At 38.7% G+C, this 64,580-nt stretch overlaps 2 protein-coding genes and 2 long non-coding RNA genes across 5 annotated transcripts; all 4 read left to right on the top strand.

Annotated features, from left to right (window-relative positions):
- The first annotated feature begins 3,652 nt into the window (after positions 1 to 3,652).
- On the top strand, positions 3,653 to 4,440 carry LOC139197532 (uncharacterized). The gene is made up of 3 exons (XR_011582988.1): positions 3,653 to 3,754; positions 3,932 to 4,005; positions 4,300 to 4,440. It is a non-coding gene; the product is annotated as an uncharacterized lncRNA (long non-coding RNA).
- Positions 4,441 to 4,778: 338 nt separating this feature from the next.
- On the top strand, positions 4,779 to 7,854 carry LOC114823661 (uncharacterized). Its single transcript, XR_011582987.1, has 8 exons — positions 4,779 to 5,076; positions 5,399 to 5,471; positions 5,592 to 5,707; positions 5,909 to 5,955; positions 6,900 to 7,002; positions 7,367 to 7,420; positions 7,529 to 7,613; positions 7,742 to 7,854. It is a non-coding gene; the product is annotated as an uncharacterized lncRNA (long non-coding RNA).
- Positions 7,855 to 14,162: 6,308 nt separating this feature from the next.
- Positions 14,163 to 16,612, top strand: LOC103438636 (uncharacterized). Of its 2 annotated transcripts, XM_070825174.1 has the most exons (4): positions 14,163 to 14,380; positions 15,395 to 15,489; positions 15,594 to 15,728; positions 16,444 to 16,612. In XM_070825174.1, the coding sequence occupies exons 1-4, from the start codon at positions 14,317 to 14,319 to the stop codon at positions 16,444 to 16,446; spliced, it is 297 nt and encodes a 98-aa protein (XP_070681275.1). In that variant the 5' UTR covers positions 14,163 to 14,316; the 3' UTR covers positions 16,447 to 16,612. The 2 variants fall into 2 exon arrangements, with proteins under 2 accessions (XP_070681275.1, XP_028954908.1); XM_029099075.2 differs by lacking the exon at positions 16,444 to 16,612 and having other exon boundaries at positions 15,594 to 16,003.
- Positions 16,613 to 35,676: 19,064 nt separating this feature from the next.
- On the top strand, positions 35,677 to 38,976 carry LOC103438635 (uncharacterized). Its single transcript, XM_008377167.4, has 4 exons — positions 35,677 to 35,814; positions 35,913 to 36,068; positions 36,543 to 36,712; positions 37,725 to 38,976. The coding sequence occupies exons 2-4, from the start codon at positions 35,947 to 35,949 to the stop codon at positions 38,714 to 38,716; spliced, it is 1,284 nt and encodes a 427-aa protein (XP_008375389.1). The 5' UTR covers positions 35,677 to 35,814; positions 35,913 to 35,946; the 3' UTR covers positions 38,717 to 38,976.
- The last annotated feature ends 25,604 nt before the right edge of the window (positions 38,977 to 64,580 follow it).

The following is a 64,580-nucleotide window of genomic DNA, read 5'->3' as shown; positions in this document are numbered from 1 at the left end:
TTGGATGTAGATGAGTATTTATATGGTGATCTTAAGGATGAAGTGTATATGGATCTCCTACTTGATATTGGAACATCTCCTGGAAAAGGTGTTGTATGCAGGTTACGAAAGGCCTTGTATGGTTTGAAACAATCTCCTAGAGTGTGGTTTTGGAGGTTTACAAGTTCAATGAAGAAGTTTGGGTATATCCAGAGTCATTCAGATCATACTTTGTATCTAAAGCGACAAAATGGTAAGCTAACTGCATTGATTATTTATGTTGATGACATGATAGTGACTGGTGATGATCAGAAGGAGATACAACGCCTTCAAAAGTACCTAGCTAATGAGTTTGAGATGAAAGAATTGGGTGAATTGAAGTATTTTCTTGAAATCGAGGTTGCACGATCCAAGCATGATATTTTTTTGTCTAAACGGAAATATGTTCTTGATTTGTTAGCTGAAACAGGTATGTTAGATTGCAAACCTGTTGATACTCCGATTGAGCAGAATCATCGTCTGGGCTTATTTCCAGATCAAGTTCCTACTCGTAAGGAACCGTATTAGAGGTTTGTGGGGAGATTAATTTATTTGTCTCACACTCGCCCTGACATTGCTTATGTAGTTAGTATGGTAAGTCAGTTTATGCACTCACCTAGTGAAGCTCATATGGATGCAGTAACCCGTATTTTGAGGTACTTGAAGATGGCTCCTAGCAGAGGCCTGGTTTTCTCCAAGAATGGTCATTTGAATGTCGACGGGTATACAAATGCAGATTGGGCAGGTTCTATCACTGATCGGCGATCTACATCTGGATACTTTACGTTTGTGGGTGGTAATTTAGTTACTTGGAGAAGCAAGAAACAAAAAGTGGTGGCTAGGTCAAGTGCAGAAGCTGAGTTTCATGGTATGTTGCATGGTGTATGTGAGTTGTTGTGGTTGAAAAAATTGTTGAGAGATCTTGGGTTTAACCCCAAAGGTGCTATGAAACTTCATTGTGATAACAAGGTTACTATTGAGATTGCTCATAATCCAGTGCAACATGATCGAACAAAACATGTGAAGATTGATCGACATTTCATTAAGGAAAAATTGGATGCTGGAATTATTATGTTTCCATTTGTGAGATCTGAAGATTAACTTGCTGATGCTCTTACTAAGGCTGTGTCTAATAGTGTGTTTTCCAACTCGCTTGACAAGTTTGGCATGCGTGACATCTTTGCACAAACTTGAGGAGGAGTGTTGCGAGTTATATATTAGTTAAAGTGTAAATAGTAGTTTATTGTCCCACATTGGTGAAATACATATGTAATACCAATTGTAACTCCTATATATACTCCACTTTGGAGATTAATGAATATATAAGAAATTTCCAAATATTGTCATATATATTTTTGGTATTTACCATATTTAGTTCAATATTGGTATTTACCATGTTTAGTTTAATATTGTGTTCCCGTCACAATAAAAATTTATCGTGATATCTGTGCTCGTGGGACCCACCCACGTGGGCTTCCCCTCCCCTTTGTCGCCGTGTCCCATCTCTCCCTTCATCTCCCTGTCCTTCTCAACTTTCATTTCACTCTCTTAGCTATCTCTCTCACTGTCTCAAACTCTCTCTTTCTATTGATATTGTGCTCGTTGCACAAATGCAGCAAATGTGACCACCGTCACCATTTTCATGGAGAGCACCGGCACCACAAAACCCAAACCATCTCATTTCCCTGACCTAAACCTTGAGACAAGACTAGTCTAAAATAAAGCTTTCACGCAGTGCCATCGCCACTGTTCATGATTACCTCCGACGAATCTTCGTCGATTTCGACTAAGGTAGGGTTTGAACTTGTTGGATTCCTCGTGTCGAAACTATGGATTATAATTCATTTCATGCATTTTGGTGAAGGTTTGACGTTGAAACACCTCGAGGAATATTTCCTAGCTTTTTGGAAAAGCAGAACCGTGGCCTTCAAGCCATCTTCAAGCCATTTTTCTGGCCAATGCTGACCATAACTCAGCCCCACATTGGTATAAATCAATTCTCTACATTCCTAACTCTACTTTTAGCTTTTAAATCATTGATTTTGGTTGAGAAATGAGCTCGGAAAAAAAGGGCATACAACCTGCAATCTGTAGGCCTTCGAGATGAAGGCGAGTACATTGGTGCTTGGGGTGTGTGGACGCGTGTGGGTGGCGTCCAGTCCTCGGCTTGTGCCTACTAGTGCAACTACCTTGTGGAGGCTTGTAGAGGAACTCAAGGTCCCTTCATAGCTTTCCCGACCTGCCTAACTTAAATCTACCGTCCGTTTTTTGAAATTCGATCCTAACTTAAATCTGCCGTCCGTTTTTTGAAATTCGATCGTTTTAAAATAATTCATTTATTAGCCGTACTTTGTATAAATACGCGAATTTACATTAGTAAGTTATATATTTACGTAAGTGATTTCATTTCCAAGTGAAACGTATCGCAAGGATCTTCGATGCCAGCAAGGCAGGTTCGACCCGATGACATGATTGTGAGGGGGTCTTTGCTTTTAAATATTATATATTTATTTAGTTTCCATTTATATAATTAATAAAGAATTTTCTACGTTACGCCTATATTAGATTAACGTTGATAAGAATTAGTACATTGACGGAATTTATGAAATTATTCTACGTCCTATGGGATCCTAAGGTATGTGTACTATTATGAGATGCTTTAATTATAAGGAAAACTAATGAAAAGAGCTTGAAAACTTTGAGTTTTAATGATAAGGACAAAATAAAGGGTAAAGTGAATAGTACCAGTATTGACTTTTTAGTGTAAAAATGTGGTTTTTCATTAAAATGAAAAGTACCGGGTGCTTTTCGTTAAAGTTCCCTTAATTATATTTGTGGCCGAAATAGTATTTTATTGATTAGAACTATACATTGGTATTAGTACTTACCCAGGTCAAGACCAGTGTATGTTCACATAGCATCAGTACGCTCACTTTGGATCCATTATAGGTGTCAATCTTGACCTAGATTGCTATATAGACAACTAGGACTCGAATGTGATGTGCATACCAGTCTTGATGTGATTGTATTACTAAAACGTAAATCATTATTACACCTAGCCTTTTTCTTCTGTCTTTTCTGTCACACTCAACCTCTCTGTAACCCTTTCTCTTTCACTCTCTTTCAGACTCTCCATCTCTCTCAACCCTCACCATCTTCACCTTCTCCTTAAAACCCAGAGGCCGAGAGGCCTGAGTCCACATCACGTGGCGAGCCTCAACTCCATCAAATAACTACTAGCTCCCTGGAGCTCCCTCTTTCTCTTCTCTGTAAACACCGAGCGCAACAACGCCCCCATTTTCCGGTAAAGCATCACCACAAAACCACCACCACCACCCACCCTGTTCTTCTCAGGACACACAGGGTGCGTTTGGTACGTGGGACGGGACGGGACGGAACGGGACGAGGCGTTCCGTCCCGCGTTTGGTGCGCCAAAAATGGGTGGAACGGGCTGTTCCACGGGACAGATTTTGGGTGTTTTTGCGTTCCACCTCCCCCCTGGAACGGGTTTGTTCCACGTCTGTGGAACACAATGTTTTACCATTTTAAGACAAATATACCCCATGTCTTTTTCAAAAATTACACCTTCGTTCCGTCCCGTCCCGTCCCGTCCCGTCTGCGTACCAAACGCACCCACAGGGAAGGCCTTTCACTGTGCAGTCAGTTCTAAAATGTCCGGTCTTACCGTGATGGATTATCGGGTTCTTACGTCGGGTCGTTCAAACGGGGCATTCAGGTATGGTATTTATTTGATTAATTAATTAAATATTTATCGATTACATTTATGTTTTGATTTCTTTTGGATTTTTTTTTAATTTTTGTATATTTCTGTTTTTCTTTAATTATTGTCTGGAATATGGACTTCTGAGTTTTGCATTCATGCAACTTTATGCTTCTGGGTTTGTTGTTTTAGAGCTAAAGAAGATAATTTAAGTATAATTTGAATCATTGAAGTGATCACCGCTCCCGATACCGCTCCCGACCTCGGTAAGCCTCCCTTACACTCCTCCCTTGTGTTTTCAATTTGGGACTCGAATTCAAGCTTTCTTGTCTTTTAGTTTTTTCATACTTTCTTACCAATACGATGTCCCTTTTATCTGTGGAATTTTTTTAACTGATCATTATGTAAAATAAGAGTAAAGAACAAGGCCACCTGAATATTAAAGAACTCTTATGATGTACGTTTCACATTAATAAATTAACTCTATGTAACTAGGTGTGTCAATTATCTGTGTCATTGTCACTTCTTATGTCTAATTAGTCTGTGATTCAAACTTGCAGTATGTTCTATAAAATCAGTGATGAGATAAAATCAGAGAAGCTCGAGAAAGGAATACGCGACATCATAACAGAGATTGTTTTGAAAAGAGAAAGACGGCAATGACTGGAGAAGCAGACGGTTTTGGAAGTGATTATCTTGGAATACTTTTAAAGGCTCGTCATGATGCACACGAGAAGCAGCGGATTTCAGTGGACGATTTAGTCGAAGAGTGCAAGACGTTTTACTTTGCTGGACATGAAACCACTAACTCTTTGCTTGCTTGGACCGTCTTTCTTCTGGCTCTTCATACAGATTGGCAAGGGGAAGCTAGAAAGGAGGTGCTATAATTGTTTGGTAAAGATGAAACTCCAAACTCAGATGGCCTCAACAAACTTAAACTGGAAGAAGATAAATCCTAAGGGCTTACTAAGCACATTAAAAATTTAAGTGCTTCTTGATCGATGCTATCTAACTTCCATTTTTATATTGATGCATGCAGATGGGTATGATCATCAATGAGTCTCTAAGGTTATATCCTCCTGCTGTGTCCCTTACTAGGGAATCTCTAAAGGAAGTTAGACTAGGACAGGTTGTCGTTCCCGCTAATGTTGAGTTGCACGTCACAAACCTGGCACTTCACCATGAACCTAAATATTGGGGAAAAGACATGCAACTTTTCAAACCGGAGAGATTCTCAAAAGGGGTTGCGAAAGCTACTAACAACAACGCAGTTGCATTCATACTTTACAGGTAGAGAGGAAGCTGCGAAAGAGATGCATGTGATCAACGATAAACAGGTAAGCATCACCCTCTTCCTTCTTTTGTTATGATTGGTTGTATCGAGAACTGAGAAAAAAGTTGTAAGACAATTCCGCGCTTTGAGTTATAGCAATTAGTAAATATAAAATGACATTGATTAGTTCACTTAAGTGTTGAGTCCTTTCTTTAGCTTATTTGTGGTGTGTGCTTGAGAATAAAAGCAATGGACATTATATGGAATTGATGTTCCTTTTAATATCCGTAAAGATGAGGAATTGTTCCTTTATTAGCAATTATATGAAGTAGGGATATTATGCAATACAATTTCTACAATTGACTATTTTACTTTTGTGTATATAGGTACAACTATTGATCGAAAGCCACAGAAACTACCTAAGGGCTGAAAAACTGTGTGTTAGAAGAACAGAATATGGTGCAAAGCTTAAATTTTGGGCACTTAAATATATGTTTTTGTTTTCAATTACAATAACTTGCATGAAAATTCAATTGGGTTTGCTCTCTCTCTCTCTCTCTCTCTCTCTCTCTCTTGCAGTTTCTCTGCCTCTTCTCATCAAACTTCAATTCGTCATGAGTTTGCCATACAACGATGAAATCGCGCAAGGTTTCGTTGATTTCGGTCGACTCGGGCCACCCCCAACGTCCGGTAAGGTATCAATCTATTCCTCTCCTCACGAATGTAGCTTCTCTGGTTTTCACTTTGATTTTTTATAGAAGGTATGAGATTTCTTTAATTTTTTGCTTGATTTATGATTTTTTTGTGGATTGGACTAGCTGGGGGCTATGGGTCTCTTCGAATTTGGATAGTCTAGGGTTTCTGACGAGTTTTCTGTTTGTGGTTTTGGTTTTTAGGGATTGCACTAGAAAAAGGGCTGGAGGGGATTTCAAACCGTATAAAGGTATACTTCGTTAGAATTCGATATTTAGTTAGCAATTTTATTCTGGTTTATTGTGGTTTTTTTTTTTTTTTTTTTTAATTTTATGTTCAGCTTTAATTTCTTGGTTCGGAAGCTAAAGACTGAAATCTTACATTTCAGATTTGATAGCTTATACTTGCTTACATTTTTTTTTATTGAATTGAGAGATTGAAGATTTATAGATGGGAAAGTGTCTCCAAAGGAGAGGAATTTGAAGAACCTGAAACAGAAGAACCGATGAGGTTCTGATTGAATTGAAGTTCTCAAATGATTTAGCAATCAGTCATTGCCTCGGTTGCATGGATAGTGTATGAAGTATGGTTTTATTGGTCAGTATACAAATGTGTGAAAATTGGTATTCATTTAATGGGTCAATTCATCTTTAATATGGATCTGAATATCTTAAATCATATATGCTTGGGTATTGTGTTGTTGAACTCTGGAAAACGACTGTGCTTCATTTTCTTAAGGGAAAAAAGTTCTTTACTTTTTTTGGTTTTCTTGGCCACCAAATGGGGAATATTTCATTTTCTTTATTTGTGTTTGTACTTGTAGTGATGTAATTCAGGTTCTGTTTATATAAAATAAGTTTATTCTGATTGTTTTCGGGTTGAAGAAAGGAGTTGTCTTTTATTGTTTGGGTTTTGTTTCTTCTGTGTTTCTATAATTTAGAAAAATGTTCGTCGCTGTTTGTTAGCAAACTCTATTAGTTGGATTGCTCCCTAAACAGATAGTGAACTAGCTTAATTTTTCATTAAAATCACAAGCTTTAAGATCTGAGTCTGCCATATTAGTACCATTCATTAGTTTTTAATCCCATTAATTATATTTTGAACATGTTTATTTTTCATGCAACAATAGTTATAAACATGTGAATTCTTTTACATCTTAAAAATAAGAAACTGATCGGGTTCTTATTTTCCAAGCCTGGTCTATTCTGCATCAGGTTCACTTCTGGGCATCATTACGGGCGTCAATTTCTTTAGAACTTATGGATAAGTAGTTTCTCTATATCAGTTGATGGACTCGGTAAGTGAATTCAATTATAGTTTTCGTAGCCGAGTTGATATCTTATCAACTGCACTGTTCTCCTTCTTTTCTTTTAGAGTACATTTGTTTTCTATTGAATTAGTAATAAAAATAACTGGGGAAGGAAATTCAGAAAGAAAAAAAAAAAGGTTTTCTTGGATTTGTTTGTGGAGATTTTCTTTAGAATTTACTCATTTTGGTATGTTGTGATTACACTTAAAACAGATTATATGTCAATATTGTGGGGTTATAACACATCGGTTTTGGAAAGCATCATTTTGCATTGTGAATTCTGAATTCTGTGTTTAATTTCGCTTTTGTGTTTTGAATTTGAATTTGTAGTCTGACTATGATGTCAATGCAGATTGTCTACTATCAATCTCAGACACTAGACTATTCCTTCAATCAATTGAGCAAAGTCAGTTCATTTGCAGACTGCCTGGTTATGAGTTTACTTTTAACAGTCTGGTAATTTGCAACCAAATTTTCTTTTTCAACTTATGCTCGGTTTACTATTCTTCTGCAGCTTATATTTTCACCGATTCAGTCTTCAGTAGATGGCTGAGGAATTTCCACATGTAGCATTGTATCAAGTTATCATTGATCATAGGGTATGGCATTGTAAGATTATCTTCTGTTCACTTTGATCAAATATTTATCGACCGTTTTAGTTTTTTTTTATTTTTTTTTATTTTGCCTCAAGTTTAGTTGACTTAAGCTTTGTTTATTATCTCTGCAGTACGAAGAAGGCCTTGATAATGTAATGAGAGAGTCCAATATCAACTGGACAGTAAATAAAAAAAAAAAAAAGGTCGTACCCAGTGCACAAGGCTCCCGCTTTACGCAGGGTCTGGGAGAGGTGAATGTCGGCTAGCCTTACCCCCATTTATGGAGAGGCTGCTCCCAAGTAAATGATCCATTATTTTTGTTTTTTTTAATGCAATATCCATACTTAGTGTAATTTTTACCATATGTTTAACCTTTTTTTTTTTAAAATTAAAATCCACCAATTTGGTTGTGGTTTGTTCTATGATAATTGTGTAAAGATGACCATGTTGTACATTACATAGTTTGGGAATTAGACTAAGCAATTTGATCAATCTGAGTAAATATATTTTAGCTTTTCTTACATTTGAACTGTTAAGATAGAAAAGTAATGGATGATTTACATAAAACTCAAAAATTATGAGTGTGTCATTGCATATGCACATATTGCTCCTAAATACTAATCAATCAATATAATTTGTTTTTGGAAAACTAAGTGTCTTCTTATAATTAAAATATTTGAAATCACTGGTCTGTAGTCCTCTTGATTCATGGCTTTAACGCCTCCTGATGAAATAACTACAACATCATCACTTCTTTCATTAGATAGATTTAAACATTCTACCCATTGTTGGGTTTCTTTAACGAGTTTCACCCATTTGTCATAAAATTAGATGAGGTGACTTCATACCATCTCATAGTATTGTAAGAATATAACATGATATTTGATTCTTTTTCTTTTTTTTCCACGAGTCTCAATTTAGTGGAGTGAACTAAGAATTCAGGGCTTTTATTAATGATAGACCACAGGCCACTTTAAAGGTAAATCCAGATGCCAATCGCTATGCAATTTAGCTTTTATTTTTAGCGTGTTCTGAGTGACCATTGAATTTACATGTTTAGTTGTTTTCGTTTTACTCTTCTGATGGGTATGTGTGTAACTATTCTGTTTATCCCCATTCTCTGGTGGTGTTTACTGCATTGTTGCTACACAATCTTTAATGGTTCCATTGCTGGACATAAAAAAAATTTCGACTATTGTTTTTTCTTTTTTTTTTCTATTTTATTTATCTGCATATTATTTTGGTTTGTTGAAATTTCGATTATAGTTTTCTTTGTGCTGGATGTAAAAGGTTTCTCTTCAAAGATTATATATAGCTCCAGTAGTGGGTTTCTTTGGTTCATGTCGTACATGGTGGTTAACCATGTTTTTCAAGGTGGCTCACCTTCTTTAATTGCAGGTTCGACAGAAAGTTGAAGAACACATAAGATCACCAACTTTTTATGAGGTCTTGCTCATACTTAGTTGTTTGTTTTAGCATAGATTTTACTATAACTCTTACTTTTAAGGCATGTGTGTGTGTATATGTGTGTATGGATATATGGGTTGCACAGATGCCACCCAAGCCTAAGCATTAGAAAAAGTTTGTTCTCCTTAATTTGTTCTCTATCATAAGGTCAGCTCCTTAGCTTCCCTTTGTTCTACCGCTACTCGAAAAATTATGCGCTTTTAACATTGTTCCATTGCTATGACTATGACACATTGATTCTCTTTCGACTGATTACCATATCGTGTTGCAATCAATTGACAGTCTCTGTGATTAAGTTGCAACTTGAATGTTTTCTTGCCTACTTCTAACTTTGGGTGTTTCATTCTGCACACTGTTATTGGGATGACCATGATCATGTAAGCACCAATATTCTGTTGGAAATTCAAATTAAAAGCCATGTGATGTCTAACTATCTGTCCATGTGATGCTAGCTTTTCTTTCCAGGTTGTATCCAGCAAATATAAACATCATTGCTCCTCCATTTGTTAACCGAAAGCTGATTTAAAGACGGCAGAGATGTGAGCTGCTGTGTGCTAGCCGAAAGGTTGTGTTTGCAAGCTGGAAGGATGCAATGCATGTGTGTGCCAACTATCCAAAGTTGCTGCATGTGTTTGAAAGGGTGGAAAGAGGGTAAACACCATCATTCATTGCATGTTGTTGTATTGTTTATCAATTTCTGTTTTGTATAAATAGGCCTTCTTGCTAGGCTTTAGAACATCAATTCCATTCCAATTCCTTTCTCATTTTCAGCTTGTAAGCTATTGAGTTTGTAAACTCTCTTTTCATATATTAAAGTCCAAGTGTTTTGCCAAAGCTTGTTGCTTCCCTCTTTTCTCTATTTCTTTGTCCAATTTTATTGAGAGTGCAAAGTGAGAGGTGTGATAGAGTTTGTAAACTTATCACCCACATATTTTGGTAGAGTTAGTAAACTTGTCAATACCAACAATTGGTATCAGAGCCAGAATACCATTCTGGCAAGTGCAGCAGTTATGGCGTCCAACTTAGTGCAGCTCCAGGTTTCCACATTGAAGAAAGAAAATTACGAAAGATGGTGCATCCAATTCAAAGCATTGTTTGGATCACAGGAGCTATGGGAAATAGTCAATAGTGGGTATATTGTACCCACTACCGAGCAAGAAGCCGCATATACTGCAGAACAAAGGAACACTCTCAAGGACTTACGAAAGAAGGACCAAAAGGCGCTGTATTTTCTATACCAAGGTCTGGAAGATTCAACGTTCGAGAAGGTTGCAGAAGCAACAACGAGCAAGCAAGTATGGGACACACTCAGTACAATCTACAAAGGAGTAGATCGAGTCAAGAAAGTGAGGTTACAGTCACTTCGAGCAGATTTTGAAACTGCTCACATGAATGAAGGGGAGAGCATCTCCGACTATCACTCAAGGCTCATTGTGATAGTAAATCAGATGAGGAGAAATGGCGAGAGACTCGATGAAGTACGAGTTGTGGAGAAGATACTCGGGTCACTCACATCTAAGTTTGAGCATGTGGTGACTGCCATTGAGGAATCCAAGGATTTGGAGGCGATGAGCGCAGAGGAGCTACTAGGATCCCTCCTAGTTCACGAGCAACGCATTCAGAAGAATGCAAGCCCCACAACGCTAGAGCAAGCTTTGGAGTCAAAGTTGAATATTGACAAACCAAATGGAGGTCGTGGGCAGTGGAACTCACGTCGTGGGAGTTCATCCAACCGTAGCCGAGGACGAGCCCGAGGAAGAGGTCGAGGCTATGCACAAAACCGAGGTCAATCTCAAGAGTGGAAATCAACTCGAGGAAAGGCGCATATCCAGTGTCACAGTTGCAAGCAATATGGACATTATGCAAATGAATGTTCATATAAAAATGGTGAGCATGTCAACATGGCAGAATCAAGTGGAAATGCTGGTGAGGAATTTACAGTCTTACTAGCACACCATGATATTAGTAGCCAACAAGATGTTTGGTATTTAGACTCTGGTGCAAGCAACCACATGTGTGGAAAGAAAGTGTTTTTTGCCGAACTCAAAGATGGGCCTTATGGATCTGTGAGTCTTGGTGACTCCTCAAAGTTGCCAGTTAAAGGCAAAGGAAAGATCAAAATCATCCAGAAGGATGGTAAAGAAGAATACATCTCCGATACCTACTACATACCAGGTATGAAGAGCAACATTCTGAGCATTGGTCAACTGCTCCAGAAAGGGTATGTTATACATATGGAGGATATGTTTCTCACTCTCAGGAATGCAAGGAGAAAGCTTATTGCACGTGTTCAAATGTCAAAAAGCCGAATGTTCCCGTTGAAGTTGAACACAAAGATTGGGAGTTGCAACATCGGTGTAATGGAAGATGAGTCATGGAAATGGCATCTTCGATTTGGCCATCTTCATTTCAATGGCCTAAAGTTGTTGTCAAGTGGAGGAATGGTTCGTGGTCTACCCCAGATTGAAGCCACACGCCAAGTATGTGAAGGTTGTGTGTTTGGCAAGCAAGCACGACTATCATTCCATGTTGGTGATACATGGAGAGCAAAGGCACCACTGCAGATGGTACACACGGATATATGTGGTCCATTGGATCCTATGTCTTATGGAGGTAATAGGTATTTTATTACTTTCATTGATGATTTTAGTAGGAAGACTTGGGTTTATTTTCTCAAGGAGAAGTCAGCTGCCCTAAGAATCTTCAAGGAGTTCAAGGCACTCACAGAGGCTGAAAGCAACCACAAGCTTGTGGCTGTGAGATCAGATAGAGGTGGAGAGTACACCTCCAATGCTTTCCAAGCATACTGCAAGGAGCAAGGAATTAGGCATCAACTGACTGCTGCCTATACCCCACAGCAAAATGGGATAGCCGAAAGAAATAATCGAACCATCCTTGACATGACAAGGTCCATGCTTAAGGAAAAGAATTTGCCAAAAGGATTGTGGGCAGAAGCTGTAGCTTGTTCGATTTATTTGTTGAATCGATGTCCAACAAAGAGTGTCAAGAGGATGACACCACAAGAGGCTTGGAGTGGATACAAGCCGAATGTTGCACACCTAAGAGTTTTTGGGTGTGTTGCATATGCTCAAGTTCTAGAAGCCAACAAGAGAAAGCTCGATGATCGAGGTGAGAAGTGTGTGTTTGTGGGCTATAGTGAAGAGTCCAAGGCATACAAGCTCTACAACCCACTAACTGGCAAACTAGTGGTTAGTAAAGATGTTATCTTCAGTGAGGAAGAGGCATGGAAGTGGAACAACAAAGAAGTCAGTAAAGAGAAGATTGTCTCCACTGATTTTGAAGAACCAGAAGTTGTACCACTTGTTGAGCAACAACCTGCTCAAACAAACACAACAACTCCATTGCACAGAACTGCAAGGAGTGGTCCTACATCCAGTGAAGAAAGCAGTTCATCAACTCCAGTGAGGCTAAGAAGTCTTATCGAGATATATGGACAAGAAGAAGAAGAAGAAACCAACCTTTTCTGCTTGTATGCAGACCACGAGCCTCTCTCATTCAATGAAGCTGTGGAAGAAGATCGTTGGAGAATAGCCATGGAGGAAGAAATCCATGCTATCGAGAAGAATGACACTTGGGAGTTGACAAAGCTCCCACCAAATCAGAAGGCTATTGGTGTCAAGTGGGTGTACAAGATCAAACGCACTGCAGATGGGAGTGTGGATCGATACAAATCAAGGCTTGTAGCAAAGGGCTACAAACAGATGTACGGAGTGGACTATGATGAAGTCTATGCTCCAGTTGCAAGACTTGACACGGTAAGATTACTAATCTCTCTTGCCGCTCAGCATAAATGGAAAATTTATCAATTAGATGTCAAGTCAGCCTTCCTTAATGGAGTTCTTGAGGAAGAAGTGTACGTGGAACAACCAGAAGGCTTTCATGTACAAGGAAAAGAAGATAAGGTGTATCATTTGAAGAAGGCTTTGTATGGCCTCAAGCAAGCACCACGAGCTTGGAACTCAAGGATTGATAACTACCTTCACCAAAATGGATTTCAGAAATGTCCATATGAGCATTCAGTTTACATGAAGAACGGTGAAAAAGGGGAGTTCTTAATTATTTGTCTCTATGTAGATGACTTGTTGTTTACAGGAAACAATGAAGCAATGTTCTGTGAGTTCAAGCAATCCATGTTCAATGAATTCGAGATGACTGACAATGGATTAATGTCATACTTTCTTGGCATAGAGGTGAAGCAAGAAAGTGACGGTATCTACATCTCTCAACAAAAGTACATGAGAGATATATTGGAGAAATTCAATATGGATAAGTGCAATATTGTCAACACTCCAGTTGCAACTGGATTGAAGCTGTCTAAGGAAGGAGAAGGTGAGTTTGTAAACTAAACCGTGTACAAAAGCTTGGTTGGAAGCCTAATGTACCTTACAATCACAAGACCTGATATAGTTTATGGTGTTGGACTCGTGAGTCGATACATGGAAACACCAAGGGAGTCTCATTGGCTGGCTGCCAAGAGAATTTTGAGGTACATAAAAGGTACTCTAAACTATGGTCTATTTTATAATTTTGGTGAAGATGCAAAATTATTTGGTTATTCAGATAGTGATTGGGGAGGTGACCAAGATGAAAGGAAAAGCACAACTGGCTATGTGTTTTTTCTAGGATCAACAGCTTTCTCATGGACTTCAAAGAAGCAATCAATTGTTGCTTTGTCATCATGTGAAGCCGAGTATGTTGCTGTAGCCTCAACAGTGTGTGAGGCAATTTGGTTAAGAAATCTATTGAAGTCAGTGTGTCATCCACAAGTGGAATCGACTGTGATTCATGTGGATAACATGTCTGCAATCAAGCTTGCAAAGAATCCTGTTCAACATGGAAGGAGCAAACACATTGATACCAGGTTCCATTTTCTAAGGGACCATGTAAAGCAAAAGACAATTGAGTTTGTCTATTGTCACAAGAAGGAACAAGTGGCAGACATCTTCACTAAGCCACTACCAGTTGAATCATTCTGACTACTACGTGAAATGCTAGGCATGAAGGCGTTTTAATTTGAGGGGGCATGTTGGAAATTCAAATTAAAAGCCATGTGATGTCTAACTATCTGTCCATGTGATGCTAGCTTTTCTTTCCAGGTTGTATCCAGCAAATATAAACATCATTGCTCCTCCATCTGTTAACCGAAAGCTGATTTAAAGACAGCAGAGATGTGAGCTGTTGTGTGCTAGCCGAAAGGTTGTGTTTGCAAGCTGGAAGGATGCAATGCATGTGTGTGCCAACTATCCAAAGTTGCTGCATGTGTTTGAAAGGGTGGAAAGATGGTAAACACCATCATTCATTGCATGTTGTTGTATTGTTTATCAATTTCTGTTTTGTATAAATAGGCCTTCTTGCTAGGCTTTAGAACATCAATTCCATTCCAATTCCTTTCTCATTTTCAGCTTGTAAGCTATTGAGTTTGTAAACTCTCTTTTCATATATCAAAGTCCAAGTGTTTTGCCGAAGCTTGTTGCTTCCCTCCTTTCTCTATTTCTTTGTCCAATTTTATTGAGAGTGCAAGTGAGAGGTGTGATAGAGTTTGTAAACTTATCACCCACATATTTTGGTATTGAGTTAGTAAACTTGTCAATACCAACATATTCAAGCTCTTTATGTCTCTGTATACATAAACTCAAGATTTTATTGAACTTGCACAAGTTTATTTACTTTTCAATGATATGGAAATTCATTAGGAGCTTCTACTGGTAGGTTCACTGTAGGTGATGCTCGGGAGTGACGCTGTAATCCAGCAAGTACATTTTGTAGGATTTATTATCAACTTGTAGGTAGATGATATAGAATTTATTAAGGTATTTTAGTTCAATATACACAAGAGACAAAAAAACAACAAAAAAATGATTACGAAAGTAACTTTCTTTTTCATTATTGAAAGTGCATTACAACTATATCATAGTTTGTTTCATGGTCGGGATTGTTCCAGTTTTTCCTTTTCTCTTCTCATATGTAGGTGTTTTCATTTCTCAGCAATCAAATCATAAATTACATGTACCTAATATTTTTGTTTAGTTATATTTTATTCAATTGGAGGTCGCACTTGGTGTGATGGCAAGTGCCTTCGCCCATGAGCGGTAGGTCTCAGGTTCGAGACTTGGGAGCAGCCTCTCCATAAATGGGGGTAAGGCTAGCCGACATTCACCTCTCCCAGACCCTGCGTAAAGCGGGAGCCTTGTGCACTGGGTACGACCTTTTAGTTATATTTTATTCAATTATTCTTATAGTTTTTGGTACATAATATTCTTATAATTTTTTGTTGACTGCGATTTATGGTTTTGCAGAGTACAAGAAAAAGTCTTTCTCATCGCTGCATGCTTTTCTGCTGAGAGAGGAGGCAATGGCAAGTTCTTATTCGGGAGCTGTTAGTGTTGTTCAGGTCAAGATTCAATCTTTATACTATTTACGGTGTGTGTTTATTTGTTGTGTGTATGTATAGGTGGATTTGTATTGTGTGTAATGGGTGGTTGGGGGTTTTTGCAGGTGGGTTCGTACTTTGTGACCCAGTACTATCAGATTCTTCAAAAGCAACCTGATGTTGTTCATCAGTTCTATTCTGATGGAAGCTCCATGATTCGTGTCAATGGCGATTCCACGGAATCTGCTGCCGGTATACTGGTAATTGGTGTCTTCTTACTCTTAGCAGCACGGAATTGAGTTTCCTGGTTCTGTTATTTTTATTTTTCTTTGGTCAAGGATAAATCATCCTGTGTTTCTAGGAAATGATAGTCACTATGCATTGGCTTGGTCTTAATTTTTACTATTTTGACCAAGAGGTGTGCCCCAGTTTGATTTTAAAACTTGCCTCTCTATTATTATGTTAAGCTACAATTAAATGTTTGTTGGAGTCTGAATATCAGGAATTGGAATGTTGTTTATTGACTTTTTCTGCATATGCACCGTTTGCTCCCTCTAACGTCCCCGATGCTTTCCTTTAATCTTGGATAACTTAAGATTGTTGTTGTCTGTCATCATCTGTAAGATTGCAGATAAGTGGTAGTTGATGAGGTTCATCCCAATTACGAACAAAGAACAAATAAAAAAGACACTTTAGATGTATTGAGTTGTTGGAATTGATTATCACCTTAAGATTGTTGTTGGCCGGTAAGGAAGGGGTTACTGAGGGAGGTATGGGAGAGTTTGATTTCTCTGTTTCCTCCCTTGATTCAACAGGTAATGCACTGTTTTCAGTTGGTGTCCTCTGACTCAAATTTAAAAATGGTTTCTTGACTGTTTAGTTGGTTGAACAACATCCTTTCCTACTTTATAAATCTCATTTTCTTTATTTTTGCTCATACCGGCTCACTCCACTCTCTCTCTGTGATTCTCTCAGTGATTCTGGGTTCCGTAATGCCATTTTTGCGTCTGAAGAAACCTAATTGCAGGTTCCTTTTCCATTTCCAAGCTTCTGTTATGCTTTGTGCTACTGTATTTTCTGTTGTTAATGAGGCTCGATTGAAATATGCATCATTTTGATTGAAATACGCATCATATTTTTGAAACTCTTTATCTCATTGTTTTTTGAGTAATTTTCTGGAAGTGAGGTTGAATTCCAATTGGTGGTCTCTGTCTGAGATTTAATTCTTTTTAAACACTCCTCATAGGCCATTATGATTGATAGTTGCTTGCTAAACCCAAGTGAAAGTGTCGCGTAGCAGTATAAACTCGACGTCCGAGTGTCGTATTCCTCAAAGAGCGTTGAAAAAGAATGCAGAATTATCAAGATTGAAACAAAGAACAATATCGAATGAGATGTAACTTATAGAAGAAAAGTTCAACAATTAAAAATACTAAAGCATCAGGGTTCCATCCGCATACAAATATGCAATTTCACTATTTCGATTCCTTTTTATAACTCAACTGAGTTACCAACAAGAAGTAATCTCAACCGGAAAATATAGCAATTAAGTTTTCCTCATATAAAACTTCTTGCAAAGTGATTTTCATTGTAGATATTCAAAACAAAACGCCCATTCAATTTCTTATAAAAATAATCCCAAATATAATTTGTACCTACGGCAACAAAATATTAAGAAATTACTCCGTCGAAATCATACCAATCTACTAATTCAATTCACTAAAAGCATGAATGTGAAACAAAACTATAGGAAAAACATGATTAAACTTATGAATCATAACCAACATTCATCAATCTGAAAATAGAATAAATAAGAAATTCCGTTGAAAATCCATAATGTAAAATTGACATTGAAACTCTGAAATAGAATCGAAATAATAAAAATACATAATCGTAATATAGGTTTCCCCCCTAGAAAAAGAAAAGTCTAAAATTATGAAAGAGCCGCCCCCTTTTGAAAACAATCAAATGGAGATTATATAAGTTGCTGCCACAACCAACCTCCCTTCATATTCTTCTTGAATAATGGTCATTCATCAACCCATTATTAATATGTTAATGCCAATCCCCATAACCCTCTGAATAATGGTCATTGATAAGCCTTAATGCCATATTGAAATGGTAATGGCTGGCCGTTTCTTTTTATTCTTCTTTGCCTTCTCCTTTCTTCATTTCTTTTCGGTAACCAACATAGAGTTAATCACCAATTTATTGTCTTGTGCCTCACCCTTTAATTGCCTTGCAACATTCTCATCGTCTTGCACATGAACATTAATATAACATCAGTAAAAAATTAAAACAAATTAGATATAAAACCTATTTGATCAATTATAGATGATAAAGCACAAATTTGATAAATTACTAGAGAAAAACATGTAACGGGTATAATCAAAGCGCATTAGACATGTACTTTTGAGCAATTATCAATAGTTTAATACGATAGCAGAAATGCAAATTTGTCCTGCTTTAGTTTATGTCTATTATGTCGCTTTTGGAATTAACAATTACCATGCATCCAATTTTAGGGCTTTATATTTACATGTATGGAGTCGGGTTTTTTGATACAGAATGTAAGTGACCCCATTTCACGTACTCTAAAAGTATATAAGCTTGGTAATGATTTTGAAGGGCATGTCTGATGCTTTCTCAAACATGAATAGCCTGTGGGGTTTAAGATTGATATCAATTCCAAATTGTGGAATTGATATCAACGGCAGATTGTAAAACTGATATCAAAGCCAATAGTAAGTGTTTGGGGGCTTCTTGGTATGATAGTTATGTCTGTTCTGTGTTTGTTTTCTTTCCGTCTGTTCTTAGAGCGTACTCCTTATCCTTTGATATGTAATTTGTGTTAGCTTAAATGAAAGGTTTGTCTCTTCTAAAAAATGATGAATCCAACATGTTACTCATCAATATCTTTTAGAGCCCACGGTGTGTTCGAAGTTAGAACTAAGTAGGTTTGTTGCACAAGATATTCTAAAGAGCCAGAATTCTATTATTATTTTTTTTTTGTGGGGGGGGGGGGGTAGAAGCAAAATATACGTGATGAATTTGGATTTTGCAGTCTCTAAATGAGGAGAGGCTTCACGCCTCTTCCTCTGGTATTGTGGGATTTTAATTTTTTGGTCATTTGCTTTGCCTTCCATGTAGTTTATAGTGTGATGTGCAGCATTGGTGTAGGCTCCAATGATATCGGAAGCTTTAGGATTGAGCAACCCCTAAATTGATTGGTAAATCTAGTATTGGATGTAGTACATATTTGTATAATATTTTGATAGAAAATGTGTTTTATTCTCTCTGTATTTGGTTCGCAAAGGGAGGGCAACATTTTCGGGCTTTGGATAGTAAAGACTAAAGATGGTTTTACTTTGATAATTAGTTTAATTAGCATGTGGTTTTGGTGGGGTTTGGTACGTATGATGGAACTAAAGCGTGTGACAGAAGAATCACAGTTGGTATAATAGTTGACAGTGGATCATTGCACGATAGACATCTTGCTGGATGTGTTGTGCTTTTACCAACCCTAATAAAATTATATTTGAATCATGCTGTCTGATAACTCTGTTTTTCTTTTTTAATGTTTGTGGTTTTTATTCTTTGTCATTGAATTGGTGTAGCTTTGCTAGGATCTTTGTTCACGCAGTTTGTGATTAGTGCTAATGGAATTTGATTAATCGCTTGACCCTTGCTTTCAGAAGGACTGTTAGAAGTTTTGTGTCAATTTGGTTGTGATGGTAAGATTACTTCATGTAACATTGTGTTGTGGCGTGTGAGTGCCGAATTTTTTTCTTAATTTAATTTCGGAAAGAAATGCGTTTAACGGTAGTCCTATTGTTGTACTTTTATGTGCAAACGGAAGCAAATTATAACAAAGTACCAATATCAACGTCGTAGGTGAAAGCTAAAACAAACAATCTCAAGCTAACACAAGAGATTCACGTGGTTCGGCGTAAAACCTACGTCCACGAGCGAAGCACGGTAAAGAATTTCACTAAACAAACGGAGATTACAAAAGTTTTTAAACTCTCACAACCCAAATCTCACAAATTACAAACTCTAAACCAAACGAGTAGAGAACCCAAACAAACGGAGAAGATTCTCCCAAATTGCTTTCTAACTCATAAACTCACAAATTGTCTCTCACCAAATTACCACACGAATGAGCCACATGAAATACTCAAACCCTAAGGTTCTATTTATAGTGCATAGGACTTAGGTTACAATAGGAATCCTAATAGGAAGTAAATCCAAATCCTAATCAAATAGGTAATTAACATAATCTCTCCACCAAGGAAACCAATTAAGAAGTCAAAAGCCAAACCCAAACAGGACACCAAAACCAAATAGGTAACAAGGACCTAATTTTTTGTATCATCCTAATTTTGAGCTGGAAAACCCAACAATCTCCATCTCGGCGAGAAATTAGCAAACTTCCATATCAAATACAAACTTCAAATTTGGGATACCAAAATACAAATGCAAACGTGCACCAAATTATTTCAAAACTGATACCAAAATACTTGTTTTATTCATTTGATTACGCTTGAAACAACTAGTTCCTGCAGCAACGCGTGGGGGTATATTTTAGTTTGGAAACTATACTTGTTTTACGGCGAGAGGTTATACATTTTTAAAAAGGTTTTACAAAACTTTATTTTCAGATCCATTCATTATTGTTTTTCGCCCCTCCAAGTTTTAGTGGCCGAGCTCGTGTTGATGAGGATTTCTGGCAAAAGTTGATTTAGGAGACTACATCTGATGGTATAATTCTCATTCTAATTCTACTATACTTTACTTATACTCTGACTTCATGTGTGTAATGGGTTCAATCCTGCTCATATGCGCACTTTTGCATTTAGTCACTTTTAGGTTTAAACTTATTTACTTTTTTTTTTTTCCACACAACTATACTTTATGGTTTCGTCACTTTTCTGGTGTCGACCAACACAGCTCGATTCAGAATCCAAGTGGATGTTCCAGGTCAGGATGTGTCAACCGCAATATCTTATTTTCCCACCCACTATTTCATAAAAAAATGTTACTGTCATATTTATCTTTTTAAAAGAAGAATTTTGAACCCCTATTTAATTAATTAATTACTAATGGTGAGTGGGGTGTGATATCTACGGTTGAGATAGGCTAAGAAAGATTTGGGCCACAATCAACAGAAAGGTTGGAGGAAGGAATGCGTGTGCTAGACGAAGGCAAGAAATAGTGAGATCTGCAGCTTTGACAGAAAAAAGGGAGAAGAATAATGGTTTGGGATTCAAGGTCTCTGCGGAGTATCGATAAGTGTGAGTCAAGAGGGGTAACGGTAAGGAATATTGGACCATATATATGGTATATGGTGAAAATAGAAGGTGGAGATTTGGAAAGAGATCAAGGCGGCAAATTTGGGGTTAGTAGGAAGAGATATTATGAAAGGGATCCCATGATTTAAGGACATGCGTGGTTTGAAGTAGATGATGAATTTCCAAGTCTTGCATTTTCTTTCATATTTCTGTTTTTATTTATTTATTTATTATTTAAATATATATTAGATTTTTTAAGAACAAAATATATTAGGGTTTTTTTTCGGAATAATAGTGGATGAGAAAATGACATTTTACTTTTTTAACTTTAATGGTGGGTGAGATTATCATGTGGATGGAAAAATAGGACATTGAAGTAGGTCTAGTAGCACTCATGGTCTAAAATATCCATAATATCCCGATATTTCCATCGAAATTTCCGTGTTTTTGGACTACCGATATTTCCGATATCATCGATATTTTAGACCTTGCAAAGTCACTTATGTATCTTACCATGCAATGTATAAAGTGTAAAATATTGTACTAATTCATTATATATAAATGATTATGGTGTGTTTAAACTTCTTTCATTAATTACTACATATTTTCTACACTCACAATGTTTGCCAGCTCGCTATATAATCAACTTAAATCAGTTATATCTATCATGCAATGCATTTCCTTCCAATTTTTTGTGATAAACTAATAGATAATTGACTAAATAAACATCCTGCAAAGTTTCAATAAAAATTTCCAAGTTTTTCTTACAATTTCCGTGGTTTTTATTCAATTTTTATCGATATTGATAATATCCAGATATTTCCATTGAAATTTCCGTATTTTTGGACTACCGATATTTCCGATATCATCGATATTTTATACCTTGGTAGCACTCTTTTATTAATTATAATTCCTAATTTATCCCTAAGAGTAAAACATAATTTCGAAAAAAACCACCGTCCTTACGCCTAGAACTTACATCAACCAATTACGCGTTGTCACGAACTCACAGTAAGACAACGACCCACCTCCATCAATGGTGTTAATTACACTATCGAGGAGAAAATGAAGAATAGGAAGGTAGAAGTAGATACCCACTACGCGCCGCCATGAACTCACGATGAGACATCCACCTCCACCTCTATTCGATGACGATAATTACACCAGCGCCTGACAATGGTGAGAAAATGAAGAATATGAAGGCAGAGGTAGATAGAAAGAAAAAGGGAGAGGGGAAGGGAAAGATCGGTGGATGGAAGGAGGCGGTGGCGGTGGAGTTTGGATGTGAAACCTCGTCCCTGATTTATCGTATTTTGTATTATCGAACTTATGAAACTACCAAATTACCCTTGAGTTGACTTTCGTTGACCGTTTCGTCGAAACACGTATTTCTAATTTTAGTAATTTATTCTTATTGTACTCATCGCCACGAATGCGTGGTCGCGAATAGATTCAAATTTGGAATTATAACGAAGATTTTATGTTACAAAACTTCAAATGTTTTTGAGATATTTCGCATTTCGCCTTTAGTGGTTTTAATTTGTGAGCCAATGGGACCTACTTGGGATTTTTGTTTTCTTGTTCTTTCCCCCTTACCCGTGAGTCCCCCTCCCCCTTTTCTTTTTGTCAACCTCACTATCTTTCTATCATTCTCTCTTTCATACTCTTTCCCTCTCTACACTCTTGGCCCTCTTTAGAACCACCATCTTCTAGGGTTTTTCACACAAAAAAACAACACAACAACGACAACAACATCCCTACCATCACCCTAGTGAACTCAGAATCAAAGGAGAACCTTCCAAACCCTTCCAAACTCGCTACACAGTGCATTCACTGTTCACCTAGTTTTTCGACGAGTTTTCAAGTTCTCCGGCGAAGGAAAGCCTCGAACCTCATCCAAAAGTTTTAGATCGTGTCTTAGTGTAGGTTTGGAAGTAGTCTTGAGAAGTTTTGGTGATGTTTGGACGTAGGAATCTCACTTCCCCAGTTTTTCGGTGAGCACCACCACTTTCGAGGCAATTTATGGCCAAACCATGGTGAGATAGCCATCGTGCAAGGTACCATTCTGTTTGTCTCATCATGAATTATGATTTTCGTTTTTGAATCACTTGATTTCGTTGAGTATTGAAGAAGTTATGAACGTTTAAAGTTTACCTAATTTTCAGCGAGTTTTCCAGCTTACCCATAGACCAGTTACTTTTCAAGCCATTGTTTCGGCCATCTCCAGCAACCACTGGGCTTCCAATTGGTACAATCTTATTCTACACTTTCTAGCTTCGTTTTTTATATATTATAGGTCAAATTTGATTAAGAAATGAGTGAGATACGAAGCTTTGAAAATTACCCAAACTTCGACGAAAAACCCAGTTTTCGGTGACCGGGTTGACCCAACCCGTTTACTTTTGACCCGACCCATTGACAATTGACCCTATCTGTTGATCGTTGACCTAATTTGTTGACTTTTTTACTGTTGACCGTTCAACATTGACTTTTGGGTTGACTTTTTAGGGTTTCGACCCAGACCCTTCCTAGACTAATTTCGACGTCATGATTCCAAATCTGTGCTCCGTTTTCCCAAATTCAATCGTTTAAGTAGAGTTGTATTAATTGGTGATTTTATGTGCTTAGGTGCGTCTGTCAGTGGCGTTTCCTTCTTCTTTAGTTTGCACAGCTCTTTGACAATGGAATAAGGTGAGTGGACACGTTCCAAAATGCATGATTTTACTACTATAAATGCATACATGAAAATCATGATTTTATGACTATGTTTTATGAAATATCATGCTTTATCGAATAACTGTTTACTGAGATATTTATGATATGATATTTGAGCTATTAAGTTCCGATGAGATATATTTTGGAAAGATTATGTTCATGATTTTATGTGCTAAGTGGTTATTCGTACTATGTGCCTACGGGCGAATGATATTTATGGCTTTGGTCGGAAGGTATTTATATATGGCTTCGGTCCTGTGATGTAGTGACTTAGGTTGAAAGATATTTATATATGGCTTTGGTCGGGCGAGATAGGGCCTTCGTGTTTTATGAAAGGTTTTATGGCATGCTAGGGTTTTTTGAAGATCTATTACTTATTATGCTATATGAGTTTTCTAAACTGGGGGTTAGTACATTGAAGAATAACTATTTTAGTACTACTTATATATAAAATTGGTCCACTCATATTTTGTTTTGCGCCCCCTCAGGACTTAGAATCGAGGCGTACAATCCTGGCATCAAGGCACTCCTGCATCAGTATCTTCGAGTTATCTAGGTGTAGGACCCCTTTCTTTGTAATCTTTATTAGTAGTATGCTCTGAACATGTCATGCATTATCACTTTTAAATTATTGGCAGTTGATTATTATATTTTATTAAGGTTTATACCTGAATATTATATTGCGTGGTTACGCGTGAAAATTATATGCATGTTTCACATGTTCTCAGCATATGCATTCATTAAATGGATTACGTCACCCTCGGGTGTCGGCCAGCACGTGGCCATCCCGTTGTCCTTCAGACATCGAGATCAGAGCGTATTAGATTGGTATAAGAGCATGTTTCGTTCATAGTATATTTAGGATCTTTTTTTTTACTCTAGTAGTGTGTCGACCTTCATATCATTTGGATGTCATAGCTTCCAGATTTGGTGCCTTTCGGCGTAGTTGTGCAAACCTTTTTCTGTCTGACTTGTCATATTCTATTTGAAGTACAAATTCGTGTCGGGATTGTGCCTCATCGGTGATGTAATAGATTGATGGATGACTTTCAACAACAGACCGATACTCTACGACATGCGTTCCCTAGAAATGGCGGGCATAGTCAGATTTACATTGAAATGACGTGAAATAGAAATTCTTAGTGAGAGGAAATCTGGTTAAGACTAGCTGAAGATTCGAAACGAGGATGTTACTCTACAACGTGCGTTTCCTAGGAATGGCAAGCAGAGTCAGATCTACATAGGAGTGTTGGGAAATAGAAAAATCTTAGTGGGTTAAGGTTTAGGCCATACCAGCTGAAGTGTTCTGAAACGGTGATGTTACTATGCAACATGCGTTCCTTAGGAATGGCGGCAGAGTCATATCTTCGTGGAGATTGCTCAAAACACCCGAAGTTTATGCTGGAGAAAGTGAGGAAGCATCAGTTGTAAGCATAGTTTAACATGTGTTAGTTGGTGGGATCGAATTGTTACAACCACCCCCATATTTCCTTTTTATTTCTATTTTCCCCTAGAACATATTTTAAATCTATCAATTTAATCCCTTATTCTCTTTTAATCCTAACCCTTGATCTAGATTTCCTATTGTTCCTAAACTGCCACGTGGCAGGTTTTTAACCTTTTTCTCTTTCCCCTCTCTTCCCGAGCACCTCCTCTCAAACACCTTTCTCTCTCTCACGGGAAACCTCAAGTTCCTAGAGCTCCGAGAGCTCTTGTTTCTTTCCTATTCGAAAAAAAAAAATCAAACCTAACAGATTTACCACATATCTAGGATCCTAGGAGCTCGAGGAACACAGGTATAACCATGCATGCATTGGTAGAACACCTATGTGTGTTCTTCCATTGAAGCCGAGAGCTTCAAACTTCTGAAACTCGAACTCAGGCGAGGCTCACTACTTTATTTTGTTTCGTTGAGTTATTCTCAGTTCAAAAGGAAGGTTCTAACCAGTGCATGCATTATATTTCTGTTTTCCAGAACCCGACTAGAAAAACCCGACGAGTTTCGAGATCCACCTCGCCATTCTCGACCACAGCTGAGACTTTAAGTGGTATAATTTCGTTCCCATCATTTCAGCCATCTTCTCTCTTTAATTTGGTACTAGTTTGAATGTTTAATTTAGCATTTGCCGTCGATCGGAACTACAACAGCTCCGGTGTTCTTCCCCGTGCACACCCAAAGCAACCAGGCCATCAGGCCTTCTCAAACACCTCGGGCCTTAGCCCAGTCTTGAACCAGCCCAGTCATTTTTTTGATTAATTGGCCTGCGGGCCGTGCTTGTGTAGAGTGTGTGTGATTGGGCCGTGCCCTGTATGGCCCATGTGCGTGTGTGTGTTGTGTGAGTGTGTGTCTGTGTGTGCATGTGTTGTGTATGTGTGGGTGTGTGCGTGTGTTGTGCACGTGTGGGTGTGTGTGTTTGTTGTGTGTGCAGGTGTGTGTTTATGTACTATGTATGTGGGCCGTGTGTGTATGTATGTGGGCTGGTGTGTGTGTGTGAGTGTGGGTTTGGGTTTAAGCCCAAACCACCCTTCTTCACCCTAAACCCTTTTAACCCAAAAACCTTAGGACCCTAAAACCCATTAGACCTTAACCCATTCAACCCAAATCCTTTATTTAATTTAGTTCAAGTCGAAATCCTTTAGAAAATCCTTTTATTTATTTATTACATTTTTGTGCTTAGGTGAAGTTGCTAGTGAGGGAATTCGTAATCCTTATCCACACAACTCTACTGCTAAGGAGTATCTGTGAGTGGACACTTTCTAAAATTTGCATAATTTCATAGTTTAATTGCATAAATGAAATGCATGCCTTACGAGTTATTAATTGATTTTTATGTTAAGCATGTTTATGGAATATGTTGTTTATCGTCTCATTTTTGGTGAGGAATTAATTGTTGGCCTATACTGAGCTATATTTTTAATATATCGTATTTTCTATAAAAACCATGAACTGGTAAACTATCTGATGGATGACGATAGGATGCTAGAACATGTTTTAGAAACTCCTTCTTTATAGTATAGACGATGGATGACTTTATACTATGAAGTGGTTATTTATGAGAGGCGTAACTATTTGTGCGTACCTAGTGGACACTATGCCGCCTGGGGCAAGGATCTGGTGTTGGCAGATAGGCTGGGAGAAATAATCCCTAGCTATGGGCTGAGGGACACGGAGCAGGCATTGGGCCGGGAGTTGGTAATCTCTGGCTACGGGCGCAGAGACCACGGTTCTGGCGTAAGGTCGAGAGATATATATATTTATTAAGTGATCTTACTAGTAGTACATTACGCTAAGAGACGATTCATGAGATGTTTGATATTTTGTGTTCCACGATATGTCTCTTGAGATATTTTTGGCATGCTAGAATTTTCATTAAACTCATCATTTATTATGCTAGTAGTTTTCTTTATGGAGTAATTAGGTTTTCATCCTTATTTTTACTACTCTATTGATTAAAACCTTATTACTTTTCAATTTTTGATCAAGGTCCTTTGTATTAATAATATCATTAATTATTTCAATAATAAAATATTTTTTATTTCTAAATATATTCATTTAATATTAAAAATGTTACAATTAGTATATTTATATTTATGGCTAAATTTTTTATCATATATTTTTATTTTTAGTTTGTACCCATTTTTAATTTGCAACCCTTTTTTAATTTGTACCAATTTTCCTGTCAGTTTTAATTTGTACCCATATATTAATTTCTTTTTGTGCCCATATTTTTTAAAGTTTTATTTGTATTGTACCCATATTTATTTATTTATTTGTACCCATTTTTATTTTTGCTAAATGTACCCATTTTGAAGAATGTACCCATGTTTTGATACAATAATTTTTTGGTTATTTTTTATGAATGTACCCATGTTTACACACACACACACAATAGTATATTTATATTTTAATATTTTTAATCCCACAAATTATGGTTTTTTATTTAAAATCTCATTACTATAAACAACTATAAATTTTAATTTTTAATTTAAAAAATATAGTAACTTACATAGAAATAAATTATCAATTAATTTCAGGGACTTGGATCAAAAATTGAAAACCAACAAGGTTTCAGTCAAAGACTGTTCATAACTAGGGACCGCATCCAAAGTCTCCCTTTCTTTATATAAAATGTGGGGGTTAGTATCTTGATAACTGTTTTATTATTATTATATATATGAACTTGGTCGACTCACCTTTGTTTTGCGCCCTCATTCAGGTCTTAGAAACGAGGACTACGACACAACGTATGAGGCATTCCCCTACCAGTAGCAGTCTATGATAGGAGCATATTTATGCGACTTAGTTAGCTTGTTTTCTTGCATTTTCATAGCTAGTTTCTATTTATTATAGTGTTTTAAGCTATTTTCGTGTGTTTGTAGGTCCATATGACAAAGTTGGCAAGAAAGTGCAATTTGGAGCATTTTGAGGCAGTTTTGGGCATCAAATGGATAGTTCATGAATGAAGCAAGATGGATGGACGAATTGGAAGTTCAAGAGGCTAGGAATGTGATGAAAAGATGAAGAAAATAAATCCAAGACAAAGAAGATAAGGAATCAGCTCAAAAGAGGAAACATTATCCAAAACCTTATCTTATCCAAACAAACCTTATCTTATCTTATCCTTGCCTAATCTAGCTTTATCCTATCTTATCTTATCCAAATCAACTTGTGCCTTAATTCCAGCCATTTATAAGGGATAATTATGCATTTAAAATACATATTTCATATTCTAGAAGCCTTATCTCCTCTCCCTACAAAGTGACGCCCCAAACCCCTTCTAGAACCCCTTTTCCTAGTTGTGCCGCACCTTTTTATCCTTGTTAGCTTTGGTTTCTGATTGTTTTAACCCATTCCACTTAGGTTTTGGTTACACAATCCTTGTCCCAATTTGATTTCAGAAACTTAGCCTAATCCTTAAGGATTATGCCACACCTAGCCCTATAAATACATATTTTCTGCCACAATTCAAACCACCACCCTCTACCATATTTTTCTACACCATTCACCAGACACACCTCATTATGCTGTGGCTTTTCAAGGAGAATGAGCCTTTGCCGTGCCTTGTGATTCAACATAGGATTGCTGGAGCTTTCTTAGGTGTTTTCTATCCTTTACATTCAATGTCTAATTTAATGTTATCTTCAGTTTTTAAAGACATGTGGAAATAATTTCTTTATAGTTGGAGGTGAATTCGAAGCCATGATTATATGCTTAATATGAATTGATTACATCTAGTTATTGTTTCTAAAGTCTTGAATGTGATTTGCTTATCTGAGTTATTAAAACTTGTTTATGTATGTTGATTGAGGGTCGACACTTAATTTGGATGCATAAACTTGATCCTAGAGTATAAGGGAGTTTCACCTAATCGTTATGAACTTATATTCACAAGTAGTGGAGGTTGCTAGTCACGATCGTGTTAAGTGAATCCTTGGCAGGAATATCATGCTTTTCATAGTTACGAATGCCTCGTCAATGCTTATGGTTTTCAAAGAACTTAATGACCTTTGATATGTGTCTCTATCATGCGTATTCCATAGTTAGGGGACTTGATAAGGATAATTTGGTTGCGATCTTGTTTTAGATTGTGTTCTGTGCACTCTAGACACTTCCTTAAACTTTGTGTATTACTTCTAGATTCTAATGTTTATTCATGAATATTTCTTTCTAATCATTACTCTTGTATTCAATAAATGGCTTTCATCACCCTTTGGTGTCAGCCAGCACGTGCCTATCTGGGTATTCGGGGAATATCAGGGTCGGGACGTGTCACGAATCAATGTTCTCGGACTCGTTCTCGCTGAGGAAATTCGTGTGGACCTCAGAACAATTCTTAGCGATTGGTTTATCAATAACCTTCTTGTTTACTCCAACAACGAGGTCAACTTCACTAAACATCAACAATTAGCTTTACACCGAATTCTTTGAACGTTGATTTTGTTTAGATTCAATACTTTTCTTAGGAGACTCTATTATAGTAGACGCTATTCTCATCAATTTCCAAAAGAGTTGAGACCGTTGGAAATTGAAAATCCTCACAAGGTGTTGTGAAATATGAAATATCTTGGGTCTTGTCATTTTTATCGGCAGTTCTTAATGATTCTTTAAGCAAAGCTTTATTCTTTTATGGCTAAGGAACTAGTCAATTTTGTTTCAATTGTTAAAGGTGAACGAAGTTTCTGACAACGTAAGTATTATCTCACTTGATCATTGTTTTTACACTTTTTTATGAAGTCGATAAATTTTGAATTCTATGTGATGTTTTATTGAATGTTTTGTTGCACGTTGACGCAACATGATTGAGTAACACGTGTGCCTCTTGACGGTTGAAACCGCTTGAAATGAACCATTCTATCTATGACCTTGAGCCAATGGTTACTGTCTTACTTGAAAACCTAATGACACCCTTTCTTTGTAGAAATTTTGTGGGAAGAAAGTTGGGAACGAAACTTTTTAAACTCATGCTCTCGTCCTTGCTTTTCTTAATATTGGTGGTGAGTTTTAAGTTTTTTGTTTTACATCCTTGTCATGTTTGGGGTTGTTTTCTGATGTAGCATGGGAAGGTCATCGCCTATGCTACTTGACATCTCAAACCTCACAGAAAGAATTATCTTATTCATGACCTAGAGCTGGTAACAATTTCCTTTGCTGTAAAATCTGGTGACGTTTTCTCTACAACAAGAAGTGTTGCATCCTTTCTGACCAAAGAAGTGGTAGTGTGTTTTCACCTAGAAAGTGTTGAGCTTGAGACAGAAGAGGTGGATGAAACTCATCGGTGATTTTGATTGCGCTTTGAGTATCATCTTGGTCAGGAAAATGTTGTTGCTGATGCTCTTAGTCAGAAATCACATGGACAACTTACCTCTTTCCGAGCTATCCATGTCCCACTATTGTTTTCTCTTCGAGGTATTAGTTTTACTTTGGCGCACGATCCACGTTGAGTATTGTCTTCTTACTTCTAAGTTAAACTTGTATTAGTAGATTTCGTGCAGGAAGCCCAAAAGTTTGATAAGTAATGTGTGAGTTTGAAGGAGTACGTGTCAGATGACATGAGACGAGATTTGAAAATCTGAGGAGTTGGAACTCTGTTGATAAGAAACAAATTGTTTTTGCCTAAGGGGAATGAGGCTGTGAAAAAGGAAAATTCTTGATGAGGCTTACATTTCAGCATATGCCATGCATGCTGGCAGTACTAAGTTGTGCCATTGTTTTTTGTCCAATTTATTACTGGTATTGTATGAATGGGATATTGCTGAATATGTGAGGAAATGCTTGATTTACTGGTAAGTGGGAACATATGGATGGAAACCATCGAGTTTATCTCAATTTCCTTCTATTCATGTTTGGAGGTGGGAAGAAATTTCCATGATTGGCTTTTTCAGGTTGTTGAGGACCCACTGGGGATGCGAATGGAAATGGGTGAATGTCACCATAGACTTCCTGTACAAACCACCTTGTACACGTGAAGACTATGATGACGTTTTAGTATTAGTTCATCAACTCACTCAGCATATTACCTACCAGTCCGTGAGGACTATACTTTCGACCGCTTGGCATAATCCTTCATTCTAGACTTTGTTAGATTGACGTCTCAATTAACATTGATTTTGACCGTAATCCCAGATTCACCTCCTGGTACTGGAAGGCATTTTAGTCAACTTTGGGTTCATGTTCACTCTACAACACTTCATATCATTTCTAAAGTAGATAGAATGTTCAAGAAAACCACTCAGATTCGAAAATTTTAGCCAAGACCATCAGTCATTCAATCACCCATTAACACCTTATCGAGTGAATTATTACCACTAGTGATTACATATCCTTGAGGTTATCGTTGTAACAAGTTATGAATATTGGAATGGGAAAAAATCTAAGTTCCCACCTGTCAGATTACCTTAAACTACCGATCGAGTAGAGTCCGCGCTCAACCATCTCGACTTGCCACCACAGAATCAAGTTAGGTACTCACACGTGTTCTTGCATCAAAGTTATGCATTCAATCTAGTTATCTTGTACTCTAAATTTGATGGACTTGATTTGACCCTTAAATTCTTGAGTGTTCTTTTAGCCTTCTCGGCATAGCCTTTCGCTAAATCCGAGAGAAATTTACAAATGGAGACCCTATATTTGCCACGTCATCACTTAAAGATTAATTTAATAGATTTTTTAACGATTGTATGAAATTGTAAACAAAATAATGCTAAATTTATGAGATTGAAATGTTTTAAAAGATGTTGTATGAGGTTGTAATTGCATCGAAACCTGAGGGGGTAAAATGTAATTTACCTTAACTTTTGAGAAATGTTAAGAAAATTCTCTCAAAAGTGTGACTCTCCATGGACTCTCTGCCATTCATCTTCTTGGCACAATTCCAGTGCCAACATTATAAAATATTGTGCCAAAAAGAAAATGTGGCAGAAAGTCCATGAAGCGTCCCACTTTGAGAGACTCTTCTTAGCATTTCTTTGAAAAGTAATGCTAAGGAGACTACATTTGCAGACAAAGTTTTGAAACCAAAGGGTATGAAAGTTGATGATTGGTTTATTACTTACACGCTGATAAACGTACTTATTCCTATTAGTGACACATCATTTAGTTTGCAAATTTAGTCTCCCTAACATTACCCTTCAGTTAACTTGTTCTTTTGTTTTTATTAATATTTTTTTTTGAAAATTTAGGGATTAAAGGAGAAGATTGATTGCAACGTGTCAAAAAGATGGCAACATATGTAAAACGGGACAGGTGTCATGTGCTCATTTGTGCGGTACATCAACTGTCTGGGTACCCAGTATCCAGTTACACTTCAAAATATTGACGGTTCGTATAAAATGTCGTAAAGGCTTGTGGAGTGGCACCACAATTTGTCCCATTTATTGTGTGGCAACTGATCATACTTTGTTTTCAATTATGGGGTCCACTACTTTCCTTCTGTCCAGTGAGACTTAAGCAGTGTGTGGCTTATGGTAGGGGTGGGCAAACGGGTCTAGGAACTGCGGGTCGGGGAGGGTAATCACCGTTTGGGACGGGTATGGGCCGGTTCTTAATATTTTAGAGAACAAATAGGGCGGGCCGGTCAGGCTTTTTTCATTTACGGGAAGGGCCGAGTCCAGATACTTAGAAAAAGGGGTGCCCGAACCGACCATTTTCTAATTATAATGGATGGCCGAGATTGAATGATAACCTATCATCCAATCTCAACCGTTAGTTTCTACCCTAGGTTCTACCCGAGTCCAAGCCAAGGTTCCAGAATCACAGTCATTCTCTTAAGTCTTAGCTGCCTCTCTGTCGCTCATCTATTTCCCTCTTGACTCTATCACATTATCACTGGAATGAAGGCCTTGATTGTCTTGTACAGAGACTCGTCGTCGAACTCAGACTCTGAGTCATCGGCTCTACCTCCACTACCACTTTCAGAGCTCAACAACCCTCAAGAACCGACCCATGCGCTGCCTCCACCTCATTTGACATTTTTGACAGCCCCAATTCATTCGATAATTTTCGATTCCCATCAATTTTCTATCTTTTAGCTTTCTGTTGTTATGGTTTTTCCGAGTTGCGCACCAAGTGTTTGAAATGACTTCTTCAGCTTGGCGTCGACGATGGCGTTCTGCTGCGATTTCTTCAGCTTGGCTTACTATTGGTGGTCGTTTTTCTTCTCTTTTTTGGGCTTAGGCTTCCAGCCATGAGTCTCATTCTTCTTCACCGGTCCGGCTTGCTGCTGCGACTGAGTGTCCATGGCTGCTCCGTCGAGTGTTTGGTTAGGAGACTCCTAGTCAATCCCTCGACTCTCTCTCCTTCATCTCCTCCCTGATCAAGGTACACCTAGGGTTTCTGCAGATCTTGATTAGTTGAATTGTGAACGATGCATTGTTATGAGTAAATGTTTCTGAATTTGAAGTTTGTATAAGAGATTTGATATCGATTAGGGTTTTTTGACGATCTATGTTTGTTTAGGTCGGAAATTACAGGCCAATGCGGAGGCTAATTTCGATGTGCTCGTGAAGGTTGAGAAGCAAATCGATGCCGTTCCAAAACCGAAAAAAGAAAAAGAAATTGGACTTGTGGACCAGTCCTGAATTGGTCCGTTTCAAATGGACCGGGTTAGGTCCGGTTCTCAAACTCAAAATCCATCTACTTGGCCCGGCCTGGCCCGTTACATTTTAAAACGGGTAGGGTTAGGTTCTTCCAAATTTAGGTTCGGCCTGGCCTGTGCCCAGTGTAAAACGGGACAGGTGCCAGGTGCTCGTTTATGCGGTACATTAACTGTCTAGGTACCTGGTATCCGAAAACACTTCAAAATATTGACGGTTCGTATAAAATGTCGTAAATGCTTGTGGAATGGCACCACAAATTGTCCCATCTATAGTGTGGCAACTGATCCTACTTTGTTTCCAATTATGGGATCCACTACTTTCCTTCTATCCAGTGGGACCTAAGTAATGTGTGGCTTATGGTTTTCAACGTCATCTTATAATTCCCTTTTGCTCTTGAGGAAACAGGAGCCACTAAATGTAAAGAAAATCCACAAAACATAAGCCATTGCCTCATCCTCTTCCATCTTATGCTTTCTCACTCTCTGCAAGTGCCAAGATTGACTCCCACAATGCGCCGCCATAAATTCATGGAGAGATATTCACCTCCACCTCCATTGATGGCAATAACTATACCAGCAGTTGATAGTAAGGAGAATATGAGATTAACAGGGAAGATTATTTGCAACATGTTAAAAGTGATATATTTCTTAGTTTAAAGGAGAAGACAATAGTTAACTATATATATATATAAAGATAGTATGCAACCTGTCAAAAAGATGGCAAATATAGGCCAGGTATGTGGTACTCATTTGTATGGTACATCAACTATCTTTTTTTTTTTTTTTTTTTTGGAGCAAATATCTAGTTACATCCCAAATATCGACGGTTTGTATTTAATGTTGTGAAGGCTTGTGTAGTGGCCCCATAATTAGTCTCATCCTATAGCGTAAGTTTGACATTACCCCCTTACATTCCAAAATAGAGTAATATTAGGAAGACTAAATTTTTTAAATCAAATTGCAAACTAAATGATGTGTCACCGATAAGAAACAAATATATTAATCGATACTTAATTAATAATCCAATCGTTTACAGCCACATTATTTAATTTAAAAAATTTGATCTCTCTAAAATTACTCATTCAAAATATTCCGTCGGCAATAAATTGGCTAAATAGCCAAAATGATCTTTGAGATTTGCATAACACATCATTTTGGTCCCTGAGATTGTCCACCATCTATCATTTTGGTTCTTCCGTTAAAAACTCCATTAAGTGTCCCGGAGCTCTTGGCCGGAAGTTTGAGCAATTTTCAAAGCTCTGTAACTCAATCGTTTCTAAACCAAATTTGATCATAATATATCAAAATGAAGATAGGAAAGTGTAGAACAAGATTATACCTATTTGGAAGCCCAATGGTTGCCAGAGATGGCCAGAAAATAGTCTCAAAGTTGACTGGTCAGAAGGAAAACTGGAAAACTCGTCGGAAACTGGGTAAACTTTTCATAAACTTTTTCAATACTCAATGAAATTGAGTGATTCAAAAAAGAAAATCATACTTCTCGATGAGACGGGGAGAATGATACCTTTCTTGATGGCTAAATCGCCATGGTTTGGCCGGAAAACGGCTCGAAATTTGCTTACTCATTTTCGAGTTAGCAACTTTTGAGCCGTTTTCCGGCCAAACCACGGCAAGTTAGCCATAAAGAATGTTACCATTCTCTTTGAATCATCGAGAAATATGATTTTCGTTTTTGAATCACTCGATTTCGTTCAGTATTGAATAAGTTATGAATATTTAAAGTTTACCCAGTTTTTGACGAGTTTTCCAGTTTTTCTAATGACCAGTCAACTTTGAGCCAAAAGCTTCGGAACACTTGACGGAGTTTTTAACGGAAAGACCAAAATGATGGATGATGGACAATCTCAGGGACCATTTCTATAGAGTTTCAATCTCGGGGATCAAAGTAATATGTTATGCAAATCTCAGAAACCATTTTAGCTATTTTAGCATAATAAATTTCACTAGATACTGTAGACTGTAGACATGGCAGCTCCCGTGATTGGCGACCGCTTTGTTTCCAATCATGGGGTCCACTACTGTCCTTCTGTTCAGCGAGACCTGAGCGGTGTGTGGCTTATTGTTTGCCACGGCATCTTGTAATGCTCACTTGCTCCTGGGAAAACAAGAGCCACGTATTATATCTTAAGAAACCTACATAAGTCATTGCCTCATCCGCTTCCCTCTTCCCCTCTCTCTCTCACTCAATCTGCAAGTGCCAAGTTTGATTCGTTCATTTGAAGAAGGTATGTGTTCTTTGTATCTTTTTTATTTCTGGGTTTTTTGGGTGTTAAATGTTAGTAAATAAATATGTAATTTGGTGTTTTTCTTGTTTGTTTTATAGATTGTTAGGTGGGTTTGAGTTGCAGAAGAAACAAATGGAGAAAAAACAAGTTGGGGAGCTTGTATCGGTGACGTTCACATGGAAGATTGAGAAATTCTCTAGGTTGAGATCCCAGAAACATTACTCCGATGGTTTTAAAGTCGGTGACTTTGAATGGTATGTTTCATTTTCTTCTTCAAATTATTACTCGATGACATTCTTCGTTTTCTTATTTCGTTTTTTGGTTTGATTTTTGTTTATATGTGTACTTTGGTTGTTTGGTTCTTGTATATATGTACTTTGGTTGTTTTGGTTCTTGTATATACGTACTTTGGTGGTTTGATTCTTGTATATATGTACTTCGGTTGTTTAATTCTTGTACATATGTACTTTGGTTGTTTGATTCTTGTAACGACACAATGAGGTTTTTTTTGTGATAAAACCCTACTTGTTATGCTGATATGTGGTAAGATGCAAGTAGAGGACAGGACAGTATACGTTTGATTAGTAGTTGGCCGATGGCCCATCTTTCTGAAATCTTGATATAAATATCAAACCTTGTTTTTGTTCTGCTTCTGGACCCGTCCAGATTAAAATAGGAGTGCGAAAATCACTTTCCTTATAAGATGTATATGTTGTTTTAATCATCAGGCAAATTGTCGTATATCCGAAGGGCAGCAGCGGAATCCCTGGAACGCAAGACCTGTCGATATATTTGAAAGTTGCAGATGCTTCAGCATTACCATCTGGGTGGAGTAGATATGCCCATTTCACCTTGACTGTCGTCAACCAAGTCAAATATGATAAGTCCATAACAGTTGGTAAGTCACATGCCCTCACTGCCCTCACTTCATCTTGTTTATTTCACAATTATGTTGGTGCATTTCTGTTGGTTTCGCTTTCATTCTGGCTCTCACTTGCTCGAATATTATTATTTTACTTCAGATTGCGATTCAATCTTTGATTGCCTTGTCTGCACTTGTTATGTTTTTCCCAAGACTCCTTCGTACCAAGTGTTGTCTATCGGCTTTAGGTTTTGGCATCAGTTGCCGTAGCAATTTTTGTACTTCATGGAACGTGGGGACTCGCTGGAAGAAAGAATGGAAATATGAAAGTTTGTTTCTCTTGTTTGTTCTGGACATACAGCGTCCCACTAAGTCTCAGATATGATGATAGGTGGAAATTAGGCTCAGGTAAATTGGGCGATTCCAAAAGGTATTTTATGAATTGTTAAGTATGCAGTTCTCAAGGTCATGGGAAAAGGCATGAATGTCAAAACTCTGAGGTTGAAGGGTGATGGTCGTTTTTTGGGGATAGAAACGGTGAAACTACAAGGATTTTTTAGGATTGTTCAGGGGTTGGTGTGCTTGTGGTAGAGTTAGTTTTATGTCAACTCTTTGGGCTTCGGTCAATGTAGAGTTCAGGGAGTTATCTATATGCATGCCAATCACGAGCATGGTTGCTGGACTGGGAAGTTGCAGCAAGTTGATTGAGTGTGGTTTGAAGCTTAAATGTCTGGTCTTCTAATTTAACTTAATTGTTTTGCTGCCGTAAATTTGATAATTTTCGTAATAAGATTTTGGTTTCTTGTCGAAAAAAAATTAAAGAGGAACAAGAGTGGTAACTTTTACTTTCCCATAGAAGGGATATATATTTAGTTCTTCAGAAAGCATGTCTACTTTTGTTGCCCAGACATATTAGACTACCAGAGAAGAGAATTACTGTGTACATGATAGTAATGTTGAGTTTCCATTGTTATTATTCTTTAATTGCCTATGAGCTATGCTTTTCTTATTATAATTGTTTGTAATCTGTCTTATTTTGATTTTACAGAAACTAAACATGTGTTCTGCGCAAGTAAAAGAGATTGGGGCTTCACATCATTCATGCCTCTAAGTGAGCTTTGTGATGTCGCCCAAGGGTTTATTGTGAATGATACATGTGTTCTTGAAGCTGAGGTTGCTGTCAGTCAGGTTGACTATATGGCCGAAGTCCAGGAAACTTGGTTTTGTCCTCCTATAAAGCCCTTACACCATGAAGATGAAAGGCAAGGGTATTCAGATGTGGAAGCTGTTCAACTTACAGCGCCTATTTCTGAACAGGTGCTTGCTTTTCAGGATGCACCAAGTTCTGAACAAAAGCAAACAAATGCTGATTTTGAGCAAGTTCTAATCTCTTCAGTAGCAGTTACGACACCTAGTTCTGCTCAAGTTCTGGCCTTGTGGGATGGACCAAGTGATGGACAAGTTTGGACTGGGGGTGACGATAGCCCTGTCGGATCTCCGATAGGCAAGGAACATGGGCAAAAAACCTCTGCCCCAGTTGGCGAGCTCATGGATTTCAGGGGTTTAGGGAAAATAGACAAAGCTTTTGTTCCATTCCTAGAGGAAGTCTGTTTGTTGCATCCTTCATTGATCGAGTGCCAAAGGAAGAGGAGTCCTATGTTTACTGAATGGGCATTCACAGCTTTGGGTAGACTCCTGCATTTTCTAAAGACTAACAAGGGTACAGATATGAACGAGGATGCTTGTGAGCACCTTCGACTTTTATGGGAGGAGCTTGAGTCCTTCAGATTTGACTTGGCTTGGTTGGAGCCTCATGTTCAATCCGCATTGGGTATGAAGAAGTTTGTGGACAGGGAACTAGAGGTAAGAGAGCTGAGAAATAATGTGGATGCTTTGGAGAATGAAGTCAAGAGGTTGAAGGCTAGGCTAAATTTGGCAGAGTTAGATTTTGAGGATGCGAAAAGAGACATGGGAGAGGCCGAAGAAAGCTTTGTTGAAATAAATATGGATAGCGAGCTTGGTTATGGTGGGAGGCATTAGCCGTACTGCTTCTCCCTTCGATGTGAAAACGATATGCAACGTATATATGTATTACAAGCAAAACTCCCTTGTTAAGGGTGATCCTGTTTTTAAGCCACGGTGAGGGAGAACCCCCTCCATTGCAATATTTGTTATGAACCAAACCCCCTCCATCTGAACAATATCAAAATCCCTATTGTGGGGAGCTCCAATACTATCGAGCAACCACTTGTCAACCGGTATGAGAATTTTCACCTTAATTTGACGTTGAGTATTTTGCTTATGTGGGTTTAATTTTGATGATTTAGGGTCGTTAAATTCGTTGAAAATCTGCTTGGTCTTCCTTCTGTTATTGCTGGTTGTTTTTATTCGCTTTCTTTATCGTTTTGACTTAATTCTTGCGGCACTTGGGCGTTATGTATTATATTTCAGGGCTTTTATCGAGAGCCCTGAAAACTGCATGGTATGACAAATTTGGTCATGTTTACTCTGCTTAAAAATGCAGGCATCATAATGTTTTTTATGTCGGACGGCCAGGTTCGGGGAGTAGACAGCGGTGATCGCTGAACTGAGCAGATTGGAATTCATCAGTGTCTAAAGTTGAAGTAACTGGGGAAGAGCTTTGGAGGAAGGGAACATTGTAAATAATTGTATCACAACGCTAGCTGTACTTGCAGTGTTTTTATGCAATCTTTTTTTTAATATTCATGTTTATGCAGAAGCAAGGTTTTAAAGGCGCTAGTAAGGAGACGAGCAAGGGCAGGGGCCTAACGTCTAGGTGTTAACATTCCGTTTAGTTCGTTGTGAGACTTAAGCCATTTTTTTATCCCTTTGTGTAGATTGGGTTAGCCCTTGCAAGTGCGAGCAGAGAGATTGTCTGGCGCCCCAAACAATCGGGGGCATAAAAAATATTGGGGCGGTATATTCATACATGTTTTGTAAACATGAAAATTTTGGTGTCAAATGAAACCAAAACACGTGTACAAAGTAGTTTTGTATTGATTTGAATTTATAGGTTACAATCTCTGTTTACATTTTTTCCTCTGATTTAGTCTTTAAATTTGATGTAGATGCGTAGGTTGTTGATCCAAGGGTCGCGGTGACTTAATCTCGGACGAAAGGTTGAACGATTATTTCAAGTTTTGAGCTTGAAAACAATGCGTGGATGATCTTCACCTCAAGGGTGTGGCAAAGGTAGTGTTTGATATGGGATTTCGTTGCTTCAAGGGTTTTGGGGACTTGATCTTGAAACGAACGTTGCTACAACTTTATAAGCTTGCAACAAAATCTTGAAGGAATCGGCACGAGCGTTTGTTGATTCTTCAAGGAAGTGCTTCGGCTTTGGTCGAGAGAAAGCTTCGGATTTGGTTGAATGTTCTTCGAATAGAGTTTTGGCAACGTATTAGTCTTCAAAGGTTTGGCAGAGGTTCTTCTGTGTAGAGATTTTTCGACCCTTATGCTTGTGGGAGAACCTTGTATTTATAGGCTTCTCAAAGTTTACATTTGGATGGATTTGGCTTTGATTTATGTCCTGATTCGTTCATGGGAGAATTTAGGGATGTTTTGTGTCTTAATTTTAGCCATCTTTACTCCCTTGGCTGAATTATAGAGCCTTTGTTGCCTATTTTGTGAGCAATCTTCAATTCTTGCTTGTTTTATGAAGATGCCTTAACTTTCTTTTTGGTTTTGAGAACACTTTGAACCCTTGCCTATTTTTTTAAGAGAGGTTTTCTCTCTTTGGTCGAATTTTGGTAAGTTTTAAGCTTTATTCGCTTGATTTGTGCCACATGTCATTGATGACTAGTTCATTTGTGATGAGTCATATGCCACTTGGAGCTTTGCGATGCATCATTTGTATGCAATGAATTTACATATCTACAAATGCTCCAACTTCAAGGCTTGTTGTAGGCATATGCTTGTCACATGTAGGAAACGTGTTTTGAAGTCCTGCAATGTGAATGTTCTAACTCAAGGGTCGTCGAGACTTAATCTTGAATTAGTTTGCTTCTTCAAGGGCCGTTGAGGCGTATTTCGTGAACGAAACATTTCTTCTATGGCCGTTAAGGCTTGGTCTTGAGTGAAATGAACGTTTTCTTTAAGGGTTATAGAGGCTTAATCTTGAATGAAGTGATGAATTTTGTCAAGGGCCGTAGATGCTTGATCTTGAACGAAACATTTCTTTAAGGGCCGTTGAGGCTTGATCTTGAAAGAAATTTTGAAAACGGATAAATCGGCACATACTTATTGTGCGTATTTGATTTCCCATAATCTTTGACAAAAATGTTTTCCTTCATTCGATAGGAATCCCCTTTAATTTTGGTAACGAGGGTGACTTCTTTCAAGGTGTTGCAAAACTTTGGTGATTTCCTTCAAGGTTTTAGAAAGATTTAATGCTTGTTCTTGGGTAAGTAGGATGTGCATTTTTCTTCCCTTCTTTCTTCCCCACGGCAAGGAGGAATTTTTTTTGTTTCCTCTTTTCTTTTCCCATGGCAAGGAAGGAGATGTTTTGTTCCTGGTTTTTATTTCCATGGCAAGGAGGACAAATTTCTTTCCTTTTTTTTATTTCCCATTGCAATGAAGGAGTTTTTCTTTCCTCTTTTGATTTCCTACAACAAGGAGGGTTTTAATTTTCTTTTCTTTTGATTCCCTATGGCAAGGAGGTATTTTTCCTTTCCCTTCCTTTTTTTTTGTTTTGTTTTGTTTTGTTTTGTTTTGGGAAACATGCCATCTGATTTGCACGCCCAGTTTGAGATTGATTTCTCTTCTGGAAAATTTTGTAAAAATATGGGAAACGTAGCCTTATCTCTTATCTTTTCAGGTATATATCGCATGCCACTAGGAAAAATCGGGAAAGCCTTCAACTTTGTATTTTCCTACAACTGCGCAATCCTAAAGGGAAAACAACTTCTGTGGGAATAACTTTGAAAACTGGAACATTTGGCACAATGATCCTTAGCTACTTAGCTTCCTTCTCCAATTGGTCTTGCATCAAAACTCCTTCAGAAAGTTGAATTTTCACCAAAAACGTCATGCTTGTGCATATTGGCTGAAACTTGCCATTTTTTTTGCTTGGAATTTGCTTCCTTCTTTTGGTTGGAATGTGCTTCCTTGTTTTGATTTTCCTTTTGCTATTTGGGTATGTATTTCCCTTATAGCATTGGGAAGAAATTGACCCTTATTTATAGGACCATTGGGTGTGCATTTTTTTCACAACACACAATTCTTGCCGTGGGCTTGTTTGGAGCTTTTGCCATGGGTTTTGCTTGTTGCAATGCGTCATTGTTTACCACGTGGTGATGTGCAAAAGACTGCAGCATGTTTACACTATGTAATGCCTTTTGGTCACAGTATTCCCTTGGTAGTGACGTTGTCGTGCGCATTTGTTGCTGCTACTGCCTTGTGCATTGTTGCTGCTCCTTGTCGTGCCCCTTGTTGTTGTTTGGTGCGAGTTGTAGCTGCTTTGAAGCTTGTTATAGTGCGTCACTTTTATTGTGTAGGGCTGTGCAAAAGACTGCAGCGAGTTTATGCTATGTAGTACCTTTTGGTCACAGCTTTCCTCGGTGGTGACGTTGCCGTGCAGTGCAAGAAACTGCTTGCGTAATTGTTGTGGGGTTACGTAGTGCGATTGTGTAGCGTTTTGGTTTTCTTTGCTACTGTAGCACGCTTCGATAGACCATCATGTAGCTGCTCTATCTTTTGCCGTGCAGTGCAAGAAACTGCTCGCGTAATCGTTGTGGGGTTGTGTAGTGCGATTACATGGCATTTTTTTTTCTTTGCTACTATATCGTGTGTTGAAGAACCGTCTTGAAGCTGCCCTCTTTGCCGTGATTGACCAAGCTTTGTGGCTGATTTTCTTTCGTGGTTGTGACTTCATCATCGTCATTCTTCAACGCTTACGAGGTTTGTCTTGCATGTTTTTTGCTTTAGTGAAGCGATTTTTCTTTCTTTGCCACCCCACTTTTGTGCTTATGTTGCTTTGTTTATTTTGTTGCAGCCATGATATTTTTCAAGTGCTTTAAGAATAATACCATCACTATTTTTGCGAAGGAAGGTGATTCGCAAGATAGGGGGACGACATTGAAGCTTTAAGCGTCGTTGACTAGCCCTAAGGCCCTTGTTCTTCTTGCAAAAGACAACTTGATGCACGTAAAGTCGTGGTCTTTTGAAGTGTCTTGGGAGGTGACATATTTTAGCCGATCAACTACGAAGAAGGCGTGTACATCGATGTGAAATCCCGTTCCTGGATTTCACTGTTACGATCTACGTATTTGTATTATTGAGATTTTATATTATTTTTTGAGAATTTATATTAATTTATTTGAATTTAGATTTTAATTAAATTAGTTACGAAGTTAAAGTTTGGAAATTAATTATTTAAAATTCGTAGACCGTTCGAGGTCACAATTTATATTTTCGAATAGAGCTCAATCTCACAAACGAGTAGGCGTAAACCGTTAGTGAAATGGAGTTGTAACGGAAAAGTTATTAATGTTTGAAGTTAGGAACATTTTTGTAATTTGGCCCTCATTTAGAAGGCTCCAGATTTTCTAGAGCAAAGGAATTGCCACGTGTGTGGCTGGGATGAAGGGAAAAGAAAAGAAATGAGGGAGATGGACGGCTGTGATGGAAGGAAAAAGAAGAGAAATGAGGGAAAGGATGGGGGGAGGAGGAGGACCAATTAGAAACAGAAGAAAGGAGAGGAAAGGAGAGTGAGGAAGAAAAGGGGAAACGGGCTAACCTGTATACCCCATTGGACTCGACCCACACACCACATTTCCAACGCTTTTTGGTCGATTTTCCAGCGATCCCAACCTTGCCACCACCTGCAAATTGACCATCGTCCTTCCCTCTTCCATTTTCACCCAAACTTCACTGGGATTAGCCTTGATTTCGTGAAGAACCAAAGCCGTGGGTGCCGCAAAGAGTCTTGGCTGAAATCCACCAAATATGAAACGATTTCATTCAATTACCACCACCATTAGACTCTCCATGAACTCAGGAACAAAGCCCAAACAACTATAGGGACGATGGAGCACCGGAGGTGACGGATTGAAGCCACCCATTTCTAGGGTTTCCGACTGGTTTAAGGGAAATTGGAGCTTTTCCCGGCCAAATTGGACTTGGTCACATGTATAAAACTTGCTCTACTCATTGAGATCTACATTTCTGTAAATTTGATAACTTTTGGAAATAGTTGAATTTTTAGGCAAGTCCAGGTGCCCGACTGCCACCTGTGGCGGCGTGTGGCCAATGGGCCAACGATGTCTTTCTAAGTTCAATTAGATGCCTTAATTTCATAATTGATATCCGTATGAAGTGGTTTGGTTGTTTGAACTTAGTTTCATTATAATATATTACTTTATCAATGTATGAATCGACGATCCGACTGTTGGATCGTCACCAAACTCATATATATTACAAAACGTAATATTTGAGGATATTAGGAACTAACGGATCGGAAATCCGACGTACGGATCTTCTCGAATTGGATTTCTAAGTTTGTAAAATAAGTGGTTGACCGCCACCTAATTATAGTAATTAGCGGAGATCCGACCGTTGGATCATAATGAAAATTTAACATGTTGTTTTAGAAGCATAATGTGGGCTTTGGAATTTACGGATCTGAAATCTGATATGCGGATCTTATGGATCGAATTATGTAGGGTTGTGGGCACCACCGTTGATCGAGAGTTGACCTTTGGTCAACACGTCTCGAATCGTTTATAAAACTAAAATGAGTATTAATAGAGGCTCAATGAGGCTTTGCGGACCTATCTAGGTGAGTGACTTTGATATATGTGATATGGTGATTACCCGATTCTTTATATTAATATCCTTTGTGGATATAACTTGGTTTTATAAATGTGTTTTCTGATAAAATGTGACTTGGTTTTATAAATGTGTTTTCTGTTAAAATTTGATTCTTTTATAATTGGCCATCGATCTATTTTTCCTAAATGTGAATTGATTCATGGATTGGTAATATTTGTGAAAAAGTGTTTTGAATTGCATATTGAAATGTTTGTTAAATTAAGGGCTAGTAGGAAACTATGACCTTGCTTGGTTAATCCGTGATAGAGGGTCACTAGTGGTCCTGCTTGGTTAATCCACAATAGGGGACCTTGTTATTTATGGATCATGCTTGGTTAATCCGCAATAGGCGATCCTTATGGCCATACTTAGGAGTGATCATGCTTGGTTAATCCGCGATAGGGGACCATATTTTCTATGGATCGTGCTTAGATAATCCGCGATAGGCGATCCTTATATCTTTGGTATGGCCATACACACACTCTTAGGGATGATTATGCTTGGTTAATCTGCGATAGGTGATCACTACCTAACAGATGCGTAGGAGTGACTCTGCTTGGTTAATCCACGATAAGGGTCACTGCCTACTTGGTTACTGCAGGGGTGGTTTTGTTTGGTTAATCTGCGATAGGGGGCCACTTCCTGTTTGGTTACATATATAGGCTTCAGCCGAACTGCGTCCCTCTAGCCCTAGTTTTTAATGCACATATGAATGATGGTTTTTGAGAATCTTGGTGGTTTGAATAGGAAAAGCCGTTGGATATCTGGGTGACTCATTCAGAGTTGTTAGATACTGGACTATGTTTTTATAATTACGAACTTATCTTTGAGGTTTATAAACTGTGATCGATGGTCTTTCTTTTTATTGAATATCACATACTTGTATTATTGTCACTCACCTGAGCGTCGCAGTTTATCCGAATTCTGGTTGGCCAGTGCACCATTTCCATGATGTAGGCATTGATTATATATGTGATAGATTTGGGTAGATTACGAGAAACCACTAGATATTTCGGATTCCGTTGAGTATTTTGGAATCCTTGCTCTTGCTCATTTCCATAAGGTTAGTCTAGAACCCTAGATTCTAGTGAATGAGAATTATCCCTAATAGATGTTGTGAATATAAACGAGAATTACCATGTTTATTACTCATAATCCAAGTAGGGAATTATATAGAGTTCCTTAGTTAAATTCGTGAAATGATAAGTTATCGCATTGATAGATTAGCGTAAATAAATGCTAAGATCAGGCATTTTTTTATTCATGAATTGTTTAATTGACGGGGTTGCGGAATGACTTTGGATATGGATGTTATAATTATGATTATTTTAGTTGATCAACGTGGTTTGAGAATAATATGGGCTTCGTTGGTTATTTGATATGTTACATGTTTTAGATAGAGGTACTGTGCTGAAAACATGGGATTTATATGATGGATGGAATGAGAATCTTGAATGGCATGTTGGTTTGTTTTGTAGCCCTGAACTTGGTAATGTCATGTATGTTAAGTTGTAATAATTGATTACAGAATGCTATGTATTTCTATTAGAACGCATTGGAATAAATGTGTAAGTTAGTGAACGACAAACTACGAATGGCTTGATCCCTATTGAGGGTACGTAGGCAGTCTAACGGGAGGTTAGATGTAGCCATAAAGTGTACGAAAAAAAAAATTTTACTACGCAATTCAAGGCATGGGATGTGCTTGGTATATATCCCGGATGCGAGTATGTTAGATATACTGTTATTTGATGACGTCACTTGTCGATTCTGGACGTAGGTCAGGATCGGGGCGTGACAATTGAAGATTCTTATCTTGAATCCTTCGCACCACGCTCGTGACAATTCACCGGCTTCGTTTGAGCTTCTTGGTGATTGCATTCGTAGCAGAGCTGTGACTTGGAATAACACTTTGCCAACTATTGGAGAAGCCATCTTTGCTGAGTTTTATTAGGAGTGGCTTGAAGATGCCCTGAGCCGATCCAAAGATGTGCTTACCAACGTAGGCCTTTATCACGTTGTGTACGCATCTTTGTTTAGCTACGATCTTCATCCTTTCGTCATTTGTGCGTTCTTCGAGCATTGGTGTTCAGCAACCAACACACTTCACACAGATCAGGGAGAGATGTCAATTTCACTTTGGGATCTTCACAAGATAGGAGGCTTCACGATCCAGGTAAAATTTTACGACGAGGTTGTTCCTAGCGTGGAGGAGTTTTCTCATCGCATTAGCTGAAGATTGCCTGCAAGTTATCGCTATTTGTTTTGGGCGTATCACAAGCTTTCCCATGAGGCTCAAGGTAAGTCAGGCGTGAAGATGTCTTCATGGATCCGATTTTGGTATTGGGATGCCATGAGGTACAAGACACATTCGAAGAAATGTGGTCGCAACAAGACGATGAAGCCGAATGGAGACTTGGATCCGTCAGGTGTCATTAGTCTAGCTGGGCCCCGTATCCCTGCCGAGTTGAGAGCATTTGAGGATCTTGGCGTTGCGTTAGAGCACTTGGAAGAATCTTACCTAGCCGCTTTCTTAGTTTGTTAGCTTTGTAAGATTTCTTCCCTAAAGACGACATCAACTTTATCTGTCCCGGAGTCTTCAAAGTTGCTAGCAAGATGGTTGCAGGCGAATCGTTTAGCCTTACGATTCCAGTCTTAGCCAATATTTACAACGGCTTGAGTGTTGTTTCGAACTCGACGAGCACCGAAGATCATGCTGCGGTACTTCCCTATCACTATGTGTATGGTTGGTTAGGTGAGTACTTTGGCACTCATTTTTCTTCGTCGACTTTAGACAAGTCATGGCTTTCTTCACCAACTTTAGTTAAGTCAGGGCCCTTGATGACGAAGTATTCTGACGTGTTTTCCGCGAAGATTCTTGATGATTCGCAGGCGCAAGCGTTGTTTAGAAGTTGTGATGATTCTTGATGATTCACACCTTCGTTCTTCCAATTTTTCTTATCTTACTAGTCTTCGCTCGAGGTATGTTTCTTTGCGACAAGGAGATCGATGCATTGTTCAGCCGTTTAGTCTTCATCGTTTTAGCAGGCAATTTGGTTTTGTCCAACATGTGCCAGGCAAGCTGAAGGAGAACACACATATGAAATTCTCGCAAGCCGTGTATATGCATTGGGAGTTTTGTACTCGTTCATGCACAAATGCTTCCAACACTCTTTCGGCCAAGAGAGAGTTTAAGAGCAATCCAGTGACCCGTGCCTACGTAAGTTGGTGGTTGAATGTGCACCGTAAAGACTTGTGGATGACAAGTGGCACTAATTCTTCTCATTCATGCAATGATGCACGAAAAGAGGGTTGTTCCATGGTTCCTACGCAGCTAGTGCCTTTTGATATTGTTGTACATCTCATTTGCAAGATGGACTTGCAACTTTAGCCCCTAAATGCTCGTGCTTGTCTTCTCATTATTTGGATGCTTCTGAAGAGGCAGGTGATGAAGTTGATTCGCACGAAGATGAGCTTGTTCTGCAGCAGCGTCAACAAGTTTTGAACAAGCGACCGTATGAAGGTGCTTTGGATGACAGTGATGTCAATTTTCGTCATAAGAAGAAGAAAGTGTTTAGTCCTCCTCAATTTGACTCGGTGAACATGGGCGTTCATTCCTATATAGAGATGCTATTTGGAGGCAATTTACCTACAGACGAGGAGATTGGGGATCCGCCTGTTGCAATTGCCCAAGCTTGTTGTGTGTAAGTAAAGGTATGCAAGAGCCTGTTATGCATTTAACACCTTTGCCAGCTAACTCTGAGATCTCTCTGAGAGGGCCAAACCTTGGTGGCACTGAGTAGTTTATCCATCGCATCAAGCTTCGTGCGGCCATGGATCTTAAAAGCCATATTGAGAAGAGAACTTCAAAATGCCCATTGGAGGACCTTGCTTTGCTTAAGAAGGACTTGTCGAAGCTTGTTTATGCGATTGACAACCTTAACGTTGACTCCTTGCTCTTGAGAGTCAAGATTGCCGAACTTATGGCTACCTCAATTGAGTATTCTTCCTTGCATGCTATTTCCCTAAAGAAGTTGAGTCCAGAGATCAGAGCTCAACAACTTGCGACAATAGACTTATCAATTGCCTTAAGTTCGGTCTTCTCAGCAAGCTGCTTTGGAAGGTTATCAAGCTACATGGACCTCTTTATCTTTGATCCAGGCGCGTCTAGAAGCATTGGCGCAAGAGCAAAGGCATTTGGAAGTTGAAGCATCACGACTTCAAGGCGTTCTCTCGGACCAGGAAGCTACACTTTCTCAGCACCAAGATGAGATTTCACGCCTAGAGTAAGGGAGAGGTACGGCCATGGAAGTACCTACCTTGTCTCCCACCGATGTAGAGACTTTGAAGACTTTGGAAGGCTTGCTTGAAGAACGTCATCATAGTTTTAGGGACATAGCTCTTCTTTGGTGTCTTCCATTTTTGTGCTTGAAGCCTTCTTTGTTTTTGCTCATTTTGTAATAAGGCTTTGTAGCCAAATTCTTCCTTTAAAGAAATAAAGTATTCACCTTTTGAATTTGTTCTTTATTCTTCATAGTGTTTGTGTTTTTTTTGTTGATGATGTGACTGTACTTGAAGTTTTTGATGTTTTAAGTTACTTACGTACCCTTGGTTGAGGAGGGATTAAGTCATGACGTAGTTTAAGGGAGTGATGGATTTTGGTGATTTTGATGGTGATTTTGTTTTTGTTTTTTCGTACACATTTTATGCTCTTGCGGGCTAGGAGCATTGAGTGTCGCCTTTTAAGCTTGTGTGAACAAGGAGTGTTGAGTGTCGCCTTTTAAGCTTGTGCAAACAAGGAGCATTATGCCGTGTGCAATTTAGGCTCGTGCAAGAGAGAAACATTGAGTGTCGCCTTTTAAGCTCGTGCGGACAAAGAGCATTGGGTGTCACCTTTTATGCTCATGCGGACAAGGAGGGTTATGCCGTGTGCAGTTTAGGCTTGGGTAGGCGAGGAGCATTGCTTTTTTGGTTTTAAGGGTAGTAACGCTTCAAGAATCTGCTGTTGATGGGGCCGATCTTCAAGTTGTCTTCTGCCATGATTAGGTAGGCACCGTTGGTGTAGACCTCTTGTATTATGTAAGGTTCATCCCACTTTGATGTGAATTTGCTTTTTGTTTTGTGAGTTGTGATGATGGGCCTTCGTAATGCCAAGACAAGATCTCCAGTTTGGAAAGACTTTGGGCGGACCTTCTTGTTAAACGCCTTGGATAACCGTGTTTGGTAGCATTCCAAGTGTTGTTGAGCTTCGAGCCTCTTTTCGTCGAATGCTTTCAACTCTTGAAGTCGGTAGCTTTGCGTTTTCTTCTTCAGTCAAGCCTTCTTGTATAGCCATCCTTAGTGAGATGATTTGACTTACGAGTGGCAGAACAGCTTCCACGCCATATATGAGAGAATAAGGCATAGCTTAGGTAAGAATCTTATGTGTCGTCCTATATGCCCAACGTCTTTCACTCATTCTTTCATGCTAGTCTCTCTTTGTTCAGATGATCACCTTCTTTAGGAGGTTGCATAATGTTTTGTTGAATGCTTTCGCAAGACTGTTGGTCGGAGTATGATACATGGAAGACTTGTGCTGCTTGAACTTGTATTTCTCGTAGAGCTTGTCCATAAGTCAGTTGGAGAATTGTTTTCCGTTGTTAGTGATGATGTAGCGAGGCATACCATATTGATAAATGATATGCTCTTTGATGAAACGGATGACAGTTTCCTTTTTGACTTCCCTTAGGGGTACGACATTAGCCCACTTGGAGAAGTAGTATGTTGCGACTAGGATGTAGGCTTCTCTGGCAGATGATTTTGGTGTAATTGGTCATATGACGTATAATCCCTATGCATCAAACGACCATAAGACAACTATAGGGTGTAAAGGCTCAGGTGGTTGATGTATGAAGTTGGCATAGAATTGGCAGGCTTGGCACCTTTTGGCGTGCTCCAGCCAATCCTTCACCATGCTTGGCCAGTAATAGCCTATTCTTTTGAGCTGGAAGTGTAGCTTTGGTCCAGACTAATGCGCCCTACATATTCCTGAGTGTGCTTCTTTCATGGCTTGATTGGCCTCTTCCTCAACTAGGCATCTTAGAAGTACTCCTTCAAAAGAGCGTCAGTATAATGTTTCTTTGTAGTAAAGGAAGAGAGGCGCTCCTCGACGTATTTCAGAACGGTGTCTAGGATCGTCTGGAAGCTTTCCATGCTCCAAGTAGTCGATCAACAGTTGTCACCACTTTTCAGTGTTGATTGGAAGTACTGAGGTGACGTTTGTATCATCTAGTAGCGTTTCAGTGATGAGCGGGATCACCCATCTTTAGCAAACAGGCATGTCTACAACTATATCTTCTCTTGGCGCCATACTTGAGGCTAAGTTAGCGAGAGCGTCCACCATTTGATTTTCTTTTCTTGGCATATGTTCTAGCGTCACAACCTCGAACTTTTGTAGCAATTGAGTTGCTAGCCGAAAGTATGGGACAAGATCATATTTCCTTACTTCATATTCAGTCAAGAGTTGATTGATTATGAGTTTGGAGTCACCATACACTTCTAGTGTTGTGATTTTCATGTCGATCACCATTTGGGGTCCGATAATTAACGCTTGGTACTTAGCGATATTGTTGGAGCATAACTCGCTTAGTCTGAAGGAATAAGGTAGTATTTGTCTTTGTGGTGACATGAATACCACTTCTGCCTCAACTCCGTCTGCTCGTGCAGATCCGTCGAAGAACATTGTCCATGTTGGGAAGATGTCAATCTAGAACACCTTATCGTCAAGCAAGTTGTCTGAGATTTTCCAATCTGCTGGGATTGGATGATTGGCAAGGAAGTCTGCTAAGGCTTGTCATTTGACGGCTTTGTCTAGGACGTAGATGATCTCATACTGACTGAGAATCAACGTCCATTTAGCTAGTCGCCCTGTCAAAACTGGTTTGGAGATGACGTATTTGACCGGGTCAGCTTTAGCAACCAAGTAGATAGTGTAAGCATGCATGTAGTGTCTAAGATTTTGGACAGCAAAGACTAAGGCAAGGCACATCTTCTCGATCGGTGAGTAGTTGAGCTCGGCACCAGTGAGAGTTTTACTTAGGTAGTAGAGTGTTCATTCCTTTTGGTCTTCATTTTCTTGTGCTAAAAGTGCTATAATGGAACCTTCTTATGCAATAATGTATAAGATGACCGGCTTTCCAGGCATGGGAGTTCCTAAGACAAGTGTGTTTACCAGGTACATTTTTATGTTTTCAAAGGCCTTGTGGCAGACGTCATCCCATCTGAATGAAACGTATTTCTTCATGAGTCGACTGAAAGGTTGACAGCGTCCAGCAAGGTTAGAGATGAAAAGCCTAATGAAGGCTAGTCGTCTTTGTAGACTTTTCAGCTCGTGTAGATTCCTTGGCTCAATCATGCTTTGAATGGCCCTAATATTTGATTGGTCTACTTCAATGCCACAGTGCTTGACATGAAGCTGAGGAATTTCCCAGAAGTAACGCCAAATGCACACTTCAACTGGTTTATCTTGTGGTTGTAGTGCCGTAGTTTGTTGAACACCATTCGTAAATCCTTTAAGTGATGAGATCTCTTATTGGTCTTGATAACTATATTGTCTACGTAACATTATACGTTTTTGTGCAGCATGTCATTGAAAATCTTCTGCATTGCGCGTTGATATGTAGCTCTAGCGTTCTTTAAGCCAAAGGAGTAGATACTATTTGGAGTGCGGAAGGCTGTTAATTCCTTGTCTTTGGGAGCCATATGGATTTGATTGCACCCAGAGGAGCCGTCCATGAATGATAACACCTCATGGCCAGTGGCTGTGTCTACTATGATTTTAATGATTGGCAAGGGAAAGTCGTCCTTTGGGCAACTATTGTTGAGGTCTCGAAAGTCTACGCAAACACGTATTTGTCCAAATTTTTTTAAGGACAATGATGATACTGGAGATCTACTTAAGGTATTGCACCTCTCGGATGAAGCCTGCTTCGATTAGCTTGTCAATCTCGACCTTAATTAGTGGGACAAGCTCAAACCGATAGCTCTTTGAGTTTGCTTTATCGTTTGTGTTCTGGGCTTGAATGCAAGACGATGCACGACGATGGTAAGGTCAAGGACGGGCATTTCCTTGTAGGTCTAAGCAAAAAAGTCTTTGTACTCTAAAAACAGTTGGTAGTGCTCATCGACCTCATCCGTGCTTAACAGTGCACTTACGAAGATAGGCTTCAGCTCTTTACTTGTGCCTAAGTTAAGCTCTTTGAGGTCATCGACCATGGCTTGCCCCTCGTCTTTGAGTCGAGGTGGCGCAACAGTGACATCTTCCTTGGGGACTTTGTCTTCTTCGTCCTCTTAGATCGTGATGTGGAAGACGTCTTGGACCTCTTATTCAGTGTCGTCCCCTTGGGCTTGTTGGCGTGAAGATTGGCAGATGTGGATGAAGGTATGCCTCCTTACCTTCAGTGGTCCTTTTGTGTCCACCTTCAGGGTTGCTTGGCGTTTCATCCTTAAAGGAATCGAGCTTTGAACATCGTCTTTTTCTGCTAGACCGTCGATCTTTTCATCCTTTGGCATTGTCTTCCTCTTTCTAGAAGGCTTTTTGGTTTCTTCAAGTCTTTCCAAGGCCAACCATTGTGAAGGAGAACTAGCCATGTTGCTTTGTTTCTTGGGTTTTGACAACCTTTCGAAAACAGAGCTTTGGGGTGTTGGCATGTTAAGCCTTTTGAAGACGGAGGTTTGATCTTGGCCACCAATATGATCAAGCACCGAAACCCTAGGTTTTGAACGGTTCAGTCAATTGAAGACTGACGTTTGAGAGGCGGGTTTAGGCTCCTCTTGACTTTTTTCAATGCTCACGCCGATGTGTTGAGCGCTAGCGTTCTTCGTTTTTTTTGAGATCTTCATGGGTGTATTTGGTGTGAAGCCAAGTTCAGCTTTGTTGTTGTCAACTTCGTAACCATCTCCTTCAACTTGTTTTGAGTCTCTGTGAGGTCACGTTCTTTGTCGTTAACAGTGTTTGCGTTCTTTCCAAGATTTGAAGAGAAGGTGAAATTGTACCCAACCTTTGACATGAGTTTGTAGGCATTTGGGTTGAAACCTTCTTCGGTTATCTTGGTTGGAAGAAAGCTTGGTTCCGCCCCCTTTGGCAGGGGTTTTACGAAACCTTTGTGGTGGTTTTGAAACTTTAGCGTCGCTTAGTTGTGTTAGAGGTAACACTGCATTTGTCTTGAGCAGCTTTACATCGTCATGTGTAGCTGTGTGTCGGCTTTGCTTGTTCCAGTTTGGAATGGGGATTGCCTATTCTTTCTTCTCGACATTGGGATGTATCGGAAGACAGGTGTGTTTCACCCTTTTGAGGGTGTCACACTCCCTTTGGTTGTTGCGGGCTTAGCAGACTCATCGTCGTCTTTGCTTGAAGATGGCACAGCTTCCCCTTCTTGCTCTTTGGGCACTGCTTGCTACTCATTCTTTTTAGGTGTGGCTTTGCCTGTGGACTTGATCTCTTTTGGAAGAGCTTTAGGCACTATTTCTTCATCCATGTAAAACTTGACATCTGTAAAGTGTAATTCGGCTTCCGTGAATGGCTTGGTGTCGCCTTGTATCACCTTCACCCCTTCTCGGTAGAACTTTAGGCATTGGTAGAGGGTGGACGACACCATTCCATTCTCGTGGATCCAAGGCCTTCCTGAGAGCAAGCTGTAGGAAGTTCTCGCGTCAATCACGTGAAATAACGTGCTTGACTTGAGTTCGCCAATGGTCATTTTAACTTGGACCATGCACATCGCTCTTTGTCCTCCTTGGTTAAAACCTTGGATTAAAAGACGGCTTCGGGATAGTTTATCTACCTTGATGCCAATTGTAGTCATTATTGACTTTGGCATGATGTTTATGGCCGAACCTCCATCCACAAGCATGTGGTTGACATTATGCTCCCTCACGTACCCAGAGATGAAGAGATGACAGTTGTGAGGCTTTAACCCTAACAACAAGTCTTTGTCAGTGAAGGTGATTGCGTCATGGGTGGCACAGTATGTGGCGTATTCATATGGCCGAAGCTCTAAGCCTTTGTTCTTTTTTGTTGCATTTCGTGGTCATCGAGACTCGCCAAGACCGTTATTAGTCTATTTGCATCTCTTTAGGCAATCACAATGCCTCCTTAATGCTAAAGTATGACACTAGGCTTTCTTCAGGCATAGGAGTTTTCTCTTCCTCGACGATGATAGCTTTGCCTTTTGAAGGCTTTTCTATCTCTACTTTAACCATGTGACAGGCAACGGTAGTGCACTGTTGGAAGAAATCATTCGAGAAGTACTCGTGCAAGGAGATGGGAATGCGCGGCTCTTGCTCCATAAGTTCCCTAGCGTACGTCTACTTAGCAGCTCTTTTGGGTCTCCTATTGTTGTTGGGGCGGTGTTTTCCCGCTTGTTCCACCTTTGGCTTTGTGGCTTGTGGTCTTGGCTTCCTTGTCTTCTTGTAGGTGTCCACCCCTCTTCATTGTCGGTAAGTGCAATTTGGTCACTTGCCCCTAACGATGGTTGTGTAGAAGGTCTCGTATGGCTTAAGCATGGACAAAAATGAGAATGCGTTGCTTGGAGAGGCACGAGATCGAATGATCCAAACACAATTGCAGTAGTGTGTGTTGCAGTTGTGTCTTCAAGGTCGAGTTCCATTCGCCCTTGTTGTGCCAGCTTCATGATGAGCTCCTTGAGGACAAAGCATTTGCCAATATGATGGCTCACAATACGATGGTATTTGCAATACCTAGGATCGTTAACGCGATTCATCTCTTCGGGGCGTTTGCACTCTCAGGATTTACGGAACAAAAAGGGTATTTTTATATTTTCACTAAGTTTGGGGATATTTTTCCTTTTAAAAATGGTTTTTGGGTCTTAAATGGTGAGCCCAAGGGGCCCACCCCCTGATTTGTTGTCTGCGGTCCCCACTCCTCGGCTGCCTCATGACAGTATCCCCGAGTTCTCTCTTGTCCCCTCTCTTCTTTCCCTAAGTTCTCTCATTCAACTCTTACCCTCGTTCTCACATCCCTCTCTCGAACAACATACATATGTACGTAGACCACCCACCCTTCGTAACCCCGATGAACCCATCACCATCGAGACTCTCTCGTCAGGATCTCTAACCCATCGAGGTCTCTCTCTCTCTCCCTAGTATTCTTTCACTGCACAGTAGTACCCCTACTGTTTGAAGTTCAACTTCGGCGAGATTTCTCGTCCCTTCGACTTGGGTAAGCCTTGGGAAACCTCTAACTCGTCATTTCACGTTGTGTGGTAGTAAATTAAGTGTGTTATGTGTTGTATGTTGTTGGACATAGAAACACGTCGGGGAAACATTCTCCTAGTTCTGGCGTTGAAACTGTGGATTGCAGGTGTGGTTCCGACCACTTGCCGATCACGGCTTGTCTTCACGATGGTATAATTCTCCTCCCCATTCCTGTAGCTTCATTTTCATAGTTAAGTTGTTAATGCTAATGTCGGAATCAAGGTTTGCCGGAGCTTGGGAAGCTCTGGTGCTTTTTCTTTTTTAAAACCAGTCGAACCTCAAGCCCAATCCTTTGGGCAGCCTAACCCCTTAACCTTTAGTCCCAAGCCCTCGGGCCGTTGTTGCAAAGCCCAAACCCAAATCTATTAGCCCAACCCAAAACCCTTTCAAGCCCAACCTAATTATCTAACCCAACCTAAAACCTTTGTTTTATTTTATTTTAATTATTTAGCTTCTAAAACCCAAAGGCCATTGGGCCATCTTAAACCCTTAACCCATTTAAAACCCAAAACCCTTAACCCTTTAAATCCAAGACCCTCGGCCCAACCTAGTTTCGGGCCCAATGGAATATTCTTGGAATATTCTCGTGTTAACTTTGTGTTGACTTTTCGAAGTTTAACCAGGACCCTTCTTAGAGTAATTCGACATCCTGAATCCGTTATTGACGTCTGTTTTCCCAAATTCAATTGTTTGAATATAGTTTTATTAATTAGACCCTTTATGGCATACCCCGATCCTGATATTCCACGAACACCAGGATAGGCACGTGCTGGTCGACATCCGAGGGTGACGAAAGCCATTTATTGAATGCAAAAGCTGAAAATAAGGGATAAATAAGACTTATTGATATAAAAGAATAATGAATATGCATTTAAGGAACATGTTCAGAGCATACAACTAACTAGAAACACTAAAAGAAATAATATAAAATTGAATGAAACAAAGGATGGATCCTACACTGAGAGGACCCGAATATGCCAATGCGGAAGTGCCTGGACGCGGGGATTGTATGCCTCGATTCTAAGTCCTGAAGTGGGCGCAAAACAAACATAAGTGGAGCAAGTTGATATATATAATAAAACAATTATCAACATACTAACCCCCAGGTTTTATGAAAACTCATATATCATGATAAACATAGGTTTTCTAAAACCTAGCATGCCGTGCAATGTCTCAAATCATAACTCATATATATATCGTAATCACTAGTGAATGTCTAATATCTCTCCGGGCCCCATGCCGGCTCCCCGTCTCTGTGCAAACAGCCAGAGGAAAATTACCCATAAGCCTCGTGCCAGCTCCCCGTCCCTGTGCTAATAGCCAGAGGAAAAACATTTCAGGCCCTATACCAACACCATAATTGTCGCCCGAGATGGACTCGAATCTATCCCTCGTGTCGTAACGGAATAGGGACCACTAGGTAAGTACAAAACCATTGAACATACATATATTTGAAAAACAACTTCATAGTATAAATTCATCTATCATCTATACTATAAAGAGAGGTTCTAAACGTGTTCTAAATATCATATCGTCATCCATAAGATATTCTATAAGAACACGGGTTATAGGAAAAATAGTAATAATTCAAAATAACCTCAGTAAGCATGTTATCTCATAAACCGTTTCATAAAACGTAATCATCAAATCATACTTTTCATGTATGCATTTCTACTATTAAAACATGCATTTTTAGAAAGGAAAACTAATGAAAAGGGCTTGAAAACTTTGAGTTTTAATGATAAGGACAAAATAAAGGGTAAAGTGAATAGTACCAGGATTGACTTTTTAGTGTAAAAATGTGGTTTTTCGTTAAAGTGAACAGTACCAGGTGCTTTTCGTTAAAGTTCCCTTTTTAGAATGGGTCTACTCACTGATACTTAGCCACCAAAAGCCACACAAACTAGCGGAGACAGAATGCCACAATAAATTTCCCCTAAGCACATAAAGTGTTAGATCCCACATCGCCCAGGGGAGTGGATCCTCTATGCCTTAAATGTACATGCCCACCTCCATATAGCACGAGGCTTTTTGGGAGCTCACTGGCTTCGGGTTCCGTAGGAACTCCGAAGTTAAGCAAGAATGGGCCAGAGAATTCCCAGGATGAGTGACCCACTGGGAAATTCTACTCGCGTGAGTTCCCAGAAACAAAACCGTGAGGGTGTGGTCAGGGCCCAAAGCGGACAATATTGTGCTACGACGGAGTCGAGCCCGAGATGTGGCTGAGCCCGGGTTGGGATGTGATAGGTAGCTCAATCACATTTTTCTCTAACAGGTCGTCTAGCATTGCGACCGCATTAGAGTCTAGAAAAGGGTACGTCATTTGCTCCAGCTCCCTCAAGGTGTTTTGTACCTACCTTGGGTACGAGAAGGCTCACCTCTTTTTATCTCATTCGCTTTGTTCTTGGATGAGATCTTGACGAGCGTAGGGGAGGTCTTGATGGGGGTAGTGTTGACGGAAAAAGCTTCCTTGGTGGGTTTTTTCCCAATCTTGTCCACCTTCAGAGCAAACACCTTGTCTTTCTTGAAGTCGGTGATTGGCTCATTTTTCCCATGGTTGGTTATAATTAGCTCCATGTCATGGGAAAGAGTAGCCAGTTCCTCAAATGTCCTTGCCTTTATGCCTTGGAAGATATAGTGTAGCCCCTAGTGCATGCCTTGAACGCACATCTTAATGGCAGAGGTCTCAGAAAACCAATCCTTGCAATCTAGACTTAATGAACGCCATTTGTTGATGTAGTCGATGGCCAGTTCATCCTTCCATTGCTTCGTACTTGTCAGCTCCAGCATGCTTATGGTGCGGCAAGTGCTGTATAAGCGGTTGAGGAATTCCCTTTCAAGATGGTCCCAACTGTTGATGGATTTGGGCTCGAGGTCGGTGTACCAGTCAAAGGCATTACCTTTCAGCGAGCGCACGAATTGCTTGACGAGGTAGTCTCACTTCATCCCAGCATTGTTGAAAGTTTCAATGAAATGGGCAATATATTGTTTAGGATTGCCCTTTTCCATCGAATTGCATGAACTTTGGCGGTTGATAACCCCTTGGCATCCTCAAGGCGTCAATATTCTTGGAGTAAGGCTTTGAGTATAGCATGGAGTCATGCGAACTTTATTCGTACTGCACCTTGATGGTGTTAGTGATCATCCACTGCAGCTGCTGGATGGATATAGATCCCATGAGCGTCGTTGCTTGGTCTAGCTTCTCCTCGGCTTGCTCTACCAGAGGCTCATCTTTTTCATCGATTTCCTATTTTGGTGGATCAACCTTTGGGTTATCTTTGTCGTCGTGTTGCGCCTCCAAGTGGTTGGCGAGTGTAGCAATTTGCAAGTCCTTTTCCTCTACGGTCCTTGTCAGCCTTGCAATTGCTTCGCTCATTTGAGCCAGCTACTCCTGGATGGAAGTCGCGCTAGTAGTCATGACTTGATTTTTCGACCCTTATGCTTGTGGGATAACCTTGTATTTATAGGCTTCTCAAAGCTTGCCTTTAGGTGGATTTGGCTTTGATTTATGTACTAATTTATGTACTAATTTGTCCATGAGAGATGGTGCTAAACCATCTCGGGACCCACAATGTAGGTTGAACCCTAACATGAAAGAAGTTGTCAAAACAAAGGTTTTAAAATTGTAGGCTGCGGGTATCATTTACCCAATTTCTGATAGTCAGTGGCTGAGTCCTACTCAAGTTGTTCCGAAATGTCTGGTCTAACTGTAGTTAAAAATGATAAAAATGAATTGGTTCATACTAGAGTCATTTCTTGTTGGCATATGTGTACTGACTATAGAAAACTTAATCTTGTGACTCGAAATGAACATTTTCCTTTGCCTTTTATAGATCATATTTTAGAGCGGGTGGCTGGGCATGCATTTTATTGCTTTTTGGATGGTTATTCAGGTTATTATCAAATTGAAATTGCCATTGACGATCAAGATAAAACTACATTTACATGTCTTTTTGGTACTTTTGCTTTTCGTAGAATGCCGTTTGGATTGTGTAATGCTCCCACTACATTTCAAAGATGCATGCTTAGTATTTTTAGTGATATGGTGGAGCAATTTCTTGAAGTTTTTATGGATGATATATTTGTGTTTGGTGATTCTTTTGATGATTGTTTGAATAACTTGGAAAAAGTTTTAACTTGTGGCCAAGAAAAGAACCTTGTTTTGAATTAGGAAAAATGTCATTTTATGGTTTCATCTGGAATTGTTCTTGGCCACACTATTTCGTCTTGTGGAATTGAGGTTGATAGATCTAAAATTGAATTAATTGCTAAATTTCCTATTCCGAAGACCATTAAAGATGTTAGATCCTTTTTAGGTCATGTTGGCTTTTATAGTAGATTTATCAAGAATTTTAGTTCGATATCTAGACCATTATGTAATCTCTTATTAAAAGAATATGCTTTTGAATGGACCGATGCATGTCAGATTGATTTTGATAAATTAATTGGCATGTTAACTTCTACACCTATCATGCAACCACCTGATTGGACTTTGCCTTTTGAAATCATGTGTGATGCGAGTGATTATGCAATTGTGGCTGTGTTGGGGCAACAAAGGGATAAGAAACCGTATGTCATTTACTATGCAAGTAGAACTTTGAATAGTGCTCAAATGAATTATTCAACAATTGAAAAAGAACTTCTTGCTGTTGTATTTGCTTAGGACAAATTTCGGGCTTATCTTGTTGGTTCTCCTATTATTGTTTATACTGACCATGCAGCCCTCAAATACCTTCTTACTAAGAAGGATGCAAAAGCTCGTTTGATTAGATGGATTCTCTCACTCCAAGAATTTGACATCACCATCAAAGACAAAAAGGGGGTAGAGAATGTGGTGGCCGATTATTTGTCCAGATTGGTTTTTTATGATTCTTCTGAACCAACACCCATTAATGATTCTTTTCCTGATAAGCAATTATTTTCTCTTTCGGAATTACCTTGGTTTGCTAACATAGTTAATTTTCTTGCTACAGGTGAAATTTCGATTCATTGGAGTGCGCAGGATAGAAAGAAGTTTCTAGTGGAGGTACGTAATTTCTTTTGGGATGATCCGTATCTATTTAAATATAGCCCTGATCAAATAATTAGGAGATGTGTGCCTGATCATGAAATCAATGCCATAATTTCTTTTTGTCACAATGAGGCATGTGGTGGTCATTTTTCTGTTAAAAAGACTGTTGCAAAAATTTTGCAATGTGGATTTTATTGGCCTACTCTTTTCAAAGATACTAATGCTTTCTGTCGAACTTGTGATCGTTGTCAAAAGTTGGGTGCCATAACTCGTAGAAATATAATGCCTATGAATCCAATTTTAGTCATTGAGCCGTTGGATTGTTGGGGTATTGATTTTATGGGTCCGTTTCCTGTTTCTTTCGGATATCTATATATTTTAGTAGGTGTTGACTATGTTTCAAAATGGGTAGAGGCCGTTCCATGTCGGAAAAATGATCACACAACTATTTTGCGTTTTTTAAAAGAAAATATCTTTTCCCGATTTGGAACACCTCAAGCTATTATTAGTGATGGGGGTAAACATTTTTGTAATAAACCATTTGAAGCTTTGATGAAAAAATATGGTATTACTCACAAAGTGGCTACCCCTTATCACCCCCAAATAAGTGGCCAAGTTGAGCTTGCCAATCGGGAGATAAAACAAATTTTAGAAAAAACGGTTAGCCCAAATTGCAAAGATTGGTCTATCCGACTAACCGATGCATTATGGGCTTATCGTACAGCTTTTAAAACCCCGGTTGGTTTGTCTCCCTATAGACTAGTTTATGGGAATCCTTGTCACTTGCCTGTGGAACTAGAACACAAAGCCTACTGGGCTATTAAGAGGTTCAATTTTAACTTGGATGCTGCCGGTTTGAATAGAAAACTTCAATTGAATGAATTGGCAGAAATTAGGAATAAGGCTTATGAAAGTTCTAAAATTTACAAGGAACGAATGAAAGTTTTCCATGATAGAAATATTTTGAGAAAAACTTTTGAGCCTTTGCAGAAAGTACTCTTATACAATTCGAGATTGCATTTGTTTCCTGGTAAACTTCATTCTAGATGGATAGGTCCTTATGTGGTGAAAAGAGTTTTTCCTTTTGGAGCTGTGGAGGTCGAGGATCCAACGAATGGTAATGTATTTAAAGTTAATGGTCAGCGGCTTAAGCCCTTTTTGGAAAGTATTGCCTTGCAGGATAAGACCATTTGTTTGGAGGATCCTGTTTATCAGGACTGATTTCTTTACTCTAGCCCATATTTTCTTTTATTTTTCTGTTTCGTTTGTTTTGTTTCTTTTTCAGTTTATCAACGTGTCGCCGACAAGTTGCTGAAAGAATTTCAAAGCCTTCTTAGACCTTCAGGTGTATTCTTTCCTAAATCTTTTTCTCAATTTAAATTGCGTGTCTTTCTTACTTCTTATTCTTATGAATATTAACATTGAGGACAATGTCAGTTTTAAGTTGGGGTGAGTAGAAGGTATATTTTACTTGCTTTTGACAACATGTCGAGTTGTTTTTCATTTTATTTTTATTTTATGTAATTTTCGTCCCTTTTATTTAAAAAGGAAAAAGTCCAATAAAAAAAATTGCATTTTTCTTACTGTTTTTAATTAGATTTTTGTTAGTTTCTCAACCCAATGAGATTGAATTGAATTTCATACATGTTAATTAAGGAAATAGTGAGCATGTTTTAATTGAGATGCTTTATTCTTTTATTAGCTCTCTACCTTTTCGATTATTCTTGGAAAAGCAATGCACATAGCCATTTTGATGTGAAACTAATGCATGATTTAAAGATTAATATGTGAATCTAGTGATCTTGTGTAGCCTTGTGAGTTTTTGCGCCTATATGATTGAAACATTATACATCAATCACTTTTTATTCTTGTGCGTATGATCTTGCAATAACGTGTATCTCTAGAACTTGCTTTAAACCTATCGAACATATTTCAATTCATATGATAACTTGAAAATGAATAAGGCGTTTAGGATATCCACCATGGCCAAGCAAGCTAGTGTCCCTGATACATTATCCCTTAGATAACCATTTGAGCCTAAATAAGCATGTTTTTTTCATGACCCATGTTCTCCTTACCCATAAAGCTTAAATACTATATCTTACCTCAGTCTATGGAAGTTTGTAGAGCGGAAAAGTCTTCAAAGGAAAGGAGTATATGTGTTTGGTATCTAAGCTGACTCTTGTTTATACTATTTTTTTTTCACCAAAAAAAAATAAGAATAATAAAATCTTGCTGAAATGAAGTCTGAGACCCAACTCAATGAAATTTGGTCTCTAATAGTGAAAAGTGTTATTATGTTCAAGATATTGGTGGAGCCACCGAGGATTCAAGTGACTTTGCAGTCAATTATTTTCATCATGTGCTCTACTAATTTTCATAGGCTCTTTGTTTTCCTATTCCTTTTTATTCTTTTTAACCTTAACCGCAAGCCCCATTACAACCTTAATAAACACCTTTAATTCAAGTAGTCACATGATATTGATAGCGAGTAGGTGGACAAGCAAGCATATGACGGCATGTTTTTATGAGATCACTTGAGTGAGACACATTAACGCATAAATATTGAGTGCATGAGTGTAAATCCTATGAGAGACTCACTTGTTTTCATATTGAGATTTAAAGAAGCTTAGGATCACATTGTTATGGCTATTTCACACACAACACTCCAAGGATATTTGAGAAATTATTGCTAATACTAGAATATTGTGGATTCGCTTGCTTTATGCTTATTAAGGTTCTTGATTATTATGTACACTTGAATAAAATGCTTTGAGGGTTATGTAGGGGAAACTGATTTTTTCCATGTGACTTTTTGTTTTTGGTTTGGTGCTAGAGCATGTTTTCTGTTGCTTGAATTGCTAGAGACTGGCAATAAGCTAGTTGGGGGTGTGATAATTGCTCAAAAGTGCATGTCTAATGCGCTTTGATTATACCCGTTACATGTTTTTCTCTAGTAATTTATCAAATTTGTGCTTTATCATCTATAACTGGTCAAATAGGTTTTATATCTAATTTGTTTTAATTTTTGACTGATGTTATATTAATGTTCATGTGCAAGACTAAGAGAATGTTGCAAGGAAATTAAAGGGTGAGGCACAAGACAATAAATTGGTGATTAACTCTATGTCGGTTACCGAAAAGAAATGAAGAAAGGAGAAGGCAAAGAAGAAGAAAAAGAAACGGCCAGCCATTACCATTTCAATATGGCATTAAGGCTTATCAATGACCATTATTCAGAGGGTTATGAGGATTGGCATTAACATATTAATAATGGGTTGATGAATGACCATTATTCAAGAAGAATATGAAGGGAGGTTGGATGCAGCAGCAGCTTATATAATCTCTATTTGATTGTTTTCAAAAGGCCCCGGCCTTTTCATAATTTTAGATTTTTCTTTTTCTATTTAGTTTATGGAGAACTAATCTCCCTAGCTAAGGCTAGGGGGAACCTATAGTACGAGTATGTAGTTTTATTATTTCGATTCTATTTCGGAGTTTTAATGTCAATTTTACATTGTGGATTTTCAACGGAATTTCTTATTTATTCTATTTTCGGATTGATGAATGTTGGTTATGATTCATAGGTTTAATCATGTTTTTCCTATAGTTTTGTTTCACATTCATGCTTTTAGTGAATTGAATAAATTAGTAGATTGGTACGATTTCAACGGAGTAATTTCCTAATATTTTGTTGCCGTAGGTACAAATTATATTTGGGATTATTTCTATAAGAAATTGAATGGGCATTTTGTTTTGAATATCTACAATAAAAATCACTTTTCAAGAAGTTTTATATGAGGAAAACTT

This window comes from Malus domestica, chromosome 07 (assembly GCF_042453785.1).
Source record: "Malus domestica chromosome 07, GDT2T_hap1".
Classification (NCBI taxonomy): domain Eukaryota; kingdom Viridiplantae; phylum Streptophyta; class Magnoliopsida; order Rosales; family Rosaceae; genus Malus; species Malus domestica.
Note: the sequence above shows the minus strand (reverse complement) of the source record. Positions and strands in the feature narration are given on the sequence as shown.

What these genes read in the sequence shown, in the direction of transcription:
- LOC103438635 (XM_008377167.4), top strand. Translation starts at nt 35,947, where the DNA reads ATGGAGAAAAAACAAGTTGGGGAGCTTGTATCGGTGACGTTCACATGG. An exon ending in AAAGTCGGTGACTTTGAATG is followed by an intron (nt 36,069 to 36,542) that starts GTATGTTTCATT and finishes TTTAATCATCAG; the next exon opens with GCAAATTGTCGTATATCCGA. An exon ending in TGATAAGTCCATAACAGTTG is followed by an intron (nt 36,713 to 37,724) that starts GTAAGTCACATG and finishes TTGATTTTACAG; the next exon opens with AAACTAAACATGTGTTCTGC.
- LOC103438636 (XM_029099075.2), top strand. Translation starts at nt 14,317, where the DNA reads ATGCAATGCATGTGTGTGCCAACTATCCAAAGTTGCTGCATGTGTTTG. An exon ending in TTTGAAAGGGTGGAAAGATG is followed by an intron (nt 14,381 to 15,394) that starts GTAAACACCATC and finishes ATGGTTTTGCAG; the next exon opens with AGTACAAGAAAAAGTCTTTC. An exon ending in GAGCTGTTAGTGTTGTTCAG is followed by an intron (nt 15,490 to 15,593) that starts GTCAAGATTCAA and finishes GGGTTTTTGCAG; the next exon opens with GTGGGTTCGTACTTTGTGAC.